Below are 72,089 nucleotides of genomic sequence, written 5' to 3'. Positions count from 1 at the left end.
CTACAGAGGTTTAGGTTTAAAAGTTAGAGAGAGAAAATCAAAGGTAGAGAGAGAAAGTAGGAGAGAGAGAGAGAGCTTAGAGAGAGAAAGAGAGGGTCTTGGACTTGGGTAGAGAGAGAGGGGGTGAGGGGTATTTATAGGAGAGAGAGGAGGTGTCCCCCCCCCCTATGGGTCCATTTTGGTGACACTTGTCACCTTTTTTTAATTAAAATATTACTTTATTTTGACACTTGTCAATTCTAAATTATTTTAGTATTTTTTTGACATGTGTCAAATAGAGAAGAGGGATGGGTGTCACCTCCTCATTGTGAGGTGACACTTGTCAGCTCATGGTTTTGGAAAAACCATGGCTGCCCTTGGTTTTGGGCGAGTGGTTTTCCAAAACCATGGTCTCTTGAATATTTTAATATAAAATATTATATTTTATTTGATTGCTAATCTTTTTATACCTTTTATACCCATCTTTCAGAACTGCCATAAGGGGATTTAGAATTACTTGATTGTCCTTCTGTAGTTCAATAAATTACATAGCTTGCCATTGAAAATGGTAAATTACCATTTGTGTCCCTGATAATTTTATTAATTCCCTGAAAATATCCCTAAAAGAAAAATTACTATTTTGACCTTATATAGTTGGGCATTTTACCGAAAAATGCCACTGAATTGGCAAATTACTAAGCTACCCTTTGACAATTTGACTAATGACTAGAATGTCCCTAAATTCTGATTTTCGAACAAGCCTCAACAAAATTTTATCAGGATTTTAAATATAGATTCAGATCTTTACTTTGAACAGTACTAACCCTAAAAATCAGGGTTTTAACACTATAATTCACATTCAGAATAAATAAAAATTAAAACTTGTTTTTCTTCAGAATTTATAAATCATTAAAAAATTTGGGTATTACATTCTACCCCCCTAAAAGAAAATTTTCATCCTCGAAATTCATGTACAATCTAATCAAACAGTTCTGGATACTTCTCTCTGATGTTGTTTTCAAATTCCCAAGTACATTCTTCAATTCCGTGATGCTGCCATCTGACTTTAACCAGAGGAATAGTCTTTGTTCTCAAAATTTGATCCCTTCTATCCATAATTTCTATAGGCTTTTCCTCAACAGTCATGTCTTCTCGAATTGCTATATCTTGATGCTGGATAATATGAGATGGATCATAAACGTATTTTCGCAGCATTGAAACATGAAATACATTATGAATCTATGCATACTGAGGGGGCAATTCGATTCTATAAGCAGTTTTACTGATTCGTTCTAGAATCTTAAAAGGTCCTATAAATCTAGGACTTAACTTTCCCTTCTTTCCAAATCTGAACACACTTTTGGTTGGAGATACTTTGACAAAGACCATATCATCAACTTCAAAAGCGAGTTCTTTCCGTCTTTGATCAGCATATCCTTTTTGTCGGCTCTGGGCAGCGCGTAGTCGGTCTCGGATCAAATTTACTTGTTGAGTGTAATGTTGTAGTATCATTGGTGACTCTAACTTTCGTTCACCAATTTCATTCCAATAGAGTGGCGATCGACAAGGTCTTCCATATAAAGCTTCGTATGGCGCCATTCCAATACTGGCATGATAACTATTATTATAAGCGAATCCAGCTAGCATAATATGAATATCCCAATCTCCTTTCCATTCTAGCATACAGGCACGTAACATATCTTCCAGAGTTTGAATAGTACGCTCTGATTGTCCATCAGTTTGGGGATGAAATGCAGAACTCAACTTTAATTTTGTTCCCAAAGCCTGCTGAAGTTGGTTCTAGAATCGAGAAGTAAACCTGGGATCACGATCAGAGATAATCAAAATTGGTATTCCATGTAGTCTTACAATCTCTCGAATGTATAAATCTGTCAGACTTTCCAAAGATTGACTTATACGAATAGGTAGAAAGTGAGCTGATTTAGTTAATCGGTCAATAATAACCCAAATTGCATCATGCTGTTTTCGAGTCTTTGGTAAACCCACTATGAAATCCATAGTAATTTCTTTCCATTTTCATTATGAAATTTCAATTTGTTGCATCATTCCACCTGGCTTCTGATGTTCTGCCTTTACTTTTTAGCAAATCAAACACTTTGAAACATAATTTGCCACATCTCTCTTCATACCAGTTCACCAGTACTTTCTTTTCAAACCTTTGAACATCTTTGTACTTCCTAGGTGGATAGTATACTTGCTTTTATGGGCTTCTTCAAGGATTTCATTTCTCAATTCAGGGTTATTTGGTACCCATATTCGATCATTCATCAAAATACTCCCATCTTCTTTAAGTCGAAAAGAAACATCATCTTCCTGTTGGGCTCTGGCTAAAAATTCTTCATGTTGAGAATCCTTACTTTGTTCAGTAACAATTCGGATGAGGATTTCTGGTCGAACAATTAAGTTTGATAATAAAATCCTTCCTTTATGAGTTGCAAAGGGTTTCCAATTAATGAAATCTTCAATAAGTTTCCATTCTTTGTCTATGAGACTTGCCAAAGTGTCTCTAGTTTTGCGACTAAGAGCATCAGCTACAATATTCGCCTTTTCAGGATGATAAGAAAGTGTGAACTCATAGTCTTTAATAAATTCTAGCCAACGTCGCTGTCTCATATTCAATTCTTTTTGCGAGAACAAATATTTGAGGCTCTTGTGATCACTGAATACTTCAAATTGTTCTCCATATAAATAATGTCTCCAGATCTTTAGTGCAAAAACAACTGCCGCAAGTTCTAAGTCATGGGTTGGATAATTCTTCTCATGAATTTTTAACTGTCTTGATGCATAAGCAATAACTTTTCCGTGTTGCATCAATACACAACCTAGACCGGTACCAGAAGCATCTGCATATACCTCAAATCCACCATGTTCTGAAGGTAAAGTAAGCACTGGAGATGTAGTGAGCTTTTCTTTTAAAATTTGGAAACTTTCTTCACATCTAGTGTCCCAATCAAATTTAACACCTTTCTTGAGAAGTCTAGTCATCGGTGATACTATACGGGAGAAATCTTGAATGAACTTTTGTTAGTATCCTGCAAGTCCAAGAAAACTTCGAATATCTGTAATATTCTTAGGTTGTTTCCATTCTAATATTGCTTCCACTTTAGCAGAATCCACTAAGATTCCATCTTTCAAAATTACATGACCCAAAAACATAACTTTTTCCAACCAAAATTCGCACTTACAAAATTTGGCATATAACTGATTTTACCTCAAAGTATCCAAAATAATCCTTAAATGTTTCTGGTGTTGTTCCTTATTTTCAGAATAAATTAGAATATCATCAATAAAAATAATCACAAATGTATCTACAAATGGTCTGAACACACGGTTCATAAGATCCATAAAGGCTGCTGGTGCATTTGTAAGTCCAAAAGGCATGACAGTGAATTCATAGTGTCCATACCTTGTCCGAAAGGCTGTCTTAGAAATGTCTTCTTCTTTGATTCTAAGTTGATGATATCCAGACCTAAGATCAATCTTTGAGAATACCTTAGCCTTCTGTAATTGATCAAATAAATCTTCAATTCGTGGCAACGAATATTTATTCTTTATGGTAACTTGATTAAGAAGTCTGTAATCTATACATAATCTTAATGACCCATCTTTCTTCTTTACAAATAATACTGGTGCTCCCCAGGGAGACATACTTGGTCTAATAAATCCCAGCTCCATTAATTCCAATAATTGCTTTTTTAATTCTGTGAGTTCTGCTGGAGCCATCCTATAAGGAGCTTTAGAAATTGGTACAGTTCCTGACATTAACTCAATACCGAATTCTATCTCTCTATGTAGAGGAGGTCCTGGTAATTCATCAGGAAAAACATCTGAAAATTTATGAACAATGTCCAGACTTTCAAGGGAAATTTCTGTTGGCTTGGCAAGAGTAATGCTGACTAGAAAGGCCGTACATCCATTCCTCAAATTTCTCTGGGCCTTTAAAGAAGAAATAACTCGATTTTTAGGAGTAGAATTGGATAATCTAAATTCTACCTTAGGAATACCTAGTTGAGAAAAAGTAACTTTTCCTTCCTGACAAAATATTCTTGCATGATGTTGATGTAGCCAATCCATACCCAATATAATATCAAAATCTGACATGTCTAATAGAATTGGGTCAGCAGGTAAATTCTGTCCTTTAATATATACTTCTAGATTCGGCAAGTATAACCCACAAAAAGATTTACATCCTACTGGGTTGACCACTTCCAGAGCACAGTTCAAAGACTTGATAGGCATATTAAGTAAAGTAGTAAACTTCTTGGAAATAAAAGAATGAGTTGAACCGCAATCAAATAGAGTAAAAGCAGCATGTCCAGCTATAGATAAAGTACCTTGAATCAGGTCACCCTTAGGTAGTTGATCAACATTGGCGGCATAAACGCGACCTGGTACTTTTTTATTCTGCGGTCGTTGTTGTTGTTGTTGTTGTTGTTGTTGTTGTTGTTGTTGTTGTTGTTGTTGTTGTTGTTGTTGCTGTTGCTGGTACGTATACTGGGGTTGTTGCTGAGGACGAGGTTTAATAAGGCCTCGAGCATGTTCATCCATTTCCTTTTTATAGCAGTCTTTATTAAAATGGCCTGACTTACCACAATATAAACAACCACCAGTTGTTCGGGGGCAGGGTTGTCCTGGATGGGATCGATAGCAATTCTGACACGATCTAGCTGGTAGTTGTGGTTGATTGACTTGAAACTGCTGTCGTGGCCTCTTTGCTGGAGGGATGAACCTTCTTCCTTCAAAATTTCTTTTAGGCCAACTCCTTTGGCCTTTGAATTGAGAAACCGTTCTGCCAGATTGATTCTTCTGTATTTCTTCCCAATCTTCTTGTATTAATGTAGCTATTTCTACCGCCTTGTCTAAGGTTTCTGGCCTACTAGTGAGGACTTTGGTTCGTAGAACTGGCTTCAATCCTCTAGTAAATTTCATTGCCCTTTCATCTTCCGTATTATAGACATTTGGGCAATACTTCTCTAAATTTCTGAATTTAGTAATATATTCAGATAAGGAGAGTCCTCCTTGTTGTAATTCAAGGAATTCCCTCATCTTACGACTTCTTTCATGCTTGGGGAAATATGCATCATAGAAAACTTCAATAAATTGCTCCCAAGTAACGGATCCATTGCTAAATTTAATTTCTAAGGTGGATGCCCACCACCTTTCTTCATCTCCCTTTAATCTGTATGCTGCATAGTTTACCTTACGATCTTCAGGTACGGTCAGAACACGAAAAATCTTTTCTATTTCTCGGATCCAAACCTTTACAGCTTCTGGATCCATCTTTCCTGAGAATGTAGGTGGATCTAATTTGAAAAACTTCTCATAAGAAACTTCATTATGGCTTTGACAGGATTTTGAAGATGTAGCTGAGTCTTGCCTATTCTGATTCTGATCTCTTATAACAGCTGCCAAATTATTTAATGTTTCCATAATGAATTCTTGTTGACCATTTTGCTCCTTGGATTGCTTCTTTGATGCTTGACGAGGCATCCTTGATAAATAATGATCAGACTTAGATTAAAGTAGAAAGAACATTTATTCATATGAACATATATATACATCAAAACCCATATTTATAAGAATTTACATATTTAACAAAAAGTTAACAAAAGATATCCTATGGAAGCTTGAGGAATTTTCCCAAACAATTCCTCTTGTTCCTAATCCGCCCTGGTGGATGAGAAGGTCCTGCAACATTTGGATCTATATTATAAACTTGTTTATTTGGATTTCCTAAATATAAACTAAGATCATCCATAGGTTCCCTTGGGGTATATATAAGATCAGGGGGTTGGACTGAAAATACAAAGTCCAAAGGAGTTAAAGTGGGTGCATGAGTAGGTATTATGGGTGAGTCGGATGAAATGACAATAGGTTCCATTGGAGGACGAGGAGCAAGAATAACCACACGGGATTATTGATCTGGTAGGTTTTCAGCGGCTCGCTGTCTTTTAATACAACCCATCTTCACTTGGCATTCTTTTCTATATGCCCAACTTCTCCACAGAATAAACATTCTTCCAATTCCAGTGGGCAAGGTTGTGATAAATGGGTCTGTAAACACCTATGACATTTTTCTAAGTTTTCTTTTTCTTTTGTGAGACTTCGAACTTGATTTTCTAAATTATCCACCACCCTTTTTTGTATTGTATGTGATTCTTCTAGCTTTTGAACATCCTTGACAAGTTCTTTAATGATATTGACCAAATCTTGAGGAGTCATCTACAAGAAAAACAATGATTTAACAATAATAATAAAATAAAAATCTAAAGTACATACTTACAGTGTAATGTATGGACAAGGTGGATCTCGAACCAGATTTCTCAAAACTCTGCTATGATACCAACTGTAACGCCTCAGGGTTTTAAAACCTTTAAAAATGCAGATTTTTTTTTTAAATAGCGGAAATAACTTTTGATTTTCGGTTTCCTAAACCTCAGGCACGTCACATTCCAATTAACAACAAAAACAACAATAATTTATATCAACATTATATACATAGTCTTTTCACAAGGTTCAAAAGTGAAAACATTTAGGATTAAATTTAAAATAAATCCTAAATTAATCTCAGGATCTTGGGAATCTGGATTCTTCGATACCACACTTGTCCAACATCCACTGTAAGATCTCCTATTCCATATATGAACCTGAAATCCCCATAAAACAGGGTTAGACTTATGATAGCCAAGTAAGTCATTAATCAGAATCATACAATCCAAATATTAAGCATGATTTCAATAATTTAAAAATCAAAATGCATACATTCAAGAACAATTATGCAATTAAAAATACAACAATTAAAAATAATTTAAAAACATGATTATATGCTATATCAACAATGCATAATTTCAGATCAAATTCTGTGAAAGAAAAAGGTCATTGTTTCGATATTAACGCCCTCCTGGTACGGTGGAGAGTACTCCAATCTCAAACTAAGTATTCCGAGGGTATATTATTCTATTGTGGATTACCCAGATACCTGAGTGAAACGGGCTCCCAAGCGAGCGGTCAACGACCGGGAAGATTCTCAGCAATGGCGAGCAAACAAGGAGAGTTGGATGCATCCACTGGCATGCGGCAGCCTTGAGACCCGTTGTCTCGACCTCCTCAACCCGAGTGACAGGAGGTCCTGAGAATCTATCGCTCCCAACAATCATCATCTTTACAATGTCACTCCTGGTTGTACCACTACCCCTTCCAGGGTAGGCTAAACCTAGATGGGCTTGAAGGATTCTTTTATAGGACTTTTCATCTTTTCAAAACTAGGCTCAATAGCAAAATCATTCCTTTTAAATAAACACGGTTCATATGTATCCAGCCCATCCAGAATTTTGCTCTATCATAACGAGCATTCGCCTATGAAGGCGAGAATTAAGTTTGTATAGACATGACTCCTGCAACAATAAAATCTTTTGAAAATCAACATGCTATACAAAATTCTTCTTTTCATAAATGTCTCAACCATAATATTTGATTTAAAATCACAAGATTTGAAATCAAAACATGTACTTAATTTTGCAGATATTGAAATATGCATTTGATTATGAATCAAATTTAAATAATTATGCATGAATCAAAAACATGAATAAAAAACATGTTTAATATAAAATTATAAGATTTTGATAGAATAACTTACTTGGATTTTGATAGAACTAAGGAGAACAGGATAAAGCGCACGTGCTTTGATTTAATCTGATAGAATTCATTATATAAGTTAATATTTTATATCGAATTTCGGATAGTATTTGCCCTATAATTTAAAGAAGTATCTTTTGAAGAAATTATTAAAAATCTAAAAATTTATTTGTAATTGACTTTAAAACTTTTATAAGAATTTTCACAGAGTTTCCTCTGTAATAACTCAAATGTTCGAAAAAGGGTTTGAACTTGAATTTGAGTTGTAAGAATTCGAACATGACTTTGTGTCACAAATATTTTTATAAAGGTTTTTAAAAAAAAATTGATTCAAATATTAAAACTGATTTTTGAAAATTTTAACAGAATTTCCTTTATAAAAATCGATTTTTTTCTAAAATAGTTATAAAAATTTTGATATAACTTCTACTAAATAAACTCGAAATTTCTAAAATATCTGAAAAAATTCTAATTAAAATAATTGATTTTTTTAGAAATCATTTAAAAATTTGGCCAGAATTACTGCTATACTAATTCTACTTTTTCAAAAATCTTTAAATTATTTTGGCAGAACTTCTGCTATAAAAACTCAAATTTTCAAGTCTTTTAGAAAATTTTGCCAGAACTACTGCTAAAATAGTTTTAAACACTTAAAAACATTTAAAAATATTTAATCAGAGCTTCCCCTGCGTAGAGGCTGGCTTGGATAAAATTTTGGCAAAATTGTCAAAATTTAAATCCAAAAGAAATAGAGTTGGGGTTCAAAAAGAGAATAGGGAAGCTCAGAAAGTATGGATTCGAATTTAGAAGAGGGTTTTTGAATACTAACCTCGTTTAGTTGATTTGAGCAGCGCTTCCGCTATCCAAATCTGACTTTTCTGCTAAGTTTAGCAGAACTCTTGCAGGCAGCGCTCCCGAGGCTGTTTCTGATCCGATGGAGCTTCTTGCAGAAGAACGGACTTCTTTTAAGGAAAGATGAAAAGGGATAGAAGAGGTTTCTCAGAAAAAATCAGAGATTCTACAGAGGTTTAGGTTTAAAAGTTAGAGAGAAAAAATCAAAGGTAGAGAGAGAAAGTAGGAGAGAGAGAGAGCTTAGAGAGAGAAAGAGAGGGTCTTGGACTTGGGTAGAGAGAGAGGGGGTGAGGGGTATTTATAGGAGAGAGAGGAGGTGTCCCCCCCCTATGGGTCCATTTTGGTGACACTTGTCACCTTTTTTTAATTAAAATATTACTTTATTTTGACACTTGTCAATTCTAAATTATTTTAGTATTTTTTTGACATGTGTCAGATAGAGAAGAGGGATGGGTGTCACCTCCTCATTGTGAGGTGACACTTGTCAGCTCATGGTTTTGGAAAAACCATGGCTGCCCTTGGTTTTGGGCGAGTGGTTTTCCAAAACCATGGTCTCTTGAATATTTTAATATAAAATATTATATTTTATTTGATTGCTAATCTTTTTATACCTTTTATACCCATCTTTCAGAACTGCCATAAGGGGATTTAGAATTACTTGATTGTCCTTCTGTAGTTCAATAAATTACATAGCTTGCCATTGAAAATGGTAAATTACCATTTGTGTCCCTGATAATTTTATTAATTCCCTGAAAATATCCCTAAAAGAAAAATTACTATTTTGACCTTATATAGTTGGGCATTTTACCTAAAAATGCCACTGAATTGGCAAATTAGTAAGCTACCCTTTGACAATTTGACTAATGACTAGAATGTCCTTGAATTCTGATTTTCGAACAAGCCTCAACAAAATTTTATCAGGATTTTAAATATAGATTCAGATCTTTACTTTGAACAGTACTAACCCTAAAAATCAGGGGTTTAACACTATAATTCACATTCAGAATAAATAAAAATTAAAACTTGAATTTTCTTCAGAATTTATAAATCATTAAAAATTTTGGGTATTACAGTTACCAACCTATCAATAGATTTTCATTGTCTGTCCATACGCACTTTCATATCTCTATTCGTTATTTTGAAAGATTTCATGTGTTGCCCATCTTCCTTTGATTTCTTTATAGCTAGTTTTTCTGTGATTTTGCCATCCGATGCATTCCTGCCATTAGCATACAGGTAATACACCCCTGTCAGTGGCATTGCATTTTTAGGATTCATTTGTTATAGCATTGATTTCTCCCAAGTTCAGGTTAGTTTACTTGTGCATTTTTATTCAATCTAAAAAATGATAGTTTTGTAAGGTTTCTGAAAATTGTACAACCTTCGATTTTGATAATTTCAGCATAGTATGTTCTGCTAAAAGATTTATTAGAACCTGGGATGATGGGTAGGGAGCTGGGGAAAGAAAATGATTTGTTAAAGGGGATCCCTATCGCTTAAGCAGTCTGAGAATAACCAATTAATCAAAAAGTGGGGGTTGAAAGCAAACTTCCGCTCTGAATTTTCAATTGAAGATGTTGATTCTGTGACTTTCATTCTATAACAGATTTATAAATTTTTTTGTGGCATTTTACCCTGGTTTGCGTTTATTGCCCCTCGAATAGCATGTCCTGTATCATCTGTATATCGTCCCTCTGCTAGCATCCAATTTTGAAAAGGATTCTCCCAACCTTCAGAACTATCAGGATATCTGGCTTTTACCCTCCCTTCACACGTATGACAAATACTGCGAGAACATGGGGATTCAATTTGCTGGAGCCTTACTTGATGGCATTGTCCACAACCTGTATTTTCGTTGTTGGAGGAGATGTTTACAGGATACTCTCTACTCTCTGCTTAATCGGAAACATCACATTTATGATACACCAGATGAACCAATCCTTGGCCAGACTAAGAGTGGCGTCCTTAATATGTCATCCCATGTTGCAAGCAACATTTTGCATCCTATATCAGTTGTCGCTGTAGATGCTCTCTCAAAGATTCATTTTCCATCTGTTGCAACAGTTACATTATCACATCCAAAGAAGGCAATTCGAAATGAATGTTTGATAAATGGTGAATTAAAGGAGTTTGGTCAGTTGCAACCACATAGTCAAGGAATAGAGATTCTAGGGACCCTCCAAACTTAGCATGAAAGTTGCATTTGGAAAGGTTTTGAGACTCAGGCAAAATGATGGTAGCATCATTGGTGGTACCTTAAAAGGCTATTCAGGACAGGCGGATAAATCCTCCACCTCCACATTTCCATTACTGCACCTTCATACCTTTTTTTTTTACACTCTAACACACAACACTTATTGCCTCTTTATTACCACTTCACCTTGTATATATGTCCCTTGGTGTATATTCATTTAGGCACATTACACCCTTGTTGCATACACATCCACTTGTTACATGGCACACGTACAACACTACTGCATAACCTGTGCACCCTGTTGTAATCACCTATTTGTCTTTATCTCATGTGTGACACTACAGCACTGCAGCACATTCTCAACATATCTCTTCACAATCCTCTATCAGCCTGTTTTAGGTCTTAACCCACAGAGCCTTCTGCTGCTTCTCTCCTCTTCTTCTTTGAGGGTTGATAGTCCCCATCTCCGTAAAATCTGAGTTCACTGGAACAATTTTCTGCCAGGATTTAATCTTAGAATTACTGGAAGCAATATATGTATTTCCTGCCATCTGCACCCCATTTATTATGTTTATCCCATTTCCTGCAATGTTCTCACTAGATAAGAAATTTTATCGTTGCCTCTTGTTCATTATTTTCACTGAAATTTTTATTCCCAAATTGCAGTTTTATATAATTTTACAGTCTGATGGCATTATAATGGCATCATTTATACATCATACCCTAAACTTCATTCTGGTAGTTAATAGTTGTTTTAAATACAGATCCACTGGTGAAAGTTCTGTAATGTTTTATGTTTTTGTTCAATATATTTCTTTTCGGTTCAGCATACCCCTTTGTGATTTTGAATGATAAAGCTTTGTAGTGCTGAATAATTCAATCCATTAGAGTCATTTGAATCATTTTGTTGGTGTTGCATATTAGTAGCATTGCTTTGTCTTCTCATACTAATAGTTGAATTAGATGATCATCATATACGGGTTACAGTGTCCCTTTATGTGTAATTAGGCATATGTTGTCTATCCTACTGCTTTCAGTTACCTTCCTCTATGCTAATCCCCTGATATATATATTCAGCAAAATTCCCTGCTTCCCTTACTAGCATGTTTAAGGCATTTCCTATACAACGTATAAGGACATTTTCAGTTGTTGCCTAACTCCATTGATTTCAGGTATTGACATTTTCGTAGTTGTTCCCTATACACTTTAGCCTTTAATTAGTTTACACTTGAGTAATTACGGATAACATCAACATAGTGTTCTATTTTTTTTCTTCATTTCACCATCCCATTCCAATCATTTTCACTGCCCCATCACAACTTTCCACTTGGTATGAGTACTATAGATAGATGTAATATATAATTCATCATTCACATGAGCATTATGTCTAGGCAATGCATGGATAATCTTTCACTGAAAATATATATATGCTTAGGCAAATACCCATGGGTTTTCATTTAGATTTTGAATATGCCTTCTCACATGTGGATTTTCATGAGCTTGAAATATCATATACATTTTCTCATATGCATATACACTTCACCATTTAACATTTCATAACATTTTACATACTCATTTCTTCATTAACCGATGCATGATCAGTTTTGATATAATATTTCCCACTTCTCTTATGTATTTTGTAGTTTTGCCTTATACTAACCTTATTTTTTACAGGAAATATATAAAAAATGTTTTTTTTTTCCTTTCTTAGCTTAGAAATCATAATTTTCATTCTAACGATGTAATAGCTAGATTATAATGGGAAATTTTCATCTCCTGCTTTTAGATAGAATGAATGAGCATTGTAAACATCATCAATTGTTTGTTTCATATTATTTTTCCCTTATTTCTCAAAAAATCACGAATGGAAATATGAATGGCACGTGCACCATTCTAATGAGAGGTAATTAATTCTAAGCAAATGACTCACATTGATGGCCATAGTCAAAATGTGGGCAATGCTTAGGATTTTTATCTTTTATGGAATAACATTGGGTCCACACTGGACCCCTTTTAGAAATCATCATATTTTCTGAACTTTTCTTACTTTATCAGAGTTTAACTTGAAATTAACTCAAAATGTATATCAATGGCCATAGTCAGGATCTATTGAGAGTTAATTTCATTTTAAACTCTATAAAGGCACCAAAAATGTGTTTTATTCTTCATTTGAATTTAAGTATGATTATTATATAATACATATTATGACCATAGTCAGAGATGTATTATATTTTCAAACTTATTTTAATTCATTTAAAGAATGAGATATGATTTTCAAAAACCAAATTTCAAATTCTTTCATTCATTTCATCATTTAGGATAGAACTATATCGTATTTTCAAAATTCTTTTCCAAAGATCAAGTGATTTTGAGATATATTCTATAAATATCTTTTTTACCTCTCAGATCAATTCTCATTTGTAAATTCAAAATCTTCTTTCTATTCTCAAATTCTATCTTACTTCGAAAATTCAAAACTTCAATTTCAAGGTCCAATTTGACTTTGACATTTCAGATTCATTTTATATTAAAAAATTCAATTTCAAAGTCCCATTTAACTTTGAAAAATTCAAATTCATTTCCATATTCTGGATTCATTTTCCAGTTCAAAATCAAAATTTCAAAGTTTAAATTCAACTTTGAAATTTCCAGATTCATCTCCTGATTTCAAAATTCAAGTTCGAAAATCAAGTTTAATTCTCTATCCTTCTTTCCAAATTTTGAAAATTTAGGATTTCTCAAATCCCATTTCAAGTTATATCTGGGTTCCCAAAATCCAAATCCCATCTATATTTCCAAGGCCCAGACCTATCTTCGGATCTCATCTGGATTCCCAAAATCCAGATCCATCTTCAAATCTCATCTGGATTTCCAAAATCTAGATCCATCTTCTAATCCCATACTAGATTCCAGACTTCGGATCCAACTCCATCTAGGACTCTAGATTTTTAGATCCAATTCTACTTTTCAAATCCCATCTGGATCTCTCAAAATCCAATTCCAAGCTCTATCCAGATTTCCAAAATCCAGATCCATCTTATAATTCCATGTTGAATTCTAGATTTCTTGAATCCAATTCTATTTTCAAATTCATATTGAAATTCATTTCAAATTTGAATTCAATTTCAAATTCAAATTTCATTCTTATTTTTGTTTCAAATCTTCCTTCTTCGAATTAAACTCAAATTAATTTCCAAGTCTCTGATCTCAAATATGATTCCAACTTCAGAATTCCGAAGTTATCTTTCTCAAAAACTCAAGTTCATTCTAAACTTTGAGTTTACACCCATTTCAAATCAACTTCAACTTTCAAAAACCATTTCTTCATCATATTCTTCATAAATTCAAAATCACTTGGATAAAATTTCCAAAATTCTTCTCAGAAGAGCATACATCCTTTGCATTAACACAAGCATGATTCTTTGTGCATCCTTAGACTTAGAATAAATTCTTAGATAATATTAAGGCAAAGCAAAAGGGCATAAATTTGATCCTTGGTTCGATTACCCCTGGTAAAGGCGCCAGGAATGGTCGAACCTCGTACCGACGAGCGAGCCGCGTCTCCCAATTTTCCTGCAAATATTTCAAAAACGGAGGCGAGTAATTTTTTTCTAAATATTTTCAAAATTAAGGTCAAGTGAGACCTTCGCAGAAGATTTCCTCCCTCTTCTTTCTTTTCTTTTCTCTTCTCTCTACTTTTCTGTCTTTCATTTCTCCCTTCAAAAAAGGAGAAATAGAGGTTGGAAAGAAAAAGAGAGAAGGAACACCAAAGAGGAAAAATTTTGCGATGATCACAAGGAGGTGCTGCCAAAATTTTGAAAAGTACTTTCTATAAGTAAAAATGGTTGTCACGCTTCCTCTGTTAAACAGAGGAAGTGTTGCATATCGAAACGAGTTGTTTATTACAAACATCACTATTTGGAAAAACAGTATTTTATGAAACTGGTTTTATAAAAGAAGCAATGCAACACTGTCTGGACTTGGAACTCAATGTCACCTTGCTCTGCATATCACATCGTAGGTTCAGTACTTATATTCTCCATTAAATGGGGTCAGAACTATTGTTGGCCTGGTAGGAAAGCATTCAAAGCAAATCAAGTATAAATTCATGAAAATACACGGACCACAATTCATAATAATGACGCTCAAGTATCCATGACTTAGCGTATATCGCGAACGCCTCTTCAAGGCTACAATTGAAACATACAAGCTCAATACTCCAAGACTTGGCATATCCATATTACACGAATTTAAGCAAGAGCTCCTCAAGCTTAGCCTAGTCGTGTGAATACAACATGGGTCTTTGTCATATCGGTCTAGTAGTATAGCGATCTCAGCACCTTCTATAAGGTTATGCAAAAATCATCAGAACAATGCTTATTCATTCATACATTCATACATTCATACATTGTTGAACCTAAAACTAATACATTGTTTCGATATTAACTCATTCACCCCTGGTACGCAGAAGAACTTATCTTCGGTGTCAAACAAAACCATCTGGGGGTTTATTATTTCATGTGTTTTAGATACCCTAGAAGCCTGATGACCTTGCTCATAATGGGGGCAGTAGAACTCATATTGGAATAACCCCACCAGGTCATTTCAAATGCATCCTCTACTGCAATAGTGAGGTTCAATCCTTAGATCTTAAGGATAACCCGACCTCCAAACCTCTTGATTGATGGGAGATCCCTTGAACTCTTTGGTTCATAAAACATGCGTGTCATTCATGGCTGTTGTAAAACCCGTGAAATTTACAAAATTCTAAATGAATAAAAGTGGAGCATTTATGTGAAATAGTGAGATTTTATGCTAAGCAATACAATTTTTGATGATTTGAGGTTTCTAGAACGAAACCGGTAACAAACCCTCAAAATTGGTATTTGGATCCGGATCTTGGCAAGATTCGATAATCCGACCTGGTTCACAAGACCCAATGGTAAATTAAATGGTTTCGGGATAATAACGTGAGATCCAAAACACTTTTGATGTAAGAGAGTGCAAGTTTAGAACCAACGGGTGAAAAATCCACTTGAAAATGGAAGAAATCCATCAACAAGGAAAAACGTCCAAATATGACATAAATAGAATTTTGTGCAAAAATAAACACCAAGTGATGGTGTGGTGTAGTGGTAGGACGCACGGTTGTGTGGAGCCACAACCCAAGTTCAAAACCCCCTGTGCATGGTTTTTTTCCTTTTTACACAAAAAGAGGATGATGGGGATTTTAAAATAATAATAGTAATAATAAATAAATAAATAAATAATATATATAGGAATGGTAAAAATGTGGAAGTTGGGTTAAGCCTACATTTTTGGCTACTTTTTCCTCTTTTCCAAAAAACAAGGGGAATCCCATGTGACATGGAAGAGGGGTACCCATAAAGTAAACTGAAAATGGAAGTTAGAGAGATTCTAGTCATGGGAGAAAGAGGGCAATTGTGGAAGCATGACCACCCACAAAAAAATCGTGGATGTTGGTGGGGCTTGAAAGTTTGAAAAAATTGTAACTCCCCTAATTAAGAGTCATATGAGGGGCTCAAGAATAAAAAAAAAAAACATGCAACCACTCTAGACGTCTCTCTCTCTCTCTCTCTCTCTCTCTCTCTCTCTCTCTCTCTCTCTCTCTCTCTCTCTCTCTCTCTTTGGTGATCAGCTGCCATTGCTGGAAAGGTGTGCCTACTTCTCCTCGCAACGGCGTGCAACTCCTTCGCGAAGAAGAAACGTCGCCTCACTCGCTTGAAGCTCCAACAAGAGGTAAAAGGTGTTGTAGTTTATATGTACATGATTGATGCCCTGTTGCGCAAACATGTCATTGCGATATCGATTTCGTTATGAACGGCACCATCTACCCTCATTGGTAGTTGGTGTTATGAGGTATGCTCGATGATGGGCCAAACCACCCCTTCGTCTAGACAATGACGATCAATGGAGACTCAGTCAACAGCCTTTTCGTGATTGACGTAGGGATCACACTCTCGCTGCTACAAACATGTACGTAGCATGATGCAAAACTAAAAAAAAATGAAAAATTCTGTGATCGTGAGGCAGCAACTTACCAAGGTTATATTTTCTTCCAAGCACATATATATATATATATATATATACATTATTGGCATGTAAGTGCATGCTGAATTATACCTCTGAGTTTGTAAAGGGGTAGCAACGTTATCTTTTTGGCCAGTTTCATTGCTTTATAAAACCATTCAATATAAACTTTTTGGCCATTTATGTTTCTTTATAAGATCAGTCAATATATTTTACATAATACAGTTTGTGCATTACTAATGGAACTTAACTTTCCTTCATAAACACATACACGCACATGCAAATACAAAGTTATCCTTGCAGCTAACTTTTGTGTGTATTTGCTTGAAGGATACATAAATCTAGTGTTTCTGTCTGGAAACTATATATTACATACAACTGACTGCACCCACAACACTCGTAGGCCTTGAAATGCATTAATATATGGTTCTAGACATATAGTAGAAGTCATCTAGATGTGGTTATCAAATTTCTTTATGCCACACTTCTAGTTCTAACTGCATGTTGAAAAAAAAAATAATTTGTATATGCTGCTCCCATATCTACTGTCACAGGGTCCATTAGAGGTAACGCGAATCAGGTATTTACAAGACTGTGGTTGAGACTCGTGACTAGTTGCTCCTTGTAGATTTAAACCTGCCTTGACCTAATGATTTTTGCTTAAATCGTCTATTACATGTTGTTTGGATAGTCTGTTTAATATGGGATTAATGTTTGGAATGTGAATGGCCTGACGTAACATCTGATTTCCTGTGGTTATGACGTTAGGTCTGAAATATTTTTGTTTGAATTATCACTTAATGAACCGTGAACTTTTGCAATATACATAACTAACACCCATAATTGAATAGGGTATAACACTCTTATGAATGACACATTTTGAGATAGACTCAATCATAACACACGACGGGGTTTCATATATATTTTTATACAGTAAGGTTTGCATATTGAAATTTTATATGATGATATATTATTATTATGATTCTAGTGTAACGTGACCTGAATGAGAATCATACCGACCCTCCCTAGTTCTATTGGGTTGATTGAGGGTGGTTTGGTCTGGACATTTGAGCGATAGTCACGATCAACAAGCCCCCCATTGATCTAAGATGTGAGGACTGTTGGTGGGGTTTGGGTATTGACGGACGACCAGAACTGGGGTTGCACCCATACAAGTATGGAAACTGGATCGATGGGTTCAGCTCCTCACCGACCGTGGGCGATTGGTAGGACACTATCCTGGTCGCGTTACCTTGTGGTGGCAACCACAAGGCCATGACATGTCAAAGGCTCATTGTAGTCCGAGCCCAGTTGAAAAATACACTAAGTGCGGGGTAAAATAATACTAATATTAATAATAATAATAATAATAAAGAAAGGACTTGTTACAAGTTCACAAGTCTAAGGTAAGAGCATTTATGAAAACAACATATATTTTGTGAGCCATGCCACGTTACCATGTGTTGAGTTATTGTAAGTTCAAAACTCTGAGGTTTGCTTAACCCCCCAAAAAAAATATAATAATAATAATAAATAAAGACATGATACAATTTCACGGGATTTCAGTGATTCTAAAGAAGAAATATCTCAAGCAAACCCTGCCATGTGGATGGTATAGCTTAGGAATGAATGCGTATGGCCGAGCTTAAAAAAAAAGTTCATATATGGGCTTTGAGTCGAGCCATGTTCCGAGAAATGCTACCTTGATGGTGCTTATGACACCTTGACTAAGAAATGAATACTATGTGTGTGAACCCCAAGTCGGTTTTGGGATTTTGAGAATCCTCTGTGGTGCGATGACTTGCACAGTCAAATAACTGAGAAATCAAATATAAGATTTATGAGGCTTTGGGTATACCTGTAAGAAGGTATATGTTACCGGACCTCTCGTAGTGCGATAGCTCGCACTTGGTTATAAAGAAAATGTAAAATGAAATATAAAATATAAAACCTTTGAGACTCTGAGTATACCTGAAAGACGGTATATGTTACCGGATTCTCTGAGCTTTGGGTACACCTGAAAGATGGTGTATGTTACTGGACCCATGGTCTACCTTAGAGAGAGTAGATGGTACAAGCTTCGTGGACATTCTTTTTTCGTGAGACCTAGGCATCTCACCAGGTCCCCAGTCCACGAAGTTAAGGGACAAGGACTATCAGTGTGTCCTAGGTGATAGATCCAAGTCTTCTGCAAAAGTACAGGGTGCATCCTAATTATTGTTTTAGCCACTGGGGAGTTCTCTCTCGGTCACTGACCGTCCCCTTTGGATATCCGTACGGCTAGTCATACGGGTTATTAAATAATAGACCCCTGTATGGTCTCGGTCCGCTACGAGGTCTATGCCTGTGCTTACCCACAGAGTAAGAGTAAGATAAACATTAAATAATTTAAGTTAAATGAAATATTCATTCTTGAAGAATTGTGAACTGTTGATATGACTTTCGTAAAACTTGTAGAATCTACAACTTATGCTAATGTGAATAAATGTATCTTTAGTTCAGTTATCTTTTGTACTGTATCATGAGTTAGAAAGAATAATCATTTTCTTAGAATGATATAAATCTCCATGCTAGTTATATCTACAGTTGTTGCACATATTTGTACACACGACACTGAGCACCACATATAAATGCAATGCTTCTTACGCAGACAGAGGAGTCTGACCCTTCTGTTTTAAATTTTTTTCAGGAATCAACTAAATCGGAGCATCGTGGGCGTCGCGTATGGAAGTAGTCAAGAGATCTTAGTTTTTCAGTGTTTTATGCTTGAACTCTGATTAGTAGATTTATATTATTGTTATGAGATGTAATTAATGACATTAATGCTTTAATTAATGAATGGTATGTTTTTAGTATTTCTCTGTTTTACCCTGTAATGCACCCGACTTGTGTCTTTCTTACTTCCGCTATTTCAAAAAAAAAAAATTACTCCAAAATTTATACTATAAAAAGTTGGGGCGTTACATCTGTACCATCACCGTCTGTCATGGTGAGCAATATTTCTGAAGGGGTTCGATGGCATAACTGTTTTTTATAGGATATTTGAATCCCACTTAGACAACCAGTGTATTCTATACTAAGGGAATATATACCCCAACCCCATTTATTATTATGAAGCATGGTTCAACTATGTGGTTCAGGAACTATCATTAAGTTTTATTCATATGCATGCATGACTCTGCTCTCGATATCTATGGCCTTTGGAGTACTTCACCTCTTTCTAGTGGACAATAAACTCTGACACTCTGGCCCTTACGAGTTTAGTTGTACAACAGTATGTCATATGAGCATGCATGTACCATGATTACATCGGATTGATTGCTCAGCATATGTAGTCGCAATGAGCACTTGACCTAGTCAAGGCATAACAACTACTCTAGTGCATCGGCCCTTACGAGTAGGGTGCCCTTATAGGCGAAGGTGAAAAGAGTCATTCCAGTAGCGTTCCGACAACAGGGGCATCATCATGCCATTTAAAGAAGGTTACGACAGAAGGGCATCAACAACACAAGGACACGAGGATACAACTTCCTCAGTATAGGGTGCTTTGGGAATACCTGAGTCTAATGGGTTACTACCAAACCCAACAGGCACTCAAGGCAATGATTCGCCTGCCAACACACCCTCACCAGATTCCCCGGTCTACACCCCGGCCTCACCAATATATTCACCGAACTCACCACATTACACACCCACAACACCCCTCCACGGGCAAGGAGTCTCGAACGAGGATTTGCACCCCTCTCCTCCGCACAGGTTCAGGTGCACTGGCAATAAGGAGTATCTTAGATAGTTCACTAGCTGTCTCTGAGGGGAATTAGTGTATGTAGTTTTGTTTTGGGAGTCTGCAAACTCTTTTTTTATTGCAGCTAGCTTTCCCTTTCTGCATTTCAACCAGCATTGCTTGGTTTATGTAAGCTACCTACGCGATATATATATTATATCATGCAGGCCTATTATATAAAGTTTTAGCGCCTATGCGCAAATCCGTGTCTTTTGTAAAAGCGCAAGCATGCTAAAAGGTAGGAAGGAATACGAAATTGTGTATCTTGCGAGGTTGGATATATGTACCAATAATACACATATTACATCATGCAAGTCTGTGCATATTTCAGCATGACGATAATGTATAAAGCAAGGCTCGATATGTGAAATCACACATCAAGCTAAATAAATGTGTAAGCAGTGCATGAGGTACAAAACCATACCCCGACTAAATAAATGCATAAGCAGTAGCCTGTGCATGTGATAACGTGGTGACAAATTAAATGACATAAAGCAATACTCGATATGAGTGCTTGGAAAAATACTTGTGACTTGCCCGATATTTTCTAAAACTGATGACTCATTATCGTTCAATTTTGCTACTAAAAACCTTTTCTAAATTCTGCTGCAAAGAAAGAAAAAAGAAATCTATGAATTTTTTATCAAGTATTGTTTTAAAGATCTGGGTCGTTATAGAATTGTTATCAGAGCCTAAGTCTAAGAAACCTGATTCAAGATCTGTCATATTCATAGTATCGCATTGTAAGTATATTTTCAAGTTTTTGATCAGGTAAAATATTTGTCAACTATAGATGGCAATTCATGATTCGCAAGACTACTGTTATGAGTGTTGAATCATGCACTCTAAATGTTTGTATCCATTCGATGTCCAAGACTGCCAATTATATGGCAACTGATGAGCCTATTTGAGGTTGTTCACATCGAAAAAGAAATCTAGTTCTTAAGAACGGGTTATGTTTTGAGTCAATGGAGTGTGTGGTTTTTGTAAGACCCATAAAATTTCCAGGTATTTTTCTTATATGCATCTTATTTATGATTCATATTTCTAAGATCTAGAATAAGAGATTAATAGGACTAATTAAACCTAAAATAATTAGTCAGAAATACATTTTGGAAAAACATAACCTTGTATTTGAATTTTAGAAAAAATATAACCTTGTATTTGAATTTTGAAAAAGATATAACCTTGTATTTGAATTTTAGAAAAATATAACCTTGTATTTGAATTTTAGAAAAAAATATAACCTTGTATTTAACTTTTGGAAAAGATATAACCTTGTATTTGAATTTTGGAAAAATATAACGTTGTATTTAAATTTTGGAAAAATATAACCTTGTATATGAATTTTGGAAAAACATAACCTTTTATTTGAATTTTGGAAAAATATAAGCTTGTATTTGAATTTTGGAAAAATATAGCCTTATAATTAAATTTTGAAAAAAATATAGCCTTGTATTTGAATTTTACAAAAATATAGCCTTATATATGAATTTTGAAAAGTATAACCTAGTAAATGAATTTTTGAAAGTATAGCATTGTAATTGAATTTTAGAAAATATAAGATTCAATATGAGATTTTCATAAAGTAAGAATATTCCAAGAAATAAAAAATACATAGTTAGACTAAATAGTTAGAATCTAATTACAAGAAATAATATAAAATTTAAATTAACTAAAAAGTACACATTAGGTAGAAATTACCAATTAGATTCAAACTATAAGCAAGTACACTAGAGGGGGGTGATTTTGCCTAATGATTAGATTGGATTTTTAAATCCAATCAAATCTCAAAAAATCTATTAAATGTCTAAAATATCTTCTAAGAAGCTAAAAAGGCTAGCTTAATAGGACTTCTTAATAGGGTCAAGGGTTATGCTTGGGATAAAAGTGTTGGAGAATTGAGATGATTTAATTTCAACCATTTATTCTTTGTAATTCATCTTAACCCTTTATTTAAAAAGTAATCATTACCTTCCCCCTATAAATACCCCATCAAATTAAGAGTTTCAAGCCTCCAAGAGTTTCTCTCTTCCTTCTCTTTCTTGTTTTTCTTCTCTCTTATTTTTTAGTTTTTTGAGTTTTTTCTTCTTTCTTCACTTAAGAATAGTGAAGAGTGCCTCTCTAAGAACTCTTTCATATTCTTTTAGTGTCTTGAAAGAATCTAAGCAAGAAGAAGAAGTTCAAGCCTAGGTCCCAAGTCAAGGTAAGTGAAATTATTCCTTATGCATCTTGATATTATTCAATTTTCTATTTTCTTCCCTAATTTCTATTCTCATCCATGTAGGCAAGTGTTTCTATAACACATGTTAGGAAATGAGTTGTCATTATATTTTTATTTTTATTTTTAGTTTTATTTTTATTTTTATTTTTATTTTTATTTTTATTTTATTTTTATCCTTATTCAAGATACACAATTTTCTTTATGATGCTTCTATGAAAAGAGAAATGAATTTCATGTCTTAATGATAGTTCATTGCTATGGAAAGGTTTAATTAGTATTAAGAAGAAATTTCTTGATATATGCATTCATGTATTCTAGAATTATGCAAGTTATGCTTTGTTCAAGTTAAAAGATTTTTGAAATCCATGTGCTAATGACAAGAGAAAAATTATACTCTTTGAAATTCGTATGAAAAGATATGACTTGATCCTAATTTAATTCTTGAATTCGATTCATGTGAATATGGGAGAATGAATGCTCAAAATTCATGTGATATGAAAATTTGATTTTTGAGAAATCCGTACAACCATGATCTCTAGAATCATTCCCAAAGCAAAACAATTCGGATAGTTGTGGTTCACCTAATTAAAAAAGAAGATTTTTTATTTCATCCAAAAAAAATCAGATTTTTGGAATGACTATGGGTTTTTGAACCAATAGATTCTTGGATTTGGATTTATCGTGATTGTCTAATTCTTTCTAATTGAATTTCTCTAATTGAACTCTCTATTTAAATTCTTTCTAATTAGTTTTCACTAATTGGAATCTCTAATGGATTTTTTCTAAATCAAATTCTCTCTCTAACTGTTCGAATTGTTTCTCAAATTTAAGTCGCCCTAAATGTTTTTCTCTAAATGAGCTCTCTCTAAATATTGGTTTGTTCTCTAATTGCATCTTATCAAATTGATTTTGTATTCTAATTGGATTCTCAAAAAAAAATGGGTCTTGGATATTGATCCTTCTCAAAATGAATTTGGATCCGTCTTAAAATAATTTTGGATTTGAATTTTCTATATTGGATCTTGAATCTTTCTCAAATGAATTTGGATTTAGATTTTCTCAATTGGATCTTGGTTTTGGTTCAACTCAAATGAATATAGATTTTCCCAAAAGGATTTGACTTTATCCAAATGGTTCTGGATCCTCTTAATTGGATCTTGGATTTGGTTCAACTCAAATAAGGATTGGAATTTCTCAAAAGAATTTGGTTTTACCCAAATTATTTTGGATCTTCCCAATTGGATCTTGAAAATAAATGAAATGAAGTCAGATTCATTTAATAGAAGCTTTGTAAATTGACATTTACATAAAAAACTTCAAAGAATTCATATTTTTCCAACCACACCTTGGAAAAAATGTCAAAAATATTTTACCAAAGAAATCTTGTGGTAATATGAATCTTATGCAAATCCTTAGAATGGATTTGATGTGATACCACGCGCCTTGAGGGGTGCAATACTATAAGAATTGAGGCTACCAAGAAGCCTACATTGAAGTTATTACTATTTCAATCACCATACGATTCGTGAATATTGTTACCTTGAGAAGGCTAAGGCTTGTTTGTACTTAGACTATAGTCGAATGTTGAAAGGAGTTCACATATACAAAGATATACTATGAACTCAAGCCTAAGGGCCAGTACAACAAGGTTGCATGTAAAACATACATACGTGCGCTTACAAATATGATGAAGGTGCATTGCCTTAGACATACAACTTATGCTTGAATTGCATGATTGTTTATGCATTAAAGCCAAATATCATATGACAATGTATAATACCTGCAAACATAAAAAGGTTAGGCAAGCAAATGTGCACATGACAAATAAAATGCACAAGTAACACATATTGCATATAGGTCAGTGATATTGATGTTCATACTTTCATACATGATGCCTTTGTAGGATGAAATAATGTTACACTTAACATAGCATGCTAATTATTGTTGCATTGAGGCATGATGAGCATCTCATATGTGTGTGAAATTAATTAAATTGCAAATGGCAATAGTGCTATGTTGAGAGTTGGGTGACTGCACCCTGTGAGATGAAGTCTCACTACTTTTACCAACTCCCACACATTAAATCTGATATTATCGCCGTCACTAGCAAGGTACCTTTTTTCAAGGAAAGACATGATTTGGGTTGGGCATAGACCTTGTCATGACATACTACCTTGCGGGAAGTATGGGGATGTTGAGTCTTTAAACCTTGTATGACACAAGATCATGACTACTAACACCCATAATGAAGATTGAGCCGCCCAAGTCATACATTCACAACATGTTCACTAAGAGAGGGTGGATGGTATACCTCGTGTGACAAATGTTGCATATAGAATTTTATAACTACATGTCATACCTAACTTGAAAAATAAGGAGCAAAGCATCCTCGAACCTCCGTCACTCAAGGCATGGAGTTCTGGTCACCTGAGGGTGTACCTTAGATGCTGCAATAGTAAGGATTGCAATCCAATTTACCCATGAACTGATTATCTCTCTCGGTCATGTAGAGGCTGCGACATGGGATTAGGGATCCGGGCAATAGAAGCTACGACAAATTCACTCCTTGCATAATAAACTCTCTAGTAACTATCATTGTCACGATGACCATCTTTGCGTACTCAGAGGAGTAAAACTATCGAAACTTAATATTGATACTACTAACTTATTGGCATAGCTAATTGCATTTTACTTTGATTATTTTCAACAAAATCTGTCAAAATCTTTCATTTCGATCAAAATTCTAGAGTTTTAGTTGGATTAGAACTCTATTTCAGAGTTTCAGTTGGACTAAGACTCTATCACAGAGTTTCAGTCGGATTAAGACTATATCTTTCGTTTCTATTTTCACCTATTTTCAATAAGATCCTCAAAAATCTTTCAAAAGAAACCAAAATTTTAGAGTTTCAGTCGGATCAAGACTCTACCTTTCACTTCTGCTTTTACCTGTTTTCAAGTAAACCTTTTAAAATCTTCTGAAAGAAGTCAAAATTTTAGAGTTTTAGTCGGATCAGGGCTCTTTTCCAAAGTTTCAGTTGGATTAGGACTCTAACCCTAACTTCATTTTTTAGAAAATCTTTCAAAAACTTTTTTATTTATCTTTCAAAAAATCAAATTTCAAAATTTTAGGACTTTATTGTAGAGTTTCAAAATTTTAGGACTCTGCCCCAGAGTTCCAGTCGGTCCAGAACTCTACTCTGATATCCTTTTTTTACTTTTATCTCACTTGTTTTTTAAAAATAGATTCAGTTCTAAGAGTTTCAAAGTTTTGGGGCTCTTTCCTAGAGTCCCCAGTTAATTAGGAATCTAACCCTGGACTCGTATTTTGTTCATTTTCACTAATCTCTGAGAAGATCTTTCAAAACCTCTTTGTTTTCTTTCAAAAAATCTGAATTTCAAGAGTTTCAAAATCTTGAGACTCTAGTCCAAAGTTTCAATTAGTCTAGGACTTTGTTTTCAAAACTTCTGATTCTCGTCTGATGATTTCAACTATGTTTCAAAACCCTTTTCAGCCATTATTTCAAACTTTTTCAAAACCCTGGTGTGGGGCCCACACAGTTGGTGCCACATCTGGAAGAGTTTCAATTCATTTAGGACTCTAATTGATTTAGAACTTCGGTTTTCTTTTCAAACTTTCTTTCAAAAACTTTCTTTCTTAAAACCCTTTATTTCAAAAACTCGATTTTCAAATCAATTTTTAACTCTCCTACAGCAGGGCCCATCCTGCAGGGATGTAAAACCCTAATTTTCAAATTCTTTTCATTTCATATCTTTCATATTTCAAAAATACATAAAAAAATATTAGTTAGTTTAGGTGTCTTTTTGAAGTTTCTAAGAAAAATTGTTTTTAACCCCTTGATTTTCAAAGTTCCAAAATCGTTTTATGAAAAAACAAGTGGGCCCACAGTGGGTGGCGCCACATTTGAGGATATTTAAGTTAGTTCAAGTTAGTTTAGGAGTTTTGAAAAAGCCAATTTGATTTTAAAAACCTAACCTTTATTTTCATTTTTTAAACCCTCATTTTTAAAACCTTGAAATTAGGACTTTTAAAATCAAATGTGGGCCTAGAGTAGGTGGCACCACATTTGGATTTTTTAGGATAATTAGGACTCGATTAGGTTTAATTAGGGTTTAATTAAAGAGTTTAAAAAGTCAAACCCCACTAGCACTTATCTTAATTAATTAACTAGTGTTTTGAAATTTTTTAACTCTTTAATTAAGAGTTTTGAAAAGCTATAAATTGGGGCACCTAAAGGGGGTCCAGCCCATGCTTTCTCACCCTCTCTCCCTCTGAAAAATTAGTGATCCTCTCCTCCATCAGCCTTCCTTCATTGCTTCAGCCCAAGGTAAGTTTCCTTTCTCTCCCCTTTTATTATTTTTTTTATTTTTTTATGCGTTTTCACCCTTGCCGCCTCTATCCATGAGCTTCTTCCTTATTTTTTCATTTAGGGAGACCTAAAATGATTCAATATGATGATTTACAGATCATCCATGGTTGCTTTCAATTTTTTTGATCTACCAAAATCGTTGATATTGTGCTTATTATGCTAAACGCTTGAAAAAGATCAAGATTCGACCGTTCGATCGGTCTAATCCATCTTTTAATGGTTACATCAAATTCCAACCATGTTTTTCCTGACTTTTTTTGTTTTATTCATCATATTAATGCTTATTTTATATGTTCCAACATTAAAAATTGTTTCGTTATATTATTCATATTTTTTTATGTTTTTTGCATGCTCAAATTAGGTTTATTCATGTGCTTTAATGATAATACGCGTTTTTTATTTCGAACATGCGGAAACAATGTTATTTCATGTGCATTTTTTTGTCAATAAATTCTGATTTGTTTAGGGTTAAACCATGCATGTGTCAGTGACTTTCCATAAAAAAATTAGATTATTTTGAGTTCTGTAACCCTATCAAAAAACAGTGATTCTTGAACCATGAAAACACTATAGGGAATCAAGGGTGGCTTCTCAAGGTGATATCTCCCTCATCAAAGATCTGATCGATGGTCCATAAAAAACAGTGGGTTCATCATCATGTTTAGTATATCTTGTAAAATTTTCATTTTTTTTTATGGTTGATCTCTATTTTTACTCTGTCATAAAACGGAATCTGTTTTACAGAGCCCGTTATGCCTGGTTTAAACCCTAGATCAACTTGTGCAGATCGTATCTCTCTCACCGAAGATCCGATCGATGATGTGTAAAAAAGAAGTAGCTTCATATGTGCATTTACTGTCATATAAAAAAAATTTTAATTTTTGAACATTGGTTGCTATATTTCTCTGCACCAGAAACTGGATCTGTTTATTTCAACTCATTACGTATTCGCCGAAATCAAGCGTATATTGCTGGAACAATATCTCCCTAACCGAAGATGATTTTTCTGATATGTAAAAAGGAATTTTTTTATTAATTTATCTAGTTTCTCCCTGTAAAATTTTATTAATTTCTATGGTGGTTTGCTACCCAATTCGGGTCTAACACTATAATAAATACATGCTCGTGGGCAAAATTATATATTTTTAATGTTTTATTTCATTTTTGCATCAAAATAATCCCAAAAATATATATATTTTAATTGCAGTTTAATTTTATGGTTATAAAAAGTATCCATGTTGATTTTTGTGAGTTTCTGAATTTGATTGATATGTTGTTTGTTTAAATCATGAAAACGGAGTGCTCGCGAAGTTCTGATTGAGTTGAAACACTGCAAATTTCATCTTCTTTTTGCATATTTTAATATTTTTGTCCATTATTTTCATATTTTTAATATTTTATCAGGTTTATAATCATGCTAGGGTGCTTCATACCTGATTTGGTGTTGATTTGAATTCGTTTGATTTTTAAATAAAAAGTTTTACAAAAATTCTTTTCTGAAAACCGTGATTTTAAGGCCATACTCTTGTTTTCAGAGGCATTTTGGTCACTTTTTCCAAAAATCTAAATTTCAAAGTTATTTATTTTTATTATTTATTTAATTTTATATTAGTTTTTTTATGTTTATCTCAGGGAAACATGGAAAAAGGCTTATATCTGAATAAATCCAGCAATTTCTAGATATTGTTGGATAAATCCAGAAAAGCCAACATTTATACACTAATGAGTTTGCTAGTTTTGCAGAGACACTCAAGATTGTATTTTCTTTATTTTTATTTTCTTTATTTTAATTTATTATTGATATAAATTGTAAACATTAAAATAAGAATTTAATTTTTTGCTTAGAATATAACTACATTGCATATAACTTATTTTCAATAATATGATTCGTGTGATGGATGATGATTCATGCATATTCAAATCTACCATGGTCTACACGAATGAAACATGCACTAGCTTCTAAGGAGTTGATAAACTCGGTGGGTTTCATATTTGTGTCCATAGTCAGAATACGAATGAAGCCCAAAATTATCATCTTTTTATAAGTCACAAATGACCTACACTCTTAGGCATTTTAAAAAATCATAGTATATTTTTAAAAAATTTCCAAATATTTTTCTCTTTTAGAATCAAATGAGATATATTCAATATGTATTCATGGTCATAGTTAGGGATATGTAAAGAATTTATTTCATCTAATTTTTATAAGGCACAAAAATCCTTTTTATCAAAGATTTTCCATAAATTCTTCAAAAAATATTTTTGAAAATTGCATTCATTCATTCATCCAGGTGAGATTGCATCATAAAAGGATTTCACAGAGCTACACGCCCACTCTTCTGAACAATTCAAAAATCTTATCTCAGAAAAAATCAAATTTTCTCAAAGTCATCTAAATTTTCTTCAAAATTGATTTTCTCAAAACATCTGGCTTTTCTTCATAAATTGATTTTCATTTTCTTTAAAAGCATTTTTCAATGTGATTCACGATTTCCAGTTATCCCTTTTCCAAGTATTTTCCAATATTTGAAGCATACATCATGTTTTCAATCTGCATTTTCTAAAATTCATGGCACATGCCTGATTCTTTGTGCATTTAGAAATAAAATATCGATTTAGACAAGTTGAGCAAAGTAAAGCACTAGATTGATCATTGGTTTGATTACCCCTGGTTATGGTTCCAGGAACGGTTGAACCTTGTATCGACAGACGAGTCGCATTCTTCGAAATTATCCTTATTTTAAAACAGAGGTGAGTTATTTTCAAAATCTTTTTCAAAGGTCAGTTTGACTCGTAAGAGTAAAATTTTGCAATGATAACAGGTTTGGCAACCGAGATGGGACGTGTCTTCGTTTGATCAATCTAAAGCTTTGCTCTATTCAACTTGTCAAAATTGTGTTCTATAATGTCAGCTCTATTTTCATGTGAATCTAGGAGCCTAGAATCAAACCCAACTGACATGAAAGCATGTAGACTTAGGCATGGTTTGGTAGGACCGATTGAGGAGACATTATTCATGCTCACTTAGACTTAGGTCAAATACAATCCTCCTCAATCTAGGATTTGATTAAAAACAATGTTTGCTTCTCATAAAATTTTCAAAATCTTAATTCTTCTGGTCATTGTTGCCTTTTGTTTTCTTGCATGTTAATCATATTTCAAAAATAACCCTACCTACTTTTACCTGGCCACCACGTTGCTGGACTTTCTTCCAGAACCATAGTTCGGGACAAAACCTCACAATTGGGCCACCTATTTGGGTTGATCCCCCCTGCCACGTACCGAGAGCTATAGTCCAAAGCATATCGGCAAGCGCTAAAGGATATTGGAAAACATGAGTCTAGAACCGAAGAAATTCTTTTATGCCACGTACATCGAGTCTCGGCTCGAGTATATCGACATAGCATGATTGAACACAAATGATCTAAGCTTTAGAGTTAGGGTTAGGGTCCTACAACTATTTCAAAACTTGTGCATCTAGAGTCAGCTTTTTAGGAAATGTTGTATGAGCATACTTGATTGTGCATGATGTGATTGAATGTCATTTCTCTTTATTCCCTTTGTTCCCTTATATTTTTTCATATTTTTTTTTAAAATACTAGATGATTTTCAAAATCCCCTATATTCCATTTATTTCCATATATTACCTAACATTGCCTTTCATTTTCTCAAACCCTGGACAATTTTCTCAAATCCTCTACTTTTCCTCAAAACTCTAGGCAATTTTTTATCCTTCCTTTCCTCTAGATCTCAAATTTTCAGCTTTATTTTGATCCTGCCTGCTATTTTTCTCAAGAAAAATTATGTGTTTTTCTCATGGATTTCAATCCTGTCATTCGTTTTCAAATCTCTTCACCTTATTTTTCTTTATATTTTTCAGTGAATTCCCTGATTATGGCAGTGAGAAATTGTTCACCCACCTTCCCTTTTGGGTTTACCTTAGTTGCGTACTTCTTTCATCGAAGTAACAACGCAATTGTCGTAGTTCCAGCAATGACCCAATCTCTGGTAATGGGATATCCTTTCAGAATTACCAACCTGATCTCATCAGATTTTCCTCTTATCCTTTTCATTCAAATTGTTGCCCTAAAAAAATTTTCCTATCCCGACCGAGCTTTTCTTGATCGTTCAAGAAACTGACAATGCCAGTGCTTTCTCATTTCTATCATTTTGAAGGGATTATGTGATCTTGTTTCTTTCTTTGTCATTCTTCCTTCAATACATCAATAAGATACCAATTTTCCTCATAGTTGGCACCATCTTCTCTATATATTATCGCTCTTTCTCCTTCTTTGCAGAATGTCTTATTGCAAGGAGTAACATCTTTTAGAGTTCCTCCCAAATCGATCAAGAAGTCTGTTACCTTGCTACCCGCAGAGAGCGTTCGTCAATCATCAATTATTTATCCTTTTGTTCAATGTCTTATTCCCTAGTCACACTGGGGCATCTTTTGAAATTTTGTTTTACCTCAAAACGTCCTATATGCAAGCAGGATCGAACAAAATCTCTCACCATTTATATTCATTTGCATCTATTTGCGTTCATTCGCATTGATTTGCATTCATTTGCGTCAATTTGCATCTATTTACATCAAATTTATTTACCCATTTAGGATAAGGGATAATCCTGAGACCCTGATGGTTTTCCAAGTCATCGTGAGGGTGAAGATTGAAAAACTCCTATCACAATCAACAAGTACTTTTCAAAACACCGATCTTTTTCCCAAATTCAACCTTCAGGTTGAGCCTTTTATCAAAACCTTTTTTCACCAGTCTTGCCGAAATCAACCTTCGGGTTGAGCCTTTTTCTAAACCTAGTCCTTACTCGTCGAACTCTCCAAATACGGTTTTTACTGATCAAACTTTCTAAATTCAATCTTCACACTGATCGAGCTTTCAAGCCAATTTTCAAATTCAAAATCAAGAATTGGTCTAGAAGATTCGAGTTCCGACTCAAATTTTCCTTCAAATCCAATTCGTCTAATTTTCTTTCCTTCAAATTCAAGAATTGGTCTAGAAAATCTGAGTTACGACTCGAATTTTCTTCCAAATCCAATTCATCTGGTTTTCTTTGAAGATTTGAGTTCTGATTCGAATTTTTTTTCTTCAAATTCAAGAATTGGTCTAGAAAATCTGAGTTTCGACTCAAATTTTCTTTCAAATTCAATTCATCTATTTTTTTTCTTTCAAATCCAATTCATCTATTTTTTTTTCTTCAAATTCAAGAATTGGTCTAGAAAATCTGAGTTCCGACTCGAATTTTCTTCCAAATCCAATTCATCTAGTTTTTCTTTGAAGATTTGAGTTCTGATTTAATTTTTTTTTTCTTCAAATTCAAGAATTGGTATAGAAGATCCGAGTTTTGACTCGAATTTTCCTTCGAATCCAATTCATCTAATTTCCTTTCCTTAAAATTCAAGAATTGGTCTAGAAGATCCGAGTTTCGACTCAAATTTTTCTTCAAATCCAATTTGTCTAATTTTCTTTCCTTTAAATTCAAGAATTGGTTTAGAAGATCTGAGTTTTGACTCAAATTTTCTTTTAAATCCAATTCGTCTAATTTTCTTTCCTTCAAATTCAAGAATTGGTCTAAAAGATCCGAGTTTCGACTCAAGTTTTCTTTCAAATCCAATTCCTCTAGTTTTCCCTCGAAGATTTGAGTTCCGACTGGAACCTTCCTAATAAACCCAGTTTTTAGCATTGGTCCTTCTAAATTTAATTTTTGAATTGGTCCTTCAAAATCCAATTTTTGAATTGGTCCTTCCAAACTCAGTTTAATATTGGTCCTTCCAAACTCAATTTAGTATTGGTCCTTCAAAATCCAATTTTTGAATTAGTCTTTCTAAACCCAGTTTAGCACTGGTCCTTTCAAACCCAGTTTAGCATTGGTCATTCCAAACCCAATTTAGTATTGGTCCTTCAAAATCCAATTTTTCAAATTGGTCCTTCCAAACCCAGTTTTGCACTGGTTCTTCCAAACCCAGTTTAGCATTGGTTTTTCCAAACCCAGTTTAGCATTAGTCCTTCCAAACCCAGTTTAGTACTGGTCCTTCAAAATCCAATTTTTGAATTGGTCCTTCCAAACCCAGTTTAGCACTGGTCCTTTCAAACCCAGTTTAGTACTGATCCTTCAAAATCCAATTTTTGAGTTGGTCTTTCCAAATCCAGTTTAGTACTGGTCCTTTTATAAAATCCAACTTTGCGTTGGTCCTTTTACAAAATCCAGCTTTGCATTGGTCCTTTTACAAAATCCAATCTCGCGTTGGTTCTTTTACCAAATCCAGTTTTTTTGTTGGTCCTCTCATCAAATCCAGTCTTATGCTGGTTTTTTGAAAATTCAACTTTCGAGCTGATCTTTTACCTAGTCTTTTCAGGATTCAATATTTAGTCACAGATATGTCAATTGGATATCAAGTAATTTCTTTCACCAAGGATTTCAGAAACTTTTGCCAATTTGCTATTAAATATAGTTATTGATCTCAAAATCTTTATTGCACAAAATTTTACCTCATATTACCTTCAGTATTCTTTCCAAAAGGACAAGACTTTTGCGAATAAAGAATAAAATTCAAAGCTTTTCTGTTGGTTGACCAAAAGGATGAAGAAAAATCTTTGATATGACTAGCAAGAAAAAAATCAATGATATTGAAAAACGATAAGTGAATTGATATTGATCATAACTATACCACATTTTTAAAGATCATTTTTCTGGTAATAAGGCAGTGAAAATATCCTGAGCGAAAAAGAATCCACTCAATTTCAATATCTCTCTAATCATTCAAGCTAGAATTAACTATCTACAAAAAGGATCTCTCAATCATCGTCAAGTTGAAGACTAATGGATGAGTTAGACCCTCAGGGCCAAAGGAGACTCGGATCATCTCCAAGTTGAAGGAGTATGTGATGTGTCCTTCTAGAGAAAGTTTAAATCATCGTCAAGTTGAAGGCCGATGTGATGAACCTCCCGTTAATCCCTAAAAGTTATTTGATCACTGTTATTATCAAGAGATTCTCAATCTAAGAGACAATATAATCAAAGATAATTAGGAATAGGATCTACTGGGATTGACTGACTCAGAGATAATTGGATGAAATTCACGCTAAAATGAGCTTATTTTGCCTAAAGTGAACTAAATTTAGCTGAAATGTACTGACACGACTCATCGTGAGCTCAAGAGAGCTAAAAATGACTGACATTCTAACTCTTTTAAACTTAAGATGAGCTTGGTTGAGTCTAAGTGACAAGGGTTTAGGGTGACCTACGGATAAAATGGTAATTTTGCTGATGCAATGGGGGGGGTAAAATGACCTCTAAACTGGGGTAGACCTTGGGGTGAGGCTCTTATACTGTACTGCAGGGGTTTGGCATATGTGAAAGGAGGGTGTCCGGAATGGACCTGGAAAATTTGGGGTGTTTACAAAGGCCCATGAAAGTATTGTGATGTCTTTATTTTGTTTAAAACAATCTTGAAAAGATTTTTAATTTGAAAGTCTGTGAAAGCCAAACACCAAAAAAAAAATTGGCTCGCATGAGTGGTGGAGTCCGGGTCGATCTCAGGGAATGGGGGATACTTTGTATTCAAACATACAAACTACGCTATACTTTATTGCAAAAAAAAAGCAAAATACGAAAAGAAACTATTTAACTATTACATTAACGTGACCCTACACAGAGGGTTTAAAATGGTTTTATTACAAACCCAAAAATTAAATGCAAATTAAATTCCTAATCTAAAAGAAAAACTAAAATGTCTTATGTGCTCGCGTCCTCGTGTCGCGTATCGAATGCATGCCACCACGTTTCTCGCTCGCTTGCCTTCACTCCACGCTTTCCTACATAACATGAACAAACAAAGCAGCACAAGACAAACAACTAGTGCTACACTAAAAATGTAAATGCAAAAATGTGTAAAATGAACTAAATGCAAAGTATACGCACTAGTAAAATATGCTAAATAAAAATGCAATTAAAATTACGAAACCTAAAATGCAATAATATGAATGCGTGAATGACAAAAATGAAATGTGAAATGACATGCCGTTAAAATGAAATTCCTAAGAGAAATGAATTGCCGCCATGAAAATCAAAATGGAAATGTCGTGAAACATTAGGTGCTGTGAAAATGAACTGCCGAAAAAAAAAATCAAATACCGCGAAAAAGGGTTGTCGTGAACAGAGATTTCATGGTAGTTAAAAGGCAAACATGATTTCACTTTCACGGTGAAATCAAATTTTCATGGCAGACCAGATTTTTGATTTTACAGCAGCTCAAGCAGAGGAATTCACAGCCAACCAGATCTGAAATCCGGTGAATCCAGAACAGATGCTAAGGATTCTAACAGATCTGCTTCACGGTTTCACTACAGATGCAAAGGATCATTTCACGGTGAACTAACAAAGGTTTTCACGGTAAACTAGAGATTCACCGTGAAAATCTGTGCATATTAGAGCAGATGATGCTAAATGCAAGGGAAGGCCGATGGATGCTGTGATGCAATGGATGCAGAGTGGAACACACGGTGGATGATGTAATGAAATCAAAAGAAAGGGATGAAATGCAGCAGAGCAACACATGGTAGCAGATGTATGCAGATGCTAAAACGAAGAACAAATCAAAAAAAGAATAATGCAGCAACCAAAAATCATAAAATGAACAGAATCTGATCTAATTTTTTCTTTCATTTTTAATTCAAATCAACTATCCTAAAACTCATAATGAAGAGGAGAAGAGGTACGAAGGAGAAGAAGAGGAAGAAGAAAGAGATGGAAGAAGAAGTTCTTACCATGATTTGGATTGGATTGGGTTGAGGAGAGAAGCAGCCTTTCCCCAGAATCAACGATCCTCGTTGTAGAAGACTCACACCGGCGAGATAGACTGGTTGGGAGAAGAGAGAGAGGAAGGAGAAGAAGGGGGAAGAAGGGCAAGTGGAGAAGAGGGGTTGAGAGAGGAGAGGAGGATACACTTTTTCTCAAAAGGAAGACACCTCTCTTTGCCCTCTACGTGAGTTTTTAAAGGGGCTTTTTAGGGTAGTTTTGCAAGTTTTCCAAATCCCCTTTTTTTATTTCAAAGAATTCCAAAAGAAGGCTTGTCAAAAGGACTAATTTCTCTAAAGTACTAAATACTAATCTATTTAATCAAAACTCAAGCTAAAACTATTTCTGAAAAATTTTCACCTCTTTATTTCTCTAACTTAATCTATTAAAATAATTACAAGTGACAAAACTTAAAATAAATCGCAAAATAAACTTGCTATTCATGCATTTTCCAAATTTTATCTTTTTCGCACATTTTCTCAAAATTAATAATAAACTTGGGATTTTAATGTGATTTCCTACCGGATCATGCATAATTTAATATGAATTAAATGTTAAAATGTATGCATGATCATATTGTACTTTTGGGTAGTTAGGAGTCCCTTCAATGGTTGGTTGAAGTTTTTCATGATCAATGTAATGGCATGAGATTCTGTGATAAGATCCTTCATGAGATGATGCACTGACCTCTATCAGTTGCTGAAATCTTGAGTGTCTTTGTTCTTCTGCTTGAGATCAAATAGTCAATTGATCGTTGGCAAAGTGTCTATCTTGTACTAGAAACGCTCGATGAACAAATTCATGAGATTTTAGAATTATATGATATGATGGATATCTAGAGTTGAGAACCAAGACAAGGCTTCTCCTTTCAAGCTTTTTGGGAATCATCGGATCAGGCCCCGATTGTTATTAAGATAATCAAAGCAAGTATCCAAAAATAAAGAAACATAGGTCTTCGAATTTTTTGTCCCGCTGAATTTCACAAAATTTTGAGGGGTGGTCCCCAGAGGCTCATTATTCTGGCTTAGAATGAAGTCCTGAATTTCGTAGGGCATTTTTTCTTCCCTGACATTCCTCATTTGTCGGGTCATATTTTTTAGTTCCTCTTCCAAATTTTGGATGTGCTCTTCATACTCATTGGGTCGAGGATTCAAGATCTTGATGGCGGCTTTTAAAAGCCTGATAGACCAGCCCTCTGGGGCTAAACATTCTGGATTGAAAACCTCTGGGCCTCTGCTTGTGATTCTACTCAAACTATCTCAACTGAGTGTCGTTCTCTTGGAACTACAGTTGAATCTTATGCATCTAGGTTTTCAAGGTAGCATTCGAGTTTCTCATCTCTTCTAGAACAAGAGTTGATTGGTCTGGAATTTCATAAGCTATTCCCTTGCCTTTATCCATTCTCACACGTTGAACTTCACCCTCTTCTACTTAATCCTCTTCTTCTTCAGGATTTGTTTTCCCCCAATCTATATTTTCAAGATCCATTTTTCTTCCTTCCATCTGATCCATTTTAACATCCGTGAGTGAACCGAAGGATTCCGGCTGAAAGGTTTTCCTTAGTCCCTGAAATGCATGTCTTCTAATCAAGGATTGCAATTACCAAGAGCCTCTAGGCGGCTTCCAGATATTCTGAGGTGGAATCATGGCCATAGACTTAGGTGGGTCTGGGTTACGGAAACCCTAACCTATCTTAGTGTTCAGGTTCATGTTAGGATCTATAGAATCCATTTATAGAACTGAGGTTTAGGATTTACGAACAAACAAAAGTCCAAATCAAACAAATAGCACACAAATCAAGATTTTGAAAACAAGGTTTTTGAATCTCTTCGAAAGCTCCACGAATCTACAAGGTCACTTCAAATGGGATCTAATAGGATGAGTTTTTCTCTATAATGGACATTTCGCAATATACCTGAGCTATGACCCCTAGTACTGTGAGCGGATTCACAATCTCCTTGGCCCATCACCAATATACCCAAGTTGATGGCTTTTGATACTAATGGAGAATCCGCAGATCCAAAAGATAGGATGGATTGAAGTGTTTTGAAAATCCAGACAATAAAATAGTGCTCTACAATTAGAGTCCTAAGAGAGAAAATAAAATAGAAAAGAGCAATCACCAAGCAAACAATGTCCCAAAAAGGATGACTTTCTTAACTTGTGGGGGGTTAAATTATTTTTAAAAATAAGAAAACTAAGTGGCATGTGATTTTCTCACAAGGGTTTCTAAGATAGTTACACTAAAAATCTAAGACAAGAAAAAAAACACCAAATCTACCTACAATTTCTTTTAAAACAGAAAAGGAAAGAAAATCACACCGAAAAAACAGTTTTTTTGCACGACAAAGAAAATCATATCAAATCTTGGATCTCGATATAAATCTTATAAAAAATGAATATCCGGGTCCAAGTAGTACAAACAACACACAAGGGCATGATGCAAACATAGGTTTTAGGAACCAGGTCTCTGAAACCCAAAAGAAAAATGAATCTAACCAAAAAAAGAGGGTGTTTTCCCGAAAATTTTCTAAGTTAATAAACGACAATAGAAGTTGATACTAAATTTTGTCTATGGAAATGATAGATTTTAGGAAAACTCCCAACTGAGAAAATGACAATTTCAAAGACATATGGCATGCTGAAAACTGACAAACAAGCATTGAGTTACAGTTTGGGGAATGCTCCTAAAACAAGTGCTCAACATGCATTGTTGCCCCTATTTTGACTGATACCTATTTTATAGGCACTTGCACCAGAAATCAGAAAAAATCGTAAAAAAGAGGATTTGGTTATTTTTCCAACATTACCAAAATCCCAACGATTCGATGATCCGTTGGGGAGATAAGCCTCTGTGAACATAGACTTAGCAATTGTTTCACAAAACACAAGTTTTTCACAAAAAAAAAAAATCTTTTCTTTGAAATGGACCCAAAATGGATCCAGACTTTGAGAGATATGGGGATCGTTCTTCAAGGTAAAGATCTTTTCTTCTCTATTAAGTAGAGAGCAGTTGAACCAAGAATCCTCAATCTTCGTTTTGGAATAGTGGGATTGTGGAGCTTCATACCCTCGTATAAGAGACCTAAAATAAATCAAGTTCAGAGGCGGGAGCCACTGAAACTCGAAAAAAAGACACCAACACAAGCAACATGCGCACATTAGAATTATCAAAACCTAAAAAAAAATGCAAAAATAAGAAAAAATCAACATAAATTAAAATTGAATCTCACCTTGGGCTAGCAATTGCCTGACGATGCAGGATGATAGAACCTACGAACCTGTTGCGGGAAGCGATTTTATTATTACAAGAGTTGCGTTTAGGGAAAATTCTTCAAAGTACTACATAAATGATCGCGGAAGCAATTTTACCGAAGTTACTCGGAAACTCAAGGGAAAAGGAGTCGACCTTGACAATAATCGCTTCTTGATTCTTCAGGTCGGCATTATTGTTGTTTTGAACTGCGGCGCCTTAGTACCATCGTGTTCTAAACTTCCTTGATGGTTGTTTTTTAGGGTGAAGTAGAACAGATCTCTCTGATGAAGCCTAAAGCCCAAGGGCCTCATGATGAAGGATTCTTGGAATACCTGGAGGATATCATTGGTACTAACCAATATGTTGAAAAAATTGAAGCAGCAAGCAAAATGTGAGTAGTTGGCACCATGTGATCCCTTTACAACTCTTTGGTCGGTGCGTTTTATATGAAGATTAGTTGTAACCATCTGAAATGAATGGGCATTTGTGGTTGGAATGAACAAACTTACGTGCTTGCTTTACAACTTCCACTTAAAAAGTCACACCAAGAAGAAAGGCTGACATAATCTTGCTTCTTGAATCTCTTAATGACAAGAGGTCCTGTGTTGTGCAAATGGTCAAGTTGGCTGAGAAAGAAAGAGACAGCTTATAGGTTTTCTCAGATTCACGTCTTTGCATTGAACGTCTCTTATAAGCATGAAATAAACATTCTTAACTTTTTCTTTTGCATGGTTCTACGATGCATAATGCCAAAAATGAGGCCGAGGCTTTTATGTTGAAGGAGTTGACACACTTGAAATGGCAGAAGGCAACCAAGTTGGCTTCTGAGGATGCCTCTTCTCGTGTTGTCGATTGGCAAGCAAATGTTCATAGCCTCGAAGAAAATTTAAAGGAAGAAAGGTGTATATTGCATCACCTAAGACATAATGCCAATTTACTCTCTTTTGGAAACTAAGGGAATCGTTTTTGCTTTTCAGGGAAAAGTTCAATCAAAACATTAAATCATTGAAAGAACTCGAAGCAATTCATGATAAGTCCTTGAAGCGTCAAGAGGTACTTATCATGGGGTAAATGATTTCTATAATGACCATTTTTGCTTATCGCATTGTTTCCTGTCCTGTGCAGTCTACTTTTATGTGCTAGAAAGTTACCTTCCTTCAAGGAATCAGTTTATAATATTTGAATATTTCTGACTACACATAGACAAAGAGTGCTAATTAAGAAACATAATAGGATATGGATGGTTGTTGTTGGTGGAAGTATCTGTCTTCCAAGAAAAAAGAGCTAACTCTACCTTTATTCAGCATTTTTAGTTCCAATGGTGCAAGGTGCATACATTTGCATCAGAACTCTAGAGGGCTTAATCATCACCATAAAGTACTAGTTGTGGTGGTTAAGGCAAATGAATTGCTGTAAGAAATGGAACCTGTAAACTTTCTATCACATGCTCTTTGTGTGGCAATCATAGGAATGGAAACTCAGTATATAATATATGTTACAAGAGCTTATATGTTCACTCATTTCACAGGGCTTGAATGTTGGACTTTGATTTTTCATTGGCTTTAGTCTTCATGACAACCTTCTGTCTATTTTGTGGCTGAAGATGTGGATTTGGTGTAATATCCATTTGCATGTGGCAGTGGTTTTTATTTCTAGAGTTTGCTTATACTTCGATTTAATTGGTGTTTTTTTTTTCGTTTTTGTTTCACTTAGTCATTTCTTGTAGTTTGTCTTTTCTTTTAGCTGTGAGGCCAATCTTTTAACTTGACAAGTGAATATGCAAATGATGCTTTATGTATATTATTTGACAAAACATGCTTGCTTTTGGCGTAACTAAAAACCTGAGAAATTTATCTCTGGACTTGATTACTTCTCATTTATTTCTAGTGATTGCTCCTTCATCTCATATATCTCTTTGCAATAACTATGAAGTTAAACACGTGTTTCACTTTGGGTTGGTATCCATTTTTCTCCTTTTCCAAATTTTAGAGTCTGTTTGATTCTGTTATATATAGACTTTTTAAAATCTTGTATTCATCTTTTGATGCATGCCCATGTTTCCGTGGTGCGTTTGAAGTTACTGGTCTTTATGAATGCAGTATACGTTTGTGATTAATGTATTGTACTGTTTCTGGTACTGACAAATAAATATTATCCAGGCTTGATGATTACTAACTTTCCTTGTTTAGGAATTCGACAATGACTTGAGAACTTGTAAAGAAGAATTTAAAGAGTTCGAAAGGCAAGATATGAAGTACAGGGAAGATTTAAAGCACATGAAACAAAAAATCAAGAAATTAGAGGATAAGTTAGAAAAAGTATTCATCTATCAGTAGGTGTTCCTTGATGTTAGAATGATAACACAAATGTGTGTGTGACCTTCCTTTGTTGTTTGTGCCAAAGGATTCATCTAAAATTGATGAGATACAGAAAGAGACTGGAGAATCAAACCTACTGATTCCAAAGCATGAGGAGGAAATACCCCAGCTCCAGCAGCTTTTGTTGGAAGAAGAAAAGACTCGAGGAGATAAAGGAGATGTCAAAAGGTGCTTTTGTTCATTTCAGTTATCAGAATTTGTTTCATGCAGAACAAAAATTATTGTTTAAAATTGCTTTCTTTCATATTTTCTGCCATTCTTGCATTTCTTGGTTCATATGCCCAAATATATCATTAAATATCCAGCTTGTTAATTCAGTAATCTCATTTGGACAACCTCACCTAAAATATGTATTGTAATTTTAATAGGATATTCTATTTTAATCTTGGGATTTGCCTTAATCGTTCTCTTCTCTTGCTTAGTCTCCATGGTCATGACCTGCACCCTGCACATTCATCCCGATGCCATCACGTCTTCATTACAAGATTATTAGAGGGCCCAAGTCTTCACCAATGCTAGGCACATCTTGTTTCACCTCCCGTGCCTCTATAAGGGAGATGTATGAAATGAAGTGAGGATCTTCCACAAAAGTACTTAGATCTGCAAGAGAGAGTGTCTAGAGAGACACTTGAACATAACCCTTAAAAAGGATATAATGGGAAAAAAAATAAAAATAATCTTTATTGAAATGATAAAATGCTTAAGAAGCATTGAGTGAGTTTACAAGAGGGGACACATCCCTTTATATACAAGTGAGAAAGGAGAGCTCTTAAAGAGCTCTCCTTGTAACCGTTGGACTAGTCCAATGGTTATAAATGTAACCGTTGGACTAGTGCAATGGTTACTTTATTAGTTAAGTTTCAAGTGGAACTTAACTAGTTAAAGTTGTTTAGTTCTATTAGAACTAAACACTAAAAACCTAAAAAGAAAATAGGAAAAAATACAGAAAAAATAAAGAATAAAAATACATAAATATATATAATAATGATATTATTATTATTATATATTTCATTTTAACACTCCCCCTCAAACTTATGGTACAATGAGCGAAAGGTTGTCTAAGAGGAAGTGAAATCCGGGAGCAGCGAGAGGCTTTGTAAAGAAGTCCGCTAACTGATATTCTGAAGTAACATATGGCAGATCAATTGTCCCATGTAGATATTCCTCTTTGACATAGTGACAATCCATTTAAATATATTTTGTGTGTTCGTGAAATGTTTTGTTGCTTGCAATGTAGATCACACTCTTGTTGTCACAGCAGATTCGTGAAACTTTTGTTGCTTCAGCTCCCATGTTAGCAAGCAGACGTCAGAGCCAAACTACTTTCATGGTTGTGGTTGCCATGGCTCAGTATTCGGCTTCGGTGGATAAGAGAGAGACCTTTTGCTGCTTTTTGCACCTCCACAAGATTAAATATTCACCTAAGAAGACACAGAAACCAGTGGTTGAGTGTCTGTTATTGGGATCATCTCCCCAATCAGCATCAATATATGCAATTAAATCAAGAGAGGAAGACAAGAAAAGTCCTCATGAAAAAAATGACTGGATGTATCTGATAATACGGATGACTGCTCCCATGTGAACATAGGTGAGAGCATGTTGGAACTGGTTTGTTGTGTGAACAACATGTGCTATGTCTGGTCTGGTAATGGATAGATAGGAAAGTGCCCCAACAAATTGTCTGTAAGGAGTAGGATCTTCAAGAAGTTCTCCATCATCAATCTTCATTTTAACATTGACAACTTCTGGAGTGTCTACTTTCTTATCATCTGTAATTCTAGACTGAGAAACAATGTCAAAAGCAAATTTAGTCTGAGATAATAAATATCCCCTAGGAGAATAGGCGACTTCAATGCCTAAAAAGTATCTCAATAAACCTAAATCAGTCATTTCAAAGTGAGATTTGAGAAATGTTTTGATGTTTTCAACTCCCTCTTTATCGCTTCCGGTGATGATCATATCATCCACGTATAGAAAAAACACAATAATTTCTGCATCCAAATTCTTAATAAACAAAGCAGTGTCAGTAAAAAAGAATTAAAAACCAATATCAAGCATAACACGACTAAACCTATCATACCAAGCTTTTTGTGCTTATTTAAGGATATAAAGAGTTTTTTCTAAGCGAAGAATTTTACCCTTAGGAATACTAAGACCTGTAGGGGCTTCCATGTACACTTCTTCAACTAGGTTTCCATTTAAAAATATATTTTTGACATTCATCTGAAATATGGACAATTTCTTGATGGAAGCTAAGGCAATTAAGGTTCTGACTATTGTCATACAAACAATAGAGGCAAATGTTTCTTCATAATCAATGTCATATTTTTGGGCATAACTTTTGGCTACTAATCGGGCTTTATATCTTTCAAGAGTGCCATTACTCTTGGTTTTAACCTTATAAACTCATCGACATCCTATAAGTTTCTTACCTAGAGGAAGGTCTTGAATAGTCCATGTAGAAGCCTCTTCAAGTGCATCTAACTCAGCTTTCATGGTTTCTATTCATTTGATATCATTTTTGGCTTGAGAGTACGAAGATGGTTCCTCATATGAGTAAATTAATGCAATGACTGCTCTATATGTAAGTGAGAAGGATTTGTATGACACAAATTTTCCTGGAGGCCTCGAGACTTGGGATGACCTTCTTGTTGGAATGTCGGAATATCTTTCAAGTGCACATGAAAGATTAGGTTCTCTTCGTCTGGAATAATGTATACTTGTGTCTCTATGGACCTCTTCATTGTCAACATTATGATCAAGATCAATAATACCTTGATCATTATCAAATCTATAGTCAAGATCATATTCATCAAATTTAGATGTCAAATCTAACAAAAAGAGTACCCAGTAACTTTCTTTGGTTTTTCAAAATCAAAGACATTTTCTTTTTCGAAAAATGAGACATTTCTTGGTACATATAATCTATCATTCTTGAAGTCAAAACACCTATAACCTTTTTTATTTTCTGAATATCCTAAAAAGGCACAGGGAATTGCACGAGGAGAAAGTTTATCATTTTCGTCTGTAAATATAAAACACTTGCATCCAAATACTCTAAGTCTAGAGTAATCTGGAGAAAGGTTCACAAGTTTTTCGATTGGAATTATATTTTACAAAGAAGAGGATAGCATTCAATTAATCAAATGTTAGATTTTGGCTATATGTGGATGACCAAGTCTTTTGTGCCATAACTCCAACTCGATTTTCTGAATGTTATAACAAAAAGCATTTTTTGGCATTTCCAAAAAATCCATATAATAGAGTCCTCCTTTTCTATGGCCTTCCCCAATCAGCTTTTCTAACTGGTGATCCTGTACCCAACAACCATGAGAAGAAAATGAAATATTGCAACCATGGTCAAATATTTAAGAAACGGATAAGAGATTCAAATTTAATTTGAGAATATATCTAACTTCTAGGATAAAAAATTTCTCAATTTTATGGATTTTTTCAAAATTTTCTATTCCTTCTATTTCTAGAGAAGTTCCATCAATTGTAAATACTTTTGACATATTTGTTTTATTTTTAACACATTCGGATAAACTTTTATTATTTGGAGTCATATGGAATGAAGCACCAGAGTCAAGAAGACAAGGGAAGTTACCTGGATCGGAAAAAGATGAAGCCGCTACCTCAGTCAAAGCTTTAGATGAAGAGGAAGCTCCTTTGATGAGTGGTTGGAGAATCTCCATTAGCTGAGCTATAGAAACTAGTGCATCTTGATCTTTGGGCTTCGATCCATCAATGGCAACTCTCTTTTCTCTGAGTTCTTTAAGCTTGGGACGCTGAGGCCTGTAGTATCCTGGTTCATGACAATGATGGCAAATAACCTTTTTCTTGTCATAGTCACCACTTTGTCGGTTAAAGTGAGGTGGTCTGTACGAACGTACATGATTACTTGGTCTAGATACTGCTAGAATGGAATCATCTTTGTACTTTGGAGTATCCTTCTTTATTATGTTTTTCTCCATAGTTAGTTTCTCTATAGTATTGACAATAGAGGAAACTTTTCCCCGATGAAGAAGAGTTGATTTAGTCAACTCGAATTTCGGTCTTAGACCGTTTATAAATTGTTAAAAATGCTCCATATCAAGTTGCCTTTGACAGAGCTCAATGTCCTCAATACAATGCCATTTTGGCTCTAAAAGATCCAATTCTCCCCAAAGTTCGGACAATTCATTGTAATACTCTTGTATGGTTTTGTCACTTTGGGTCATAGACCTAACTTTTTCTTGAAGATTGCACACATGTGCAATATCTTTGAGCGAATACATATTTTTGAGGTATTCTCAAGCCTTATCAGCATGCTCAAACTGAGCAAGCCTAGAGCATTTTTTTATGTCAACGCTATTGATTAGCCATGACATGATTTTTGCATGCCCTATCTGCCATTCTTTCCAACTTTTTTCATAGTTGGCCAAAACTTTGCTTTTCTCTCCTTCGGCTAGGAGAACTTCTTTATCACCTTCCATTTTGGTGAGGACTAGTTTAGGTTCCGAATCGAAACCATCTACTATTCCCCAAAGCCTCTTTCCCCATATGTGGTGATTCATTATCGAAGCCCACATTACATAATTTGTGTCATTTAATTTCATGGGTATGACGGTGATTTTATCATGATCATCCATCTCTTACAAAGGTGATAAAAAGAAAAAAAGACAAAAAATAAGATAAAGAGAGAAGAAAAGGGAGAGTAAGAGAACGCAAACTCAATATTTTGTTGCAATGAATCTTCCTTTCTTCAAAAAGAACTTTAGGAGCCTCAACCAAGGTGATGAAACACCTTTGTAATCTTGGCACAGAAAACAAGGCAAAAAATCTTCACGATATAGGGTGAACCTTACTATGATACCATGAAATGAAGTGAGTATCTTCCACAAAAGTACTTAGATCCGCAAGAGAGAGTGTCTAGAGAGACACTTGAACATAACCCTTAAAAAGGGTATAATGGGGAAAAAGAAATAAAATTAATCTTTATTGAAATGATAAAATGCTTACGAAGCATTGAGTGAGTTTACAAGAGGGGATGCACCCCTTTATATACAAGTGAGAAAGGAGAGCTCTTAAGGAGCTCTCCTTGTAACCATTGGACTAGTGGAACAATTACTTTATTAGTTAAGTTCCAAGTGGAACTTAACTAGTTAAAGTTGTTCAGTTCTATTAGAACTAGACACTAAAAACCTAAAAAGAAAATAGGAAAAAATACAGGCAAAATAAAGAATAAAAATACATAATATATATATATATATATATTACATTTTAACAATGTATTCACTGTGAATCACAACCAACCAAAAATTGTATAACTCCACAAAAAAAAAAGAATTACATCTATTTTTTTTTTGCAATCTCCCTTCAGGAGAGAAGGAAAAGGAAAGACTTGCAAGATTCAAGAATATGTGCCTAGCATTGGTGAACATGGACATGGGCCATTTCAAAACCAACTAAAAATTGTACTACAACTCCATCAAATAAAATAATAAGTGAAGGAGGAACTACATCAATTTTTTTTGGCAATAATTTGTCCTTTGGGTGTAGGGTTTTGGTTACAAATTACTCTTTGATGGTTAAACTTACTTTTTCAACATGACAGATGTCTACATGGTATATATATATGTTAAAACCTATGTCACATGGGTGTGGGTACGGGTGCGACACGGGTGCGGAGCAATTTCAAAAATTTTGGACACGGGAGGCAGTGATAAATGTGCAAGGGTTGCTAGGTCGTCGCCCAGAAGCGACGCGTCACACCGGCGCCCGGGTGTGGTGTCAAATAGGCAAGGGTTCCCTCACTTTGTTGGACGGGTGGGGGTAAAGAAGTTAGTCCAAGACCATAAAATTAGGTTAGCCACTTGGAATATAGGGTCTTTAACTGGTAAGTTGGTAGAGTTAGTAGATGTTATGTGTAGGAGAAATATTGATATTTTATGTCTTCAAGAGACCAAATGGGTAGGTGAGAAAGCTAAAGTGATAGAACCTTGGGGATATAAGATTTGGTATACAGGAATAAATAGGAATAGGAATGGAGTAGGGATTGTTATGAGTCGTCAGTTTATAGATAATGTAGTTGAGGTCCGTAGGAAGGGTGATAGAATTTTACTTATTAAATTAGTATTAGGTACAGATATTATTAATATTATTAGTGTTTATGCACCTCAAGTAGGTTTAGATGATTCCATTAAGCATCAATTTTGGGAAGATTTAGATGGAGTAGTACAAGAGACATCTTATGGAGAAAAGCTTTTCATCGGCGGTGACCTTAATGGACATGTAGGCATTAGTAGGGATGGATTTGAGAATATCCATGGAGGCTATGGTATAGGAGAAAGAAATGAAAGTGGAGAAAGGATTTTAGATTTTTGTTTGTCCTATGATATGATCTTAGCAAACACTTGGTTTAGGAAGAGGGAGTCTCACCTAGTAACATTTAAAAGTGGGGTTAATACGAGTCAGATAGATTTTTTCCTACTTAGAAAGAGAGATAGGGGTTGTTGCATCGATTGTAAGGTTATACCAGGAGAAAGTGTAGCTACACAACATAGAGTCTTAATTTTAGATCTTAGAATTAGACAATGCCGCAAAAGGGATAGACATAGGATAGATCCTAGAATTAAGTGGTGGGCACTGAAAGGAGCTAAACAAGGAATGTTTGTAGAGCAGGTAGTTAAGGAAGTTGATTGGTGTCTCGAGGAGGATTCAGAATCAATGTGGAATAAGATAGCGGGTGGTATGAGAAAAGTAGCTAAGGAGGTATTGGGTGAGTCTAAAGGCGGTGCACCACTAGGTAAGGATACATCATGGTGGAACGAGGATGTCAAATTAGCTATTAAGGTTAAAAGAGAGTGTTATAGAAATCTAAGTAAGAGTCGTGATAATGAGAATTTGGAGAAGTATATGATAGCAAAGAAGGAAGCTAAAAAAGTTGTTCGAAACGCGAGGGCTAAGGTATATAAGGAGGTTTATGACAAGTTGGATACCAAAGAAGGCGAGAAGGATATTTATAGGCTTGCAAAGATGAGAGATAGGAAATCGAAGGATTTGGGTATGGTTAGATGTATCAAAGATGAAACGCAAAGGGTTTTAGTCAAAGATGAGGAGATTAAGGAGAGATGGAAAGATTATTTTGATAAGCTATTTAATGATAGTCATGCTCAAGATCTTGGAGACTTCTCCATTCCTTTTCATGAGATAAATCGTGACTTCATGCGCAAGATTCAAAAGAAAGAAATTGCAGAGGCTTTGAAGAAAATGAAGTCAAGAAGGGCAGTTGGCCCAGATGGTATACCTATCGAGGCTTGGAAATGCTTGGGAGAGAAAGGTTTAGAATGGTTGACAAATCTTTTTAACTTGATTTGGCGAACAAATAAGATGCCTAATGAGTGGAGGAAGAGTACTTTGGTGCCTTTATATAAGAATAAGGGTGATATACAAGATTGCACAAACTATCGTGGTATAAAACTCATGAGTCATACTATGAAACTTTGGGAGAGGGTGATTGAGTCTAGGTTGAGGAAGGTTGTCATGATATCGGAGAATCAATTTGGTTTTATGCCTGGAAGATCAACTATGGAAGCTATACATCTTCTTAGACAACTTATTGAAAGATATAGAGAGAGGAACAAAGATTTGCATATGGTTTTTATTGATTTAGAGAAGGCATACGATAGAGTACCTAGGGACGTTCTCTGGTGGACAATGATGAAGAAAGGTGTTTCTCTCAAGTACATTAGTATAATTAAAGATATGTATGAAGGAGTAGTAACCAATGTCCGCACTTGTGGAGGGGTGACAACCAATTTTCCGATAACGGTTGGGTTACATCAAGGATCTGCTTTAAGCCCTTTCCTATTTGCGATAGTGATGGATGAGCTTACGAGATCAATTCAAGAAAATGTACCGTGGTGTATGTTGTTTGCTGATGATATTGTTTTGATTGATGAGTCTAGAGCTGGGGTTAATGCTAAGTTAGAATTATGGAGACAGACATTGGAAGCTAGAGGTTTTAAGTTGAGTAAGAGTAAGACTGAATATATGGAATGTCGGTTTAGTAAGCAACGAAGTAGTGATGGGAGTGTAGTGAAGCTTGGTGAGCAAGATATACCGGTGAATGATTATTTCAAATATTTGGGATCCATCATTCAAAAGTATGGAGAAATTGATGGAGATGTAAATCATAGGATAAAGGTTGGGTGGATGAAATGGAAAAGTGCTACTGGAGTGTTGTGCGATCGTAGAATGCCATTGCGGTTGAAGGGAAAGTTTTATAGGACGACTATTAGACCCGCTTTACTATATGGTACGGAATGTTGGGCTGCCAAGAGACATCATATTCAAAAAATGAGTGTAGCTGAGATGCGGATGCTTAGATGGATGTGTGGAAATACAATAAAAGATAAGATTCGGAACGAAGAGATACGTAAGAAGGTAGGTGTTGCACCCATTGAGAATAAGATGCGAGAGAATCGTTTACGGTGGTTTGGACATATTCGGCGAAGGCCTAATGATGCTCCAGTTAGAAGGTTGGAGAAATGGGAAAATATATTAGTTAAAAGAGGTAGGGGTAGGCCTAGGAAGACTTGGATGGAGATGATAGGAAAGGATATGAATGCTTTGAACCTCACCGAGGACATGGCGTTGGATAGAAATGATTGGAGGAAAAGGATTCATGTGGAAGACCCAAAATGAATTTCTTTTTTGGTTCATATCGCTGACCCCAATTGTTTTGGGATGAAGGCGTAGTTGTTGTTGTTGTTGTTGGACACGGGAACACGACTATATATATATTTTAAATATACATATTTAAAAATATATATATAAAAGATCAGATTTTTTAGTTTTTATATGTCTTTTGCCCTAAAAATAGACAAAAATAGACTCGGTCAAAGTTGACCGAGTCCAAAATGTGGACAGACTCGACCCCGGTGCGTTGACCAAGTCTGACACTTGGTTGATCGTGTTCGTGTCTGCACTCGTGTCAGGGCGTGTCGACGCGGGTGTGTCGACCTAGCTGAGTCCGTGTGACTTAGGTTAAAACTTAAAAGCAATAAGCTTGGTGTGTTTGTGAGCAAGATTTATTGACTCATAATTGCAACAAGTACCCATTGTATGTTGGTGGCCAATTAAAATGTTGTAGTTAAGAATTTCACACTAGTTTGGTTTATAAGCAATCAAATTCTGTTGTTTAGAGATATTTAGTACAATAAAGCTTAAAGAGTGTAATATTTACATCTTCTTTCTCTCTTTTTTAAATTCGACGAGAACCTAACCCAAGTATGCCAAGAGGGCAACAGTCCTAAGTTATTATGCTGCTGTGTGTAGGGCCACTCCCACTACTCCCACCAGGTATGCATTACTTGCGCATGGTTGTTTGGTCATGCAAACTTTTTTTTTGTAAGAAAACGTGGGGGAAATGGCTCCGTACTTCTATTAAATTGTATATAAAAAAAATTAATGCAATCATTCCAAAAGGGGGAGCCAATCAGGTGGACAATGTAGTGATATAATTTAATCTTCTCAAAGATATCTCGTAGCTTTCATATGTTGATAGTTATGAATGTTACTGTTTATTTATAATATCTGGTGCTGTAGAAGAACAGTATAGAGAAAACCTAGGTTGAGATATTTATGTTCAGTGCCAGAAAATTACATAGGGAGACAGCAAGATGGACTTTATAAGTGGATGTTGCTATTAATGTCTTACTAGGTATGATTCATCTGGGTTTGATAAGGTGCAAACATATAACCATGCATGAAAGCATGATAGTTTAACACTTTTTAACTGTAGCAATCATAGTTGGATAAATTTTAATGTAATGGTTTCTACCAAATGCAGTTATTGAATTCTTTTTCTTTTGATTATTTAAGGAGAAACCACCATTATTGTTTGGAGTTTGGACATCCTGGACATGGGTCGAGAGGTGCCACATTGACCATGGCCATGTTTCATTGTTCATGGAGTAAAAATGTAACACTCTTCGGAGTGTTGCCTCCCTGCCCACCTGGAAAGTCTCTGCATTGCTTCACTCTTATGGCACGGGATGCCACCCTGGGTATCAAACTCACAATGTCCTTCCACTTGCATGCCTTAGACCAACCCACCTAGCCATGTGCAGATGATATTATCTTCATCAAATATTAGCTATTATGCTATTGCTACTTGTGATTCTTGATTTAGCCTTGTTAGGATGAATGGTGACAGACTTTTGACCAGTTCAAGCCCTAGCATTGAAAAGGTTCACATACATAATTTTTTATTGGATCATTTTTTTGTCATTAGCTTTTAACAACTTTACAATCACCAATTATTGCATTTCTGACTGCTTCCATCATCAAATTCCCAATGAATGACGTACAGAGGAAACTGAAAGGTATATAACAGAACTTACGGAAGTTCGTGCTGAATTAGAACCTTGGGAAAGACAACTCATTGAATGTAGGGGGAGACATGATGTTGCATGTGCTGAAAGTGAGCTTTTAAAAGGAAAGGTACACTGCAGATTTATTTTATGAGCTAGAGTGTAATTTAGTATCCAAATTTGTATGAATGAGTATCTATTGTTACGTATCTTTGCTTCAAAAGAATGCTTTGAAATAGGATATTTTTTGTACATTTTGCTTGGAATGATACAACAAAACTACTGTGTTCTTTTTTAAGTGGCAGATTTTGTGTTATTTCTATCATAGTTTTCATACAAGTTTGCTGAAATCTGTTTTTCTAGCATGATGTTGGTAGAATTGCTTTTAAGGATGCACAACGCCAAATGATTGAAATAGCAGATGGTATCAAAGTTAAGAATGCAGATAATCTAAAGATTCAGAAGGACATTAAGAAAAACAAGCATAAGGCATCTGAAGCTCGAAAGGAGGAACAAGTTTGTATTCACACTCTTGCTTCTGTTGTGTCTTTTATTGTTCTATATTGACTTGGTTATATTTGTGACACAAAAATTATGTTTACAGGATTTGATCAGAAAGGAAGAATCTCTTATACCTCTTGAGCAAGCTGCAAGACAAAAAGTCACAGAGCAGTTGTCAGCTTTTGGAATTAGAAAAAAGTCAAGGATCTGTTGTGAAAGCAATACTTAAAGCAAGAGAATCAAAGCAAATTGAGGAGATATTATGAACGTCTTGTTGATTTAGGTGCAATTGATGGTGAGCTTGCTATATCTGTTTGCACTTGAGTTTTGATCACCTACTGCAGCCCATAAATATTCCTTAAGACTTCTTTTTTTTCTTCAAAATCAGTCTCATCTTGACACATATTGCCATCTTTTAAGTTAAATATTCTCCCATTCCTTGCTTAGGACAAGAATAACTTCTTTTTTGTCATCTGTCAACTTTTCATTCTTATAGATAATCATGCACACATATTTGTTCCTTGACATACATTCGACTCTTTGCAGCAAAGTATGATGTTGCTATATCAACAACATGTAGTGGGCTTGACTATATTGTCATAGAGACAACTTTGGCAGCACAAGCTTGTGTTGAGTTGCTCTGCAGCAAGAATCTTGGTGTTGCAACCTTCATGATTTTGGTACTCTTGCACATTTATGTTGAAAATCTCGCTTGTTGACAGATGTATATGTGTGTGTGTGTGTAATCACATGTTGATTTTGGTATTCTCTTCTCCTTTGGACATGCCAAGCCGTGTTTCTGCTTGGTATATCTTGGCAAGTGCTTCATTAAGAGAGGTAGCGATGATCCCATGCAATATAGATGACCTAACTTGTTCAAATTTGGGTCTTAACTTGAAGAGAAAAGTGAAAAGGTGTTCTTTTTCAATTGCTTTTGCCTCATTTCAATGGTCCGACCTTCCCACATGGTTTCAAGAAAGGCCAATTTGTCCCATAGAGGGGAGAGGATCTCATAATAGTTTGTCGCACTTGTCTCAAGGTTCGGATATTCTCTTCAAGGAAGTATTGTCGTGTTAGATCCCTTTGCACAAACATACTTAGAGAAAAACCAAAGCATTGCAAGCCTTTTTAAACTTGACAATGTTGGTGGCTATTTTGAGTTCCATGTTATTTAGGAACCAAGACAATATTTGAGCGTTCTCAACTTTCTGAATCCCAATCCTCCATTTTGGCAAGATATTCTTTAAGAACCTTCTATGGTTCATCATCATTAAGCGCTCTAATTTGATCTTCATCTTTCTTTGTAAGTATGAGTTGTGACTCACGAGTAGTGTCACTCACATACCTCCAAAACTTCTTTCCTTTGATATGTTTCTCCATGGCGACGATCCACATAAGGTAGTTGGAATTGTTGAGTTTCATGGTGATCACGGTCATGTTCTTTCTCGACCATCTTTGGAGGAGAGAGATAATACTTGAAGAAGATATTTTCTTATACCGCAACCACAAGCCTTGAAAAAATGCAATAGGATCACAAGAGCCTATGGCTCTAACATCATGTAATGAAACAAGAAAGAATACAATAACAAGGCCACTAAGGGCAATCAAGAGACCAAATAATGTGCACAAGCACTAACCCAATAAGGGACAATACACGAGCCATTTGAGGGCAAATACAAAAGTAAAACACACACTCCCAATAGCCAAAAATGGACCAACATAAGAGAGCAAAACAAAATAAGATTTTATTCACTAACAATGCTCAAGAAAAACCATGTTTACAATATGGGAGGGATCCTGTATTTATAGGGAATGAAACACACAAAGGGGCTTAGCCTAACTAGCTGTTGGGCTAGTCCCAACGACGAAAAAATAAAAAATGTAAAAAAAAAACAAAAAAAGAATGTGCAAAAGTGTCCCTAATGGAAACCGCCTATTACATCAAACTGAAAAGTCCAAAATGCCTCTAATGGGCATAACCTATTACAAATATAAATAAGCAATTATATATATATATATATATATATATATATATATATATATATATATATATATATATATATATATATATATATATATACACACACACACACACTTAGTCACCTGTATTGTTAAAGGTAATTTCTCGGCAAGGGTACTTCTCCGAGATATTTTCAAAAGTTGATAAATCTAGGGAAAATCTCAACAACAACAACAACAACGCCTTCATCCCAAACAATTGGGGTCGGCGATATGAACCAAAAAGAAAATCATATTGAGTCCTCCACATGAATCCTTCTCCTCCAATCATTTCTATCCAATGTCATGTCCTCGGTGAGGTTCAAAGCATTCATATCCTTTCTTATCATCTCTATCCAAGTCTTCTTAGGTCTACTCCGACCTCTTTTAGCTAATAGATTTTCCCATTTCTCCATCCTTCTAACCGGAGCATCATTAGGCCTTCGCCGAATATGCCCAAACCATCGTAAACGATTCTCCCTCATCTTATTTTCAATGGATGCAACGCCTACCTTCTTATGTATTTCCTCATTCTGAATCTTATCCTTTAGTGTATTTCCACACATCCATCGAAGCATACGCATCTCAGTTACACTCATTTTTGAAAATGATGTCTCTTGGCAGCCCAACATTCCATACAATATAGTAAAGCGGGTCTAATTGTCGTCCTATAAAACTTCCCCTTCAACCGCAATGGCATTCTACGATCGCACAACACTCCAGTTGCACTTTTTCATTTCATCCACCCAACCTTAATCCTATAATTTACATCTCCATCAATTTCTCCATTCTTTTGAATGATAGATCCCAAATATTTGAAACAGTCATTCACCGCTATGTGTTGCTCACCAAGCTTCACTACACTCTCATCACTACTTTGTTGCTTACTAAACCGACATTCCATATATTCTGTCTTACTCTTACTCAAAGTAAAACCTCTTGCTTCCAAAGTCTGTCTCCATAATTCTAACTTAGCATTAACCTCAGCTCTAGACTCATCAATCAAAACAATATCATCAGCAAACAACATACACCATGGCACATTTTCTTGAATTGATTTCGTAAATTCATCTATCTAGGCAAAATCTCGTAAATTTAAAAAATATAAATAACAAAAAGCTAAGAAAATAATGAGTTTTGCATTAGTTTTCTTTAAAAAATATAAAGAAACATGTTTTAAAGGTTTTAAAATATAAAAAAAACAAAAAATAGGAAATGCAAACTTAAAATGAAAAAAATAAATTTTCTGAAAAAATATCATGATATTATCACAATATTGTGTTTTTTTGTGATATTTTAAAAATATCACGATATATTCTTGATATTATCAAGTACCTTGAAATAGCCGATGATATCGCGATATTTTCAAATGACAGTGGTATATACATACATATATACCTATATAATTTAACAATAACATATGGCATGAAACATATCTGATTGCAGCTATAAACTTGTCAAGAAAAAATGAAACTTTATTTTCAGTCAAATTTTCTTAGTAATAATCCGATCCACATGAAATCGCTACAAAGATTCCCTGCTATTGACACCAGTGCCAGGATTGGGGTTACCTCTCTAATGAAAAAACTCAGACAGTCAGCGTGCTGCAGTTGGTGTACGCAAGCATGTCTTGGTTATTCTTCACATTTTTGTTTTCCAGGAGAAGCAAGAACATCTGCCTAAACTGAAAGAGAAGGTCAATCCACCAGAAGGAGTTCCTCGTCTTTTTGATCTGGTCAGGGTTCAAAATGAGTAAATTAAACTTGCTTTCTATGCGACACTTGGAAACATAGTCGTTGCACAAAATCTGGATCAGGTGGATCTTCCATGTGACTCACGTTTTGTTTAGACACCATATACTGCATGCACAGAGAACAAATGTGACATATTTTGCATTCAAAGAGTATTTGGCAACACAATAAAATTTGTGAGACTTAAAACTCTTTGTTGCTTAATCATTATCTTTTGTTATTGAGGCTTTATCAAATTCATATGTTGACGTTTGAGCCTTACTGATGAAAATTTTTCATTTGAGCCTTTCTAATGGAAATTTTTAGGCTATGAGGATTGCATATGGTGAAAACAGGGAATTCAGGCGTGTGGTGACGCTAGATGGGGCACTGTTTGAAAAGTCAGGTACAATGAGTGGTGGAGGTGGGAAGCCCCGTGGTGGTAAGATGGTAACATCAATCAAGGTTAGTGTTGTTGGCGAATCCCTGAAAATCAACATTGACAGGAAGCGTACCTGAATTCACCATACTTCGTGTAGGTAATTCGACGTTCTCATCAGCCGGTCGACGCCCACAATGAGCCCAGGCCTTAGGTCGACAGTGAGCATGACCCTTTACGCAGTGTTCGAATGCGGAACAGAATTTGGCAGGAAAATGCTACGAGTCTCTCATCATCCTTGTAGCCCCTAACCCCTTATGTAATGGGAGATTAGGCAGTTACGTGAATGTGGTTATTCTACATTCATGTAACTCCCACCCACTACCCCATTACGTGGTCACTAATGTGACCCACTAGGAGGGTGTCAAACAGGGTCACATTCGTGGGTTGGACCTATAACTGATAATGTCCAACATTCTCTCACTTGACCTATTGACACCAAAAGTGTATTAAATCGAGGTGTATACCGTTATCTTAATTTAATTCTTTATGTGGGTTCACATGCTACCCTTTATCACAAGGATGAATCGTATGAGTCAAGGAAATGAACACCCCTTTATGAAATGTCATATTTTCATGTACTACGCTACAATTCACCTTCAGTGCTTAGACATGTAAAAAATTACCTTTATGAATAGGTTGGTCTCTCACCTATTCTACTGGTCCTTTAATATTGTTATTCTGCTATTCTCTCTAACCCATATGAGAGATTCTTTATGCAAAATCAACAATAACACAAAACCTTAGAAAATCAAAACATAAACACAAATGTGATCACATAATGTATTGTCATACATCAGAAGGAATTAAAAAGACCCATCCCCTTTACATGTTGGAATACAATCCCGGTGCTAGCCCTTTAGTAAGGGGATCCGCGGTCATTTCCTTCGTCCCAATTGTATCAATACATACCAGATGATTCTCAGTCCTTTCTTTAACAACAAAATACTTTAATTGCATGTGTCGACACGATGTTGAGCTCTTGTTATTATTTGAAAAGGACACGGTTGCTTCATTGTCACAAAAGATCTTTAGTGGTCTCTCAATAGAGTCCACTATGCCAAGACCCATAATGAAGTTCCTTATCCAAATGGCCTGTGACGAAGTCTCGTATAGAGCAATAAATTCTGCCTCCATGGTATGAGCAGCAGTGGTAGACTGCTTTCCACTTCTCCATGAGACATCACCACCCGCTAAAAGGAAAATGTATCCAGTAGTGGATTTTCTACTGTCAATACACCCTCCTAAGTCCGCATCAGAGTATCCAACGACCTCTAGGTGGTCAGCTTTCCTGTAGGTCAACATATAGTCTTTCGTTCCTTGTAAATAGTGCATGACCTTCTTCGCTGCCTTCCAGTGCGCAATGCCTGGATTTGACTGATATCTACCAAGTATTCCCACAGCAAATGCTATATCATGTCGAGTGCAGGTCTGCGCGTACTGTAAACTCCCAACTGCTGAAGCATATGGGACAACATCCATCTGAGTCTTCGCAATATCATCTTGAGGACAGTCCTTTAAGCTCAATTTATCCCCTTTCACTATAGGTGTTGAACTAGGAGAACAATTCTCCATCCCATATCTTTTAAGAACCTTAAGGATATAGGATTTCTGAGATAGGCCAAGGACACCCTTAGTTCTGTTACGACGGATCTCGATTTCAAGGACATAAGTGGCCTCACCCATGTCTTTCATATCGAAATGAGAGAAAAGAAAATCTTTTGTTTCATGTAAAAAACTCAAATCATTAGTTGCAAGAAGAATATCGTCAACATATAAAACCAAAATTATGAACTTACTCCCACTAGTCTTAATGTAAATACACTGATCAACAATGTTTTCAGTGAATCCAAAGTTCATTATTACCTAATTGAACTTCTTATACCACTGACGGGAGGCCTGTTTAAGTCCATAAATTGACTTATTCAATTTACAAACTAAGTTATTCGAGTCATCTATACTGAAACCTGGAGGTTGTTGCATGTATACATCTTCATCCAGATCCTCATTCAGGAAGGTAGTTTTCACATCCATCTGATGCAGCTCTAAATCAAAATGAGCTACGAGAGTCATGATTATCCTCAATGATTCCTTAGTTGAGATAGGAGAAAAAGTCTCATTATAATCAATGCCCTCTATTTGTGTGAAACCTTTTGCAACAAGCCTAGCCTTGTACCTCTCCACATGACCTTTAGAGTTTGTTTTGGTTTTATAAACCCATTTACCACCAACAGGTCTAACTCCATCAGGTCGAGGTACAAGATCTCACACTTGGTTCTTTGCCATAGAGTCAAGCTCTTCTTTCATGGCATTGATCCAATGTGTTGATCTTTCACTTTCAATGGCTTCTGCAAATGTGAAGGAATCTTCATCAATGTCTATGAAATCATTTGACTCTTGTAAATACACCACATAGTCCGAATGGATAGCAAATTTCTTAATTCTGGTGGACCTCCATACAGGTGCTACAGGTGATTCAAAATGAGCCTCTGTATCTTGTTGTTGTTGTATATCCTCATCAACAACCGGATCTAGTTGGGATTGATATTCATTGACTGGACTTTCTCTTACATTACTCGAAGAAACAATGATAGAGAAAATTGAGTCTTTATCCTTAGCAGGTGAGAAACCTGAATCCTGCATTTCCTCAAAATTAATATTTTGAGATGCATCTATCCCAACAGAACCATTTTCAAGAAATCTTGCTTTATCTGTTTCCACTATCTGTGGTGTATGAGATGGACAATAAAACCTAAAGCCTTTCGATCTTTCTGGATAACCAATAAAGAAACCACTAGTTGTTCTAGGATCAAAAACTTGTATATGTGGGTTATACAATTTAGCTTATGTTGGACATCCCCATATGTGCATATATGATAAAGAAGGTTTTCTACCTGTCCATAACTCGTAAGGAGTCTTTTGAACAGCCTTCGTAGGAACCTTATTCAGAATATGCATTATTGTCCTAAGAGCTTCACCCCACAAGGTCAAAGGGAGGTTTGAGTGATTCAACATCGCTCGAACCATTTCTTTAAGCGTACAGTTTCTTCTTTCAGCTACACCATTCTGGTAAGCACTACCAGGCATGATATACTGAGGCACAATGCCTTCCTCTTTTAGAAACCGCGCTAATGGACCTTCCTTTTGTCCCATCTCAGTGAAACGACCATAATATTCGTCACCTCTATCTGACCTGACAACCTTAATAACTTCACCGGTTTGTTTCTCTACTTCTTTCTTGAAGTCCTTAAAAACTTGAAAGACTTCTGATTTTTCAGATAATAAGTAGAGATACATATACCGTGAGTAATCGTCTATAAAGGTGACAAAATATTTTTCACCCGTATAACACGGTGAAAAAGGGCCGCAGACATCCGTATGCACTATTTCTAACTTTCCATTGCTGCGTTTGGCATCTTTCTTATATGTGTTAGACTGCTTAGCCTTTATACAGTCAACACATGACTCTATATTCGTAAAATCAAGGGATTCAAGGATTCCCTCTTTCACGAGTCTTTGAATTCTCTCTTTCGAGATATGTCCTAATCTTCGATGTCAAAGCAAATATGATTGATCATCCTTTAGGCCACGTTTATTGTCAATCATTGTGTTCTCAATGGAGTGAGATTCCTGAATTTGGAATTTGGTTCTTAATCGATACAAACCATCACTCATATATGCAGAACCTATATTCATTGAATTTTTCATAATAATAAGTTCAGATTTTTCAAATTTAAATACAAAGTCAAATTTATCAAGTTTTGAAATTGAAATTAGGTTCCGACTATAAGATGGAACATAAAAAGTATCGACCAAATCCAATATAAATCTCGACTCCAACACAATTCTGCAGGTCCCAACGCTCTTGACATGCGAACACATCTTATTTCCTGAGAAGATGCTTCTTTCATGCTCTGTTGGTTCCCTTTTATTCAGAAATGTCTGCAAAGAGTTGGCAATGTGCACCGTAGCACCAGAATCAATCCACCAACTATGCAATGGAACATGAATTAGATTGCACTCATGAGAAACGAATGACCTATTACCTTTATTTTCGAGTCACTTCTTGTACTTCAAACAGTCCACCTTCTTATGCCCCTTCTTTTTGCAGAAGAAACACTTTATAAAAGGGCCACCTAACTGGGATTTGGCTTTCGCCTGAGAGTTTGAATTCTTCCCAGTGGCTCTCTTCTGATTCTTTCTTTTGAATGAGCTTTTCTTTGGCCTCAACCTTTGTTTATCCTTATGAGAGGCCATATGTGCACTTGGCACCCTCTCACCCTTGAATCTATCATCTTCCTCAACACACTTGGCCAAGAGGTCATTAAAAGACCACTCATCATTATGTGTGTTGTAGGAGATTTTAAAGGGTCCATACTCAGTAGGTAACGAGGTTAAGATCAGATGGACTAAAAAGGAGTCAGAGATGGCGAACTTCATATCATTCAGTTGAGTCGCAATATTCCTCATTTCTAAAATGTGCTATCGGATGTGACTGTCACCAACATATTTCATAGACACTAATTTGGACATGAGCCTAGTGGCCCTTGCCTTATTAGAAGTGACGAACTGAGCCTCAATGGCTCCCAGAATTTCCTTAACAGTCCTACAATGAGGAATGGCGCCTCGAATATTCTTATCCACCCGAGATTGCAAAAGCAACAGGCTAAGTTTGTTCGAGCGCTCCCACTTCTCAGAGGCAGCCTTCTGATCGGTTGTGCTATGCTCTGTAAGAGCGGGAGGTTCGTCAATTCTAAGGGCCAGATCTAAATCCATATAGCCCAAAGTGAATAATACAATTTCTTTTCAATCAGAAAAATTTGATTCGTCTAAGATAGGGATATTACTTGAACCGTCGATATGGAAAGAACCTGATAAAATAAGGAACGAAAACGGAAAGACATTACTATTATTGCTCAGACGAGACTCGTGTTGAAAAGGTAAAAGTGAGACCCTTTATTTTCACCTTTTCTGAGACAAGCATAGTTGAGCCATTATCGTTTCACTTTGGTGAAAACGACAATACTCATAATTGCTCCGTTTCTTCAATTCTCAAGGAATTGACTTCAGTTGGTGAAACTAGTAGATCATGAATCTAGAGGCAATTCAACATTGTACCTTTGGGTATGAACATGCTTCATGGGTTGGAATACACATCCACTATCACACCCTGTGTAAATTTGGAACACAATGACCTACCTTTGGGTAGAATCGATGTTTTATAAATTCACACATAATCATAATTATGAATCTTAATACGGTCCAAAGAATCCTTAATTAACACGACTCAGATCACTTTGGTGATTACAAGAATCGATCAATCAAGATCTTTTACCGAAAATCTTATTTGTATTATGGAGCATGCCCATGCACACATTTTAATGCATGTATATTCATGACATAATATAAGTTCATACTTCAACAAATATGCATAAACTAATTGTCATGAATTTAGTTACAATTCATGCTTAAAATCATCATGCACAACTTAACCAACGCTAAATACATAAATTAACATGCATAAGTCATGCATTATTCAAAATAAATACTTTATAAAGCATGAAAAAATAACAAAAGCATACTCATATGGGTAAAACCCAGGGTTCTTAAGTAGGAACCGGTCTAAAAACACTTTGAACCAGTCTGAAAACGCCGTGAACCGATCATCTAAGGGTCCAAACCGGTTCTAAACCTTATGAACTGATACTTAATATGAACAAAAGTTCATAAAACCCTATACCAGTATGCCAAAATCCCTGTATCTCTTTATATTTATGAAAACAGGGTCTCAGCATTTCGGAACTAGTGAAAAACTGGAAAGAACCGGTCAAAAAAGGCTCTGAACCGTTCCGAAAGGGGTCAGATCAGGTTCCTGATCCGATTCAGTCTTAATAGTGTTCAGATCCTGCTTTCATGGATCTGACCCGGTTTAAATGGGATCCGGGTCTTACCCGACCCATACTTGATACGGGTCGGACCCGGCCTGAACAGAACCCGGGTTAGACCCGGTCCGAAACTAACCCGGGTTAGACCCGGTCTGAAACAGACCCGGGTCGGACCCGGTCCAAAACGGACCCCGGGTTAGACCCGGTCCGAAGCAGAACCGGGTTAGACCCAGTCCAAACGGACGCGGGGTTAGACCCGGTCCTAAATGGACCCCGGGTTCGACCCGACTCTTAATGGGTCTGGATCAGACCCGGTCCAAAATAGATCCAGATCAAACCCTGCCCAAAAGAGACCCAATTCTTTTCGGATCTAACCCAGACCTGGTGACATTATGGGTTCGGCTCAGATCCAAAAATTAATAGCAGACCCGATCCATCCAAAATGGGTTTGGATCGGGTCTGTTATCGGGTCTTCAATCGGGACCCGATCCGGTCCCCTGATAGAAATGAAATAGAAACCCGATGGGTTTCTGTTTGCATTTTCAGGGAAACCGAAAAAGGTTTCCGCCCTTTTCGGTTCCACGGTGACCCACGTCGCCGTAACGGCGATCGAGGCTGGTTGCCACCTGCGTCACCCCACGGTGACGCCGATCCAGCGACCTGCGTCACCCCACGGTGACGCCGATCCGGCGACCGTCCTCCCGTTAAAAGACGTCGCCCCACGGCAACGATTCGCGGCTTTGTCGTCCGATGGCTGAAGACCGACACCGCCTGCCGGTCCGGCAACAGCCCCGACGGTGTCACCAAGGCTGCCGCCGACCAACGGCTGCCCTTGCCGGCAAATCGCCCCACGGCGAAACCCCCCCCCCCCCCCCGGCGACAGGTAAGAGTTATAATTTTTTTTTTGTCGCCGGAGTAAACCGTAAACCGGCGATGAGGTTGGGCAACCTAGGCGCCGGCAAGGTCGTTGTTGTTACCTGCAGCTCACTACAAAAGCCCCCTGCCCGAAACCCCTGATTCGATGCATTGCCAGACGGACGCCGGCAATCAGGCAACTTTTCCTCCGGCGTGTCTCCGACGACGTTGTAGGTATAAAACCCAGATACCTTATGTCGCCGGCGATCAAATTGATGCAACGACAAAACCCCTGCAACCCGACAGCTACAGGGGATTTCAGGCGATGGCTCCAGCAACCATCCCGGCAACAGCGGATCCTCCCTGCAGCCCGACGGCCACAGGTATATGTCGATCCTCCTTTCTTTTCTTTTATAAGGATTTGATCTGCCGCTTACCGGTGGTTATCGCCCCACGGTGACTCCACCGACGTCTAAAACGCCGAAACGCCCTACACGGCCACGCGCAGCGGAAATGCGTGGGTTGTGGGCCCATAACCCAATGTTGGCAAATCCCTGAAAAATCAACATTGACAGGAAGCGTACCTGAATTCGCCATACTTCGTGTAGGTAATTCGGCGTTCTCCTCAGCCGGTCGACGCCCACAATGAGCCCAGGCCTTAGGTCGACGGTGAGCAAGACCCTTTCCGCAGTGTCCGAATGCGGAACAGAATTTGGCAGGAAAATGCTACGAGTCTCTCATCATCCTTGTAGCCCCTAACCCCTTATGTAATGGGAGATTAGGCAGTTACGTGAATGTGGTTATTCCACATTCACTTAACTCCCACCCACTACCCCATTACGTGACCCACTAGGAGGGTGTCAAACAGGGTCACATTCGTGGGTTGGACCCATAACTGATAATGTCCAACAAGTGTTTCTGCTGGAGCTGTTGGAAGTGCTGAGAAGGAACTTGCTGAGCTGGTGGAACAGCTTGTCGTTCTACGTCAAAAGATTAGTGCTGCTGTGAAGCGCTATCAGTCTTCAGAAAAAGAGTTAGCTAATCTAGAAATGCACCTAGCAAAGACACGGATGGAGGTGATTCTATCAGTATCATCACTCAGTCCTTTAAATTTAGTCTGCTTATCTCATTAAACAGTTTCTTATGACTTCACTTACTAAATTGGCTAAGAGCTCTTTCATGAATGTGTTTTCCAAGCAGATAGAAGCTCTGAACGCCAGGCATTTTGATATAGAGAAGCAGCTTTCTTCTCTAAAGAATGAGTCAGTTCCTAAAAAAGACGAAGTCACCAGACTGCACTGTGTATGGATGGCCCTTCAGATTGTAACATCTAGATTGTAACATCGTGTCCCTTACCTCGGGACACACCACTCTCACCTCCCCTCTTCCTGGTCGTGTCTCTGCCAGCGACATGCCATGCTCACTGCAGTGTGTTCGACACCTATCCAGACACGCCACTGAGTCCTTTGTAGCAGCAGCCTACTGTTGCTGCTACAACAACCTACTCGTGGCATCAGATCCAACCTAGACCCTAACCGTGCAAGTGTGGTTTCTTTTCAAGTTATGATTCGCGCTCCGCAAGGCTAGAACTGCAGGACCAACCCCTATGAGAATCGGGTCCTCACATTTGATATCAGAGCACCATTCTTGTGAGAGATGTCGACCAACAGATTGCTCGGTCAATGCAGCAAGGGCCCACACCCTTCCTACTCAGGTACGATAAGACACATTTTTTAGTTATAATTTATTTTTTTTGCATTGTATTTTATTGTGCGGAGTGTTAGATCAGATCTAACGCTAATCTAACTCGAATTTGGAGGATTCAAATTCGTTTCTCATGCCTATGACATTTTTGGGTATCCAAAGAGCCGGATAATAGTCTTTGTAGACGTGTGGCTGAATTCTTTCCCAGCCTGCAGTATTTTGGTATAACCTAGGCACTTTTTAGGCGTGTCTGACCAACCTAGGTAGTCGACCGTTGTTTCAGTACATGTTTGTCCCCACGCCTACCTGCCCATTTGTGGGGGCATAGTGCTGCCAGTACCATTAACGTAACTCTTTCATCATATTACAAGTCTAGTCAGCAAGGGCCCACACCCTTCTTGTTTCTGTAACCCTAAAAACTTGTGATATGATGGGCAGAAAAGATGTACGGTGAACTCTGCACCGCTTTCTAAGCGAGATCTACTCAGTTTGATAAGCAACTCGCCAAGTTGGCCAATGACATAGTTATACTCAATGAAAAGTTGGATGAGCGATTGCAATGGCTTCTCATGCATATGGATGAACACGATAACGATCGAGACAATCAGAAGAGTGATTGTGGTATGAAGAATGTCGTGATTGTTCCCCATGGTTGGTAGCTTCTATTACCGTTGTTCACATGTTTATGATCAAGGAAATTGTGGGTATAGATATCCAGATGATTGTCCCCTACTTGCTCTTCATCTCCTATGAGATTGAGATTCCCTTTATCTAAGAGATCCTGAATAATGTGTTGAGAGTAATACATCTCTCAGTATCATGTCCCACGAACCAATGGAGCTTGCAGAATTTGGAAGGATCCTTCCCTTAAATTAGAGGGTTAGGAACCTTTGAAAATTTTATCGTTTGGGTCTTCAGCAAAGATTTTATAACTTCAGTGAGAGACTGATAGAATCAGGTGAACTTGGTCTCGTGTCCAATTAGGATTTCAATTTGAACTAGGGAGTCTTTGCTTTTCTCCATGAGGCTTGTACTGCCCTTGAGGCTTCTACTGGTTCTGGTTTTGAGATAACCAAGACTGCTCATTTCCTCTCTCGAGGTTCAAAATGCTGCCATGGTTTTTCTTGACCTAGAGTCATTGTTTTCGGTCTTAACCAATTGACCATCCTATATCTTTTGATTGTGATTGGACTCCATTAAGCTAATTGTGTCTATGAGATCCACAATGGTTGGTTGAAGTTGTTTATGATAAAAGTGATGGCATGGGACTCTATGACAAGGTCCTTCATGCGGTGGTACACTGATCTTCACTGGTTGATTGATGCAAACCAAAATTTGAAAAATCTTGTTTCGTAACCATTTTTCTAAGTCCTTGATACTGACAAGTGGTGAAAGAGTTCAGATCCAACTCTAAGAGTCCAAATCTTGCAAATGGATCCAAAAACCATGGCTTGGCAGAGAATACATGAGAGAACAACAATTTAGCTCTAATGGAGGATTGTGATGATTCTCACGCTTGGAAATGGGCTAGAATAGCTCAATGAGAATGAGGCAGAGTGTGTAGCTTCACAAGGATTGAGGTTCAACCACTCCTTCTAGCGCACATGCCCCTTTACCCGGTGACCTCTACTATATCGATCTCAAGGATCTATAAGATCCTACGTTATCTTCCCATAAATGAGTTACAGTTCAAGGATGTCTTGAACCCACTCACAGCTGATTGGGCCAAGTGACTGACGATAAAATTGTTAGACTTTAAAACACGTCGCACAACACAGCTCTAGAAGTAACATAATCTGTCCGACTGGTGGATGAATCCTGACTTGCCTCTCTCCTCCAACTGTTTGTTCAAGAACCCTCCAAATGTTTCAATTATGACATTTGTTGAAAAATCAATTGATTGATACCTGAGAGCCAACAATCTCATTGTCTCATAATAAGACTGTTCTTCCTTGATCCACCTAGCACTTGCAACTAGCCTTTTTAACCTCTAATGGTGCCATCATATGTGCCAGTCGTTATGAATCAGGCTATAGAATTTTACCTCAGCTCATTCATAGTTCAGGGGTGACCACCGTCCAGCATGCCTCCAATTTGAGATGATCGGATGAGTATAGTTAGGATAATTCGCAGTGTTTGCTCTATAACCACAATGAGACAATTGGCAATAATTCCATTCACAGAAATATTAAAATTGTCAGATACCAACAGAATTTAGGTAGAATAGAGATGACCAGTGCCTCCGTATATGGTCAATAAGGCCCTGTTTGGGGGGCTCTAATTTAGGGCTGCCTTGCCGTTTCCATGAGTTTAGAAACCAAGAAATCCGTAGAGGTGGATTTGAGAAATCCACCATCTGTTTTGGGGCACTAGAAGCTGATTCCGACCAGAGAAATGGCTCCACACTGGAGAGCTGTGGAATCCAATGAACACTGTGAATCTCTGAATTTTTCTTTGTCGAAAGATTTTATTAGAAAATTACCATGGTATAATGTTTCGTAAGTGTTGTAGATTTGGGAAATGTTCTTCATCTTGGATAATATTCTCATTAAATAGAGAGAGAGGGTAAAATCAAGGGATTTGATTTGTGTTACCGTTGGAGTTGTAACCGTATTACATGTACATATATTCTCAGTGGCGAATGAAAACATAAAGTGTTTTTCCTCCATTATTGTGATTTCTGATTCCTTTACAGATTTAGGTGATTCAAGGCATTGCAAGCACCTCGGGGCGACCACTGATATCAATCACCAAACAGAAAAAGATAATAACGGAAAGATGCTGGAGGGCATTGGTTTTGGGTTGGCTGAATCAGAGGCCGGATGCCCTAAATTTCTCTCTCTCTCTCTCTCTCTCTCTCTCTCTCTCTCTATATATATATATATATATATATATATATATATATATATATATATATATATATATATATATATATATATATATTGAAAGATTTAGGTGCCTGTTGAAATCGAGCAATGAAAGTGATTTGGTGATACCAAGTTACCAACTCCATTCCTATCACCATTGCCAATGCCATATCCTGGCTCCCAAATGCTTGTGGGCATCTTGGTTTCCCTAAACGGCTTCGACACCCACCAGCACCCATCTCACATACAGAGCCAAAATGCCCTTCAAATTTGAAGTGTGTTCTAAAAGACGCCGTCTGTGATTAGAGATTTTCAGGGAGTAGAACTTAGGGTGATAAAGAAACAATAACAAAGTAGAAGCAAAAGGCATTTGCAAATTTGAAGTGTGTTATAAAAGACGCCATCTGTGACTATGAGCTTTAAAGGGAAGTAGAACTTAAGGTGACAAAGAAACAATAACAAAGTAGAAGCAAAAGTTAACAGAGACACCTAGAATGAACAGAAATAACTATCAGCAGTAGTACTTGGAGGTTTTGCATTTAAGAAGGGTGAAGGAAGATTGGCAAAGGGATGGTTGAGACCATGAAACCACCTTGACTGCCTTGAAAAGGAGTTGGAACAGTTGGACTCGTAGAGTAGCTTTAAGCAGAAATAAATACAATAGACAGACTCACAGAACCAAATTTAAAGGGAAATTGCTTAATGATGTTGACCAATGCACAAGAAATAGTTATCTTGATAACCAAGACAATTCCTTTGGCCACTTTGCTTGGATCTTCCTCGCCACCGCTCATCAGTGGAAGAAGTAGGACGATCGCAGCTTCCACTTACACAAAAAAATGCATAGACCAAGCTCGGGATGCAATTGGCATTTCCCAATTAAAGAATCATTTTTGGCTTAGTAAGCTGGCCCTGAAGGGAAGCATTCCGAAATGACAATAAAAAATACCAAGTAAAAGGTTGTAACACATTAGTCTAGCTAGTTAAGAAACAGACAGAACCCATCAGGAAGCAAATGCAAAGGGTATGTCTTATACAATACGAGTGTCATGATTGAGAAACATACAAACAGTGTTTTTAACATATTCCAACAGATCAACCACAAAGGCGGCAACAGCCACCTCGTAATCCTCGTATTGGTAGTTGGTAGTATTTTGCTATAAACAAAGCTAGAAGATGCCAGCCAGATATTGCCATCTCCAAGAAACTGATTCCCCAACGCCATTTATCTTCACACAGACATTAATGAATTAAACTAACACCGGAGCCAAACAAGCTCTTTATTATTTCTTCCCTAGGCAAAGGATCATGATCACAGAGGATACGAATGTAGGATAAACTTATGAAGATGCAGATTTGGAGGAAGGATTGAAAGGAATCTGCTCTGCACAATCCAGATTAACGGCAGAGAACTGTCGACCAAGTCCCATTAGATCAAGATAGTACTGATAATGCGAGATCATGTTGTTCATGGAATCAACGTAGCCCTGACCGCACACCAGATCACCATAAAGGAGATTCATGGTAGCCCCAAAACCAGGCAATCTCTTAGAAAGTGTATCATTCTTTGTGGGCTTCCAGTTCCCCACAAACACATCATGAGGTGAAGGCTGCTTTTTTTTCAACGGGGTCATCCACATCGACATTGCGGCTAGGAAAGCCAGAGTTGCGTTCTGTTCCATGTATTCAGGGTGGTTTAACAAATCAACCTTCAATTGCTCACCAATTCTTCCATAGTTGTAGTTCCTAGGTAACATCACCCGTATTAACAAACAGACGAGATTTGGGCTTTCATTTGTCCAGAAGATAATAATGAAAGCATCACTTACAAATACAACAAACAAGAAGTTTCTTTAGGAGACAAGCAGGTAAAAGGAATAAGCAAAAACTACATACCAGTATATAGGAATTGCGCCACGGCCATAGTACTCAGCTCCTGGGCTGCAGGGGTAGATGTAGTTCGATTCACAATAAGATTGGCTTGGGCTCATTTCATGGTTATAGCATAACCCATAGGCGAAAGGACCCCCAGTTGCAACACCATATCCACCTGAAAACAAGTGGGAATGGCTTAGAGCTTACACAGACAGTAGTACTAAAGGGGGAATTAAGGAAAAGAAAAGAGAATACTCGAGTTGGACGAGTTGTGAGAAACTTACATAACATTTGAATGAAAATATTTTGCTAAGGCACTAAAAGGAACTGAGTTGGGTTCCATCTGACTGTTTAATGCTTATAGATCATATAAAGCACATATGATTGAACCCCCCCCCCCCCCCCCATTTAGATAGACCCTACACTGGACATGCAGGTGTGCAAAGTTACACGAATTGAACTTTGAGGAACCAATATCGGGAAGAAAATGCCTTCTTTTATTTTCCTTTTGGAAGGTTTGGAGGTTTTGGGGATGGATGAGATGAGATGGAAAGAATCTTGCTTGTCCTTTTGGGTGTACCTCAGGAGGAGCAATTGATCAATAACTTTACCATTTGAACCATCTCAAATGAAATGTGCATCCCCCAAAAAACCAATTGGACGCTGACCTAGAGTAAGGACCCAGGAAGCCCCGAGTGCCAGAAAACTCTGTGCTTAACGTTGTTTTAAACGAAGTAATCCACCGTTCATACCCCAGTTCAAATTTGCTCCAATAATCGGAGATGGTCTTACTGGTTTAAGGCTGTCGCTGAGGACCAACAAGAAGTTGCTTAGCATGCTACTGAAGTCCGACCAGTCCTACACCGGTGTAATGTGCACCAAAGAAGACCTTACATTTCAGTCCGTCTATCGCTTACTCATGTGGACAACAGCTTGGAGACCTCGTTGTGAGTGTTGATGATGTACCTATTTTAAACCGTTAATTCTGCAATACAAGAAGGTGGCTCTAATCCCTCAGCTAATTTATATAAACAAAAAGGGGAAAAATCCATAAATATCTGTTTCTTAGAAACAGAGGAACGGTGGCCAAATCATATTCAATGGACAAGAATTTGCACAGGAATGTCAATATAAGTAAAAGCAGCAACGAGCTATCAATCCGTACTGTTGCACGAAACGAAGGCAATCGAGCATAAGCATGACGAAAAAACAGAGAGAGAGAGAGAGAGAGACCTATAAACACTGTGTGTGTGAGAGAGAGAGAGAGAGGGGTTACAGGAAGTCTTGCTGCCGACATGGCCGAGGAAGGCAGCGACCTCGTTCATCTGCATTTGCCTGCCACCGGTGGTGCCGAATCCCAAGGGCTCGTAGACGGCAGCCGCGGTTATGAAGGCCTGGTAGTCCCAGAACCCTACCGCATGGGAGGTGGGGATGTTCCTCTTGGAGAAGAGGTTCTCGAATTGGTAGACCTGGAAGAAATCGGTGATGGTGTCGTTGCAACAGTATATAGACCCCTTGCATTCCCATCCCTTGTCACAGATCTTTGGCTTTGATGATGAGGACTTGGATGACATCCCCAGATCCACCACCAACGCCCCTACACAGATCAAAATGACCAACCATTTGCGTGTCCCCATCTCGTTGAACCCCCTCGATGCTGCTGCAGACACCACAAGCAACAAATCCTTTGTTTCAAAAATCTCAATGAAGAACCAAAAGGGGGAAAATATTATAGGGAGAACAAAAATTTAGGACAAATATGCGAACTAAGAATGCAGAATACAAGGGAGACGAATAGCAGGAGAGGAAGGGAGGTTAATATAAATGGAGGATGGGACTACCTGGCGGATATGGTAAGCTTGATCCAAACAAGGAATGAAAATGGAAATGGAAACGAGAAATGGTTGATCTAAAATCTCTTTCTCTCTTTTTTGCTTTCTTCCTTTGTGGAGTAGAAGCAGGTAGGGAGGGAACCCCGGCTCATCTCTGCTTAGTTTACAAGGCAAACAGATGAATCAATGACAACCCTACACCTACAACCGCACCCCACCCCACCCCACTCCCCCTAAAGCCAGATCCCAACATTGATGAGCGCTTTAACGGTGAGGATGCAACGGACTGTCTGTGAGAGACTGTGATGGGGGAGTAAGTAGTGGCAATTATGAGCGGGGTGGGTCCCGTGGAACGCCAAGAGAGAGAGATCCATGGATGTCTATGGTAGAACAGGCTGGCTGCACGGAGAAAGGACGCCCCCCACCCACCGACTCACCCCCCTTACGGAGAGGGTTGTGTATGTTCGCC

General features: G+C 36.6%; 1 protein-coding gene and 1 pseudogene across 2 annotated transcripts; one reads left to right on the top strand and one right to left on the bottom strand.

Annotated features, from left to right (window-relative positions):
• Window positions 1-39,198: 39,198 nt before the first annotated feature.
• Window positions 39,199-64,683, top strand: LOC149815989 (structural maintenance of chromosomes protein 4-like; annotated as a pseudogene).
• Window positions 64,684-68,920: 4,237 nt separating this feature from the next.
• On the bottom strand, window positions 68,921-71,847 carry LOC149815988 (chitinase-like protein 1). 2 transcript variants are annotated; one of them, XM_089990286.1, is made up of 4 exons: window positions 71,630-71,847; window positions 71,065-71,448; window positions 69,810-69,963; window positions 68,921-69,659 (listed from the first exon to the last, which is right to left on the bottom strand). In XM_089990286.1, the coding sequence occupies exons 2-4, from the start codon at window positions 71,423-71,425 to the stop codon at window positions 69,254-69,256; spliced, it is 921 nt and encodes a 306-aa protein (XP_089846412.1). In that variant the 5' UTR covers window positions 71,426-71,448; window positions 71,630-71,847; the 3' UTR covers window positions 68,921-69,253. The 2 variants fall into 2 exon arrangements, with proteins under 2 accessions (XP_089846412.1, XP_089846413.1); XM_089990287.1 differs by having other exon boundaries at window positions 71,065-71,445; window positions 71,630-71,785.
• Window positions 71,848-72,089: the final 242 nt, after the last annotated feature.

The sequence above is a fragment of the Nuphar pumila genome, chromosome 15 (assembly GCF_984573655.1).
Source record: "Nuphar pumila chromosome 15, dmNupPumi1.hap1.1, whole genome shotgun sequence".
Taxonomy (NCBI): domain Eukaryota; kingdom Viridiplantae; phylum Streptophyta; class Magnoliopsida; order Nymphaeales; family Nymphaeaceae; genus Nuphar; species Nuphar pumila.
This window is presented reverse-complemented; position numbering and strand designations above follow the sequence as displayed.

What these genes read in the sequence shown, in the direction of transcription:
- LOC149815988 (XM_089990286.1), bottom strand. Translation starts at nt 71,425, where the DNA reads ATGGGGACACGCAAATGGTTGGTCATTTTGATCTGTGTAGGGGCGTTG. An exon ending in TGTCGGCAGCAAGACTTCCT is followed by an intron (nt 69,964 to 71,064) that starts GTAACCCCTCTC and finishes ACTTGTTTTCAG; the next exon opens with GTGGATATGGTGTTGCAACT. An exon ending in GGCGCAATTCCTATATACTG is followed by an intron (nt 69,660 to 69,809) that starts GTATGTAGTTTT and finishes GATGTTACCTAG; the next exon opens with GAACTACAACTATGGAAGAA.